Source organism: Rattus norvegicus, chromosome 10, assembly GCF_036323735.1.
Source record: "Rattus norvegicus strain BN/NHsdMcwi chromosome 10, GRCr8, whole genome shotgun sequence".
Taxonomy (NCBI): domain Eukaryota; kingdom Metazoa; phylum Chordata; class Mammalia; order Rodentia; family Muridae; genus Rattus; species Rattus norvegicus.
This window is the reverse complement of record NC_086028.1, coordinates 31,554,176-31,619,485: the sequence shown is the minus strand read 5'-3', so window position 1 is coordinate 31,619,485 and position 65,310 is coordinate 31,554,176. Positions and strand designations below refer to the sequence as shown.

At 43.4% G+C, this 65,310-nt stretch overlaps 1 protein-coding gene and 1 pseudogene across 3 annotated transcripts; one reads left to right on the top strand and one right to left on the bottom strand.

Annotated features, from left to right (window-relative positions):
• The first annotated feature begins 16,970 nt into the window (after nt 1-16,970).
• Timd2 (T-cell immunoglobulin and mucin domain containing 2) lies at nt 16,971-57,923 on the top strand. 3 transcript variants are annotated; one of them, XM_006246168.4, is made up of 10 exons: nt 16,971-17,154; nt 19,318-19,463; nt 39,217-39,274; nt 41,473-41,802; nt 45,556-45,837; nt 48,376-48,444; nt 51,030-51,079; nt 54,063-54,174; nt 55,181-55,217; nt 57,551-57,923. In XM_006246168.4, the coding sequence occupies exons 3-10, from the start codon at nt 39,226-39,228 to the stop codon at nt 57,669-57,671; spliced, it is 1,050 nt and encodes a 349-aa protein (XP_006246230.1). In that variant the 5' UTR covers nt 16,971-17,154; nt 19,318-19,463; nt 39,217-39,225; the 3' UTR covers nt 57,672-57,923. The 3 variants fall into 3 exon arrangements, with proteins under 3 accessions (XP_006246230.1, XP_008765891.1, NP_001013877.1); XM_008767669.4 differs by lacking the exons at nt 16,971-17,154; nt 19,318-19,463 and adding exons at nt 23,138-23,654; nt 35,380-35,431; NM_001013855.1 differs by lacking the exons at nt 16,971-17,154; nt 19,318-19,463 and adding an exon at nt 23,610-23,654 and having other exon boundaries at nt 57,551-57,919.
• Nucleotides 29,156-31,289, bottom strand: Kmt5a-ps2 (lysine methyltransferase 5A, pseudogene 2; annotated as a pseudogene).
• Nucleotides 57,924-65,310: the final 7,387 nt, after the last annotated feature.

Sequence of the window (65,310 nt, the reverse complement as noted above, 5' to 3'; positions counted from 1 at the left end):
TCCTAAGCCTGCGGCCAAATACATCAATAAACCAAGCACGGAGTTCTTAAGGTTATTCTGAGCAATGTGCTGAAACGTCTGGGCTATGACCATATGAATGAAAGTCCGATGCTGTTCCTACACTCATTTAGGGGAAGACAGATGGGTCAGGGAGATTTAATAACATTAGGTTTTACCTAATGTAGTTGGGAGAATGGAGTCAGCTTGGATTTGGAGTGGTGTTTACTTTTCTTTCCTGTTTTGTTTTGACACAGGATCTCAGTATGTAATGCAGGCTAGCCGGAAATCCTGTGTAGCCCAGGGTGACTTTAGACTTCCCACCCTCTTGCGTCCCCGTGTGCTGGGGTCTCAGGTGTGTGCCACCACCCATGGGTTTCTGCTGTGCTGAGGACCCAACTCAGAACTTCATACATGCTCGGCAAGTCCAGTAAAACTGAACTGCATCCCAGCCAGCATGGTCCTCTGACAAAGAACTGTCTACACTCAAATCAAGGTGACCCACAGTCCCTGGACACTAAGCTGAACAGCCCCTGCCAGGGGCAGCTATCTAAATTGTGTGCTATGTTTTGCCAACTTCCTAGTCAGGGCTCCTGACTTAAAACAGAGTTGACTCTGCCTTTTAACAATGTATGCTTATAGAGAACGTCAACATTTCACTGGAACTCTGGGACTTGAAAATATCTCCATGAAATATAATTTTTTAAAAAGGGCAAAACCACCTATTCCATAGGAACCTATTTTTGTGAAAACATGAGACAACGACAACGTGTTTACATGTGTTTGTCTAGAGGCAGAAATGTGATGAACCAAACCCTGCAACCTCTTCATCCTGTATGTGTGTAAACACATGTAAATGGATTCTTTCATTCGCTTTTGATTTGTCTAATAGTTTTAGTGTGTGTGTGTGTGTGTGTGTGTGTGTGTGTGTACACACAGGAATGTATGTCATGTGTATGCATTCCTTTGGAAGCCAGAAGAGGGCATTGAATCCCCTGGGGTCACAATAACAGGACATTGTAGCTTCGTCACATTGGAGCTGGGAAGTTAAATCAGGTCCAACAGAAGAGCAGCACACACTCTAGACTGCTGATGTCCCCAGCTTCTTGTTAAATGTTTTAAATAAAATTAGACAAGGGGCAGCAAGAGCCCACAGCCTTGAGCTGAACAAGAAGAGGAAGCCAGATGAGCACCAACATTGATCGCTCTCTGTTTCCTGACCGTGCATTCAGTGCCAGCCGACATCTCAACCTTGCTGCCAGCATGGATTCCACATGAAGGACTGTATCCTCGGACTGTGAGCCAAAATGCCCATTCCTTCCTTAGAGGAATTGATGGTAAATCATTTTTTAAGGAAAAAAGAAACCCACATGTACAGCAAATCTCCAAAGTATGTATTGTTACAAACTACTTGAATTAACATGATTTTATTTTCTTATTAATTACACTTCTCTCTCTCTCTCTCTCTCTCTCTCTCTCTCTCTCTCTCTCTCTCTCTTCCTCCCCTCTCTTCTCTCTTTCTATCTTTCTGTCTTCTTTTGTTTCTTTCTTCCTTCTTATTTTAGATTGTCCTTGAAGAACATCACCAAGCACGTGGAAGGATAGGAGGCTACAAGCATACAAATGCTACACTAAAATGCATTTCTTTCCTCTACCAAGTAACACATTAAGTCACCATGGGTCTAGAAGTGGAAATTAGACTCTGTCACATGTGCTAGTTCATGAGGTTACCAATTCCTCCTTATGGAACACCTGTTCCGTGGGGCATTTCTATGCAGCAAGAGTCACTTGAATTTCATAGACCTAATTAAGCAAACATAACAGTAAAAATTCCTAGTTCTTGAGTATGAGAAAACCAAAAGATGTGATCAAGAACGCCTTCCCAGTGTCCTTTAGAATATATTGGCAGCAGGTCTGCTCCGTGCTCAGTGTGTTTGCTGAAATAGTTTGCTTGGCTATGGGACTTTCCTACTGCATTCTGAGTTCCTTGAAAGAAAAACTCATGAATAGTTTTTCCTTTCTTTTAAAATCAAATTTTGTGTTTGTGTGTGTGTGTGTGTATGTGTAGATAATTTCCCCACCCGGATATATATGTGCATCACATGCATGGCTAGGACCTGGGGAAGCCAGAAAAGGAAGTTAGTTGTTCACAGAGACCAGGGCCACAGTGTGGGCAGTAGGATTTGCTTCTCTGGAAGAACAGAACTCCCGTTTGGTTTGAAACCAGGGATAAATGACTGAGAAGCATATTATACATATTAAAGTAGACCTGGCCTCCAGGTTCTCCCAGCATCCCTCAGTCCCTATCTGTCATACCCTGGTCTGAATTTTTCAGCCCAGGGGCTGGGCTGTCTGACCCTCAGAAACATAAATCTTCCCTATTGAAAATCAAACGTTTTGGTCTCTCCTATTCTTCTCCCTCTACACATGGGCTTTCTCTCTTTCTCTTTCCCCTCCTCCGCTCTCTCAAGAGCAGCCTTCCAGAAAATCTGACTTTATATAAATCTAATCTGGTTTGAGATGGTTCATCTCACTGGGGGAGAAATAACCTATCAATAACCACTGAGCCAGCTCTCCAGCTCCTCCTTCATGAGACTGCAATCAGCAGTGCTTTGTCCTTCCGATCAGTGCACATCGTCACTCTGTGCCAGCGATGTCTCAAACATTGTGTAGACGCCTAAGGCCTGGCTTATTAGAGTTCATGGTCTAGATAAGAATTTGATTGAGATAAACTATCTAAGAAATGAGCTGACTATGGATGAGAAGCTTGTTTTCTGGACAACAAATGTAGAGACTAAAAAATATGAGGCAACTCCAATGGCCACCAGAGAGAAGTGTCCTGAGAAAGGGACCAGCCACAGAATAGGTGCAGGGACCAGGAGAACTCAGCTATCCTAGAAGCAGCAAGAAAGCCAGAAGGGATGAAACAGAGAGGACAAGGAGGGGCTGGCACAGGCAGGGCAGAAGCAGTCTCTCCAGGCAGAGGCTGAAAGGGCCTGAACAACACAGCAGGTGGATCCTTCTGGTAATCCTAGAAAGTGGAATACGTGGGCTGCCACAGGAGGAGAGGGCACTGTTAGGAGAGCAAGAGTAGAGTAGAGGCCCCAGGCAGGACACTGATTCCTGGAAGGGGAGGAAGAAAGGGGAGAGGAGAAGGAGAATAAAAATCTCTGGGATTCCAACAGAAAACAATGGAACAGCTGGGCCTCCATGGTTTGCTTAATCTGCTCTGTCTTTGATTTGCTTGATTGGTCTCCAGCCCTGCTCCTCATCTTCCAGTCAGCTGACTGCTTGACTGAGGGTGTGTGCCCTCCCGCTCACACCAGTTTAACTGGATTCCTCAGTCAAATTAAACAGCAAACCCCATACTGAAGGTCCTGTGCTGGAATAAAATTATAATTTTCTAGGGACTGAGGATGTACCTCAGGAGAGTGTCTGCCCAGCCTGGACCAGGGCCTGGGTTCCACACCCAGCATGGTGGTGCACACCTGCAAAGCCAGCAGCACTTGGAATGTGGGAAAGAAATAACAAGTATAGGGAGTTCAAGGCCAGCCTGAGCTACATGAGAGCCTGTCTGTTCCGTTTGTTTGCCTGTTGTTTGTTTGAATAGTTGCCTTGGGACACAGAATGCACACTCAGCTCTTATTGCAGCTTGCTTTCCGTTGCTAACAGATACCAAGCAGTTTGGGGCTGAGTGGGTTTATTTGGCTTCCTGAGCATCCTGATGAGTGTCTATCACACAGAGGAACGGGGCAGGAGCTCAGTCAGGGGCAGAGGCAAGATAAGGAGGCAGGCTGCTTACTGCCTTGCTCAGGCTGCCTGTTTATGCAACAGGAGACCACCTGCCCAGCCCGCACTGCCCACAGTGGACCAGGCCCTCCCACATCCATCATTAATCAATGCCCACACACATGTATGTCTACAGGAGCGTCCTCAGTCCAGGCTTCCTCTTCCCAGGCGACTGCACTTGTCCTGTTGACTAAAACCATCCAGTGCAGCTGTACACTTACTGATAAGATTCTTTAAATGTTATTGTTTTGTACTCTCAGTACCCTAAGAATGATCATACTTTTTGACACACCTGCTGACTTTTGTCGACCCGCGTTGATCTTGTCTGCTGGACCTGGGATCTTAAGGCCTGAAAAAAAATGGTGCAGCTTACAGTGTGATGCTAGAGACAATTTTATTCAGTTTCAGTGTACGTTTTATACATGAATGCAAGAAAGAAAGTCATGGGGTTGGGGATTTAGCTCAGTGGTAGAGCGCTTGCCTAGCAACTGCAAGGCCCTGGGTTCAGTCCCCAGCTCCGGAAAAAAGAAAGAAAGAAAGAAAGAAAGAAAGAAAGAAAGAAAGAAAGAAAGAAAGAAAGAAAGAAAGAAAGAAAAGAAAAGAAAAGAAAAAGAAAGAAAGTCATGATCCAAGGGTTGCTTGAGTTAAAAAAGTCAGGATGAGAAAAGCATGTCAGTAAGTGTCAATAAGCACATACTAATTATTAACAGAGCAGCCCTTTCCCAGAACTTTCTTAGGACAGAACACAAGTGCCTGGCACGTACCATAGGTTACTCTGGGAAAGCATGAAAGCAAGGCAGAAGGCCATATCCAGATTCAGGTTCCACTGACCAGATTGGGTTCTACAGCTGTGTTCTGACATCCCACAATGAAGATGCCTCATACATTGGATGTAAATGCTATCACAGGAGGCATGAAGTCAGGTCTAAGAACAATCCAGGGAACAAAATGCACCTGAGGTAAAAGGCCCTCTCCCTGCCCTATTTTCTGGAGCCTCTCTCACAGTTCCCCAAGGCATTGCTCACCATGAGTTATTCTTTCCATAGCATTCTTCACATAGAACTTACCTTTACAGCATAGTAATGCCCACAGCTTTCGTTTTTTATTTAAAGGATATTTCTTGCGTTCATATTTGAAATAAAATAAAGCAAAAAAGAACTACTTGTCTGTACGAGGTGGTTTAACAGGACACATGCATTTGTTCTACCTAACACTGCAAATCCATCTAAATAAAGTGTGTTGTCCAAGACAAAAATAATAAATAAATAAATAAATAAATAAATGGAAGTTTAAAAATGCAATAATTTAGGAGTTGGTAGAGAAACAAAGCCTTGTGGCAGCTGTCTTGTTAACACAGGAATTAATTCCTCCTCCCCATGTCTGCTGAGTGTCTTGATATGTAACACATGTAAAATGTACACTGAATTACTAACACTTACAAAGAAAGAGGATGAACCCTCCTTAGTGATTTTTCTCTCTATTCCAAGTCGAGATGACAGGACTGCCAGTGCATTTGAGTTAAGGAAAGTGAATTCTTGAAACTCGGTGTACCTATTTTTATTTTAAAAACCTACCTCATGTGTGTGTGTGGGTGCCTTTGTGTATGGGAACCTATATGCTCTTGCTGTCCAGAAGAGGGCGTCTGGTGTCCTCTTCTCTCACTCTGCCATTCCTATGAGACATGGTCTGGTGTCCTCAGAATCTGATATAGAAATCCATCATTATAACAAGCATGTAGAAAACTGTTCATTATACCTGGCCCCCTCTACTGAAAAGCTGTGTGAAGAAATTCAATGCACAACTGAGCTGCACTGACTGAGCTACGTAGGGGTTTGGCTGTGTCAGAGCTGACTCCAAGGAAGTAACCGAACGTCCGAGTGTAAATCGCAGGCGTAGTATCAGTGAGTCACAGGCAGATGGATCTCTGGGCAGTCTGGTCTACAAAGTGATTCTGAGGTCAGCCAGGGCTACGTCGTGAGAACCTGCCTAAAAGTAAAATAATTAGCGGTAAAATATCCAAAACTCCTCGTGTTTCCTCAGCTAGGCTGGAAACATCGTGCTCCAGTAATCCTTCTGTCTCCGACCCTCTCTGAGCTAGAGTTACAGGTGTGAGCATGACATCGTGTTCGTTTGGAGGGGGCTGGGATCACATTCTGGGTCCCGGGATTGTACAGCAAATGCTTTGAACTACTGAGTCATGTAGCAGGCCCTGTCCTTTTGTTTCCTTTAAATATGGATAATAAAAGCTGCCTGTGTAGTTCTCATTGTATTAGCACCGGACAGTGCCAGTCTAGAAGTACAAAGCAATTCCACACGTGGCTCCTGGGCAGCGGAAGTGATAAATGGGAAGAACAAAGAACTGGGAGGTGGGGAAGACCAGTGTGAACTTAAACTCTACTGCATTTTCGTTTGGTTGGCTGAAGTTTCTTGTTGTTATTTGTTTTGAATGAAGTCTCATGTAGCCTGGGCTAGCCCAGAACTCTCAATGTAACCAAGACTGACCTTAGACTATGACTTTTCTGCCTCTGTGTACAAATTTCTAGATTTTAAGTATGCAACACAGTAACACAATGCTTAGCTTTTCTGTTGTATTTTATTTTAATGACTCAGTATGGATTAGTACAGTCTTTTTATCTCATTTGTTTACTATATATATACATATATATGTATATACATATATGTGTGTGTGTGTGTGTGTGTGTGTGTGTGTGTGTGTGTCTGTACCCACATTCACTTGATATACGTTCCTGAGACCCTCACCTACAGAGACCAGAAAAAGATGGAAACCCTCACAGCTAGAATCACAAGCAATTGTTGGATGTCTAACAGGGGTGCTGGGTACCAAGTTCAGATCCTGTGAAAGAGCATCAGGAGCTCTTCGAGCCATCTGTTCAGACCATGTACTATATACTTTCCAATTTGATGTTTCTTTTTAGTGCTGGAAATCAAAGCGAAGACTTTGCACATGCTAGACAAGCATGCTACCACAAAGCAACGTTTCCACCCTTGGTTTTCTGAAACAGGTTCTTGCTGTGTACACTAGGCTGACATTATACTAGCAATGTCCCTGCCCAGTGCTGGAAATATACTCACATGCTGGAATTATAGTCATAAGCAACCACACCCAGCTAAAGCATTCAGACTTGAAGAACCAATCCCAAGACTCCCAGTAAAGACCATGGCTCGGTTGACAGTGTCATGTCACTCTGTGTGTTTAAAGATTCCATGGTGTGTTCATTGCAGACATTAGAGGAAACTGGATAACTACAGAGACACATGATTTTGCTGAAGATGCAAATAATTTCAGGACGGAAAATTGAACAATGACAACAAGGGACATAAACAATCCAACAAGATCCGTATCTTTCCAGGCTACTGAAAATCAATCAGCTTCAGATTGTTGGCCCTGTCCAGAGTGTCCCTGTGACACCTTGACTGGAAAGAAGCAGCAAGAACAGTGTGGAAGGTCAGATTTTGAAATATTTCCCTGAAATTCCAGGAGAATGAGGTCACTGTATGTGTATCAGGAATATTTAGAGCGAGGAGAGTGGTTGGTGTCACTGTTGGAAGGAACAGTGGAATCTGCAGAGACCTTCACTGCAATCTGGAGCAGACAGGCCTTAAAGCCTTTTACCACGAACACTGGGGCCTTCTGCTACCACAACTCAGTTGGCACCAGGTCCAGAGTGCTTGACCAAGAGCTAAAAGTCAACTTTGGCTTGAGGAAACAGGGAAGGCAGATCTTGTGAGTTTGAATTTAGCCCGATACTTATAATGAAAAAGAACTTGGTCTACCTAGAGAGTATGGCGTAGTAAGACCATATCTAGAAAAAGACAGAGACAGAGACAGAGACAGAGACAGAGACAGAGACAGACACAGACACAGACACAGACACAGACACAGACACAGACACAGACATAGACACAGACAGACACAGACACAGACACAGACACAGACACAGACACAGACACAGACACAGACACAGACATAGACACAGACAGACACAGACACAGACACAGACACAGACACAGACACAGACACAGACACAGGGAGAAGAAAGGAGGGAGAGGGGGAGAGAGAAGAAAAGAGGAAAGATAGGGGGAGGTAGGGAGAGAGGGAAGAAAGGGAGGAAGGAGAAAAGGAAGGGAAGGAAGGAGGAAAGAAGGGAAGGAAGGATGGGTAAAGGAAAGAAAGAAAAAGAAAGAATAAACAAAGAGAGAGAGAAAGAAGAAATTGTTCCTGCTGTTCACAGCAGTGCACACAAGTGAACACAGCCATGGTGGGTGGGAAGAACCAGAGGTCAAAATCTTCTTTGCCCACATTAGAAGTTCAATAAAAACAAACAAACAAATAAAGACTGGTTACATAAGATACTATCTAATTCCCTCCATTGCCACACTCCCGCCCCATGACAAAAAGAAATGGATGCAGAAATCCGCCATTACCACAAAAATGCAGGAAACAGTCTTATTGTACAAATACTTATTTGCCCCTTTTATTGAAGAATTGTATGAGGAAGTTCAATACAGAGCTGAGGTACTGTGCACCACACTGCAGGCCTGGAATGATTTCTTCTTTCTTTCTTTCTCTCTTTTTTTCTTTCATTCATTCTTTCTTCCTTCCTTCCTTTCTTCCTTTCCTCCTTCCTTCCTTTCCTTCCTTCTCTCTTTTCCTCCTTTCTTCCTTCCCTCTTTCCCTACCTCCCCCCTCCCTCCTCTCTCCTTCCTCTCCTCTCTCTTTCTCTCTGTCTCTGTCTCTTTCTTTTTCTAGATCTGGCCCTACTATGTCAGACTCTCTCGGTAGACCAAGTTAACGTCTTCATTATAAAGATCAGGCTAAATTCAAACTCATAAGATCTGCTTCCTCCTGCCTTCCTGGTTTCCTCATGCCAAACGACCTCTAGCTCTTGGACAAACTCTCTGGACCTGGTGCTGTCTGAGCTATGGCAGAAGAAGGCTCCAGTGCTCATGGTGAGGGACTTTAAGGCTGCAGTGAAGGTCTCTGCAGATTCCACTGTTCCTTCCAACAGTGACACCAACCACTTTCCTCAAACTAAAAATCCCTGCCACATATGCAGCAGCCTCCTTATCCTAACTTTTAGGGAACGACTAGGAAATGTGACATTTCACACCCTTCTTTCCAGTCAAGATATCCCAAGAACATGCTTTTACCAACAGTACAGCTCCCACCAGACATTGTTTCTCTTCCTATTCCTAAATGATTGTTTGTACACTATAAAAACTTCTTCTGCTCCTCCTCCTTTTTCTTCTATAAAGATTTTATTTATCTTATGTGAGTACACTATTGCTGTCTTCAGACATACCAGAAGGGGGCATCAGATCCCATTATAGATGGTTGTGAGCCATGGTTACTGGGAATTGAACTCAGGACACCTGGAAGAGCAGCCAGTGCTCTTAACCTCTGAGTCATCTCCCCCCTCTTTCTTCTTCATCTTCTTTTGGTTAACACTATCTATCTATCTATCTATCTATCTATCTATCTATCTACCATCTATCAATCATATGTCTATCTACCAACTATCTACCATCTATCAATCATATGTCTATCTACCAACTATCTACCATCTATCAATCATATGTCTATCTACCAACTATCTACCATCTATCACTTATCTATCACAAGCAAATATTTAGTCTCAGGTGAAACAAATGTATGTGTGCATTTTTTTTGATATTTCAAATATAGCTGCAAGAAATATTCTTTAAAAATATGGGCATTTATGTGCTGTGAAAGTATAGAGTTTATAAAGTGTAAAGTTGATGTATCCAAGTATGGTCTTATGTCAGGTACTAAACCTCAAAACAATAACATAGTGTAAGCATCATACGAGTAAATGAATAGCTACACTGGTTAGTTTTAGTCAACAGGACAAGTGCAGTCGCCTGGGAAGAGGAAGCCTGGACTGAGGACGCTCCTGTAGACATACATGTGTGTGGGCATTGATTAATGATGGATGTGGGAGGGCCTGGTCCGCTGTGGGCAGTGCGGGCTGGGCAGGTGGTCTCCTGTTGCATAAACAGGCAGCCTGAGCAAGGCAGTAAGCAGCCTGCCTCCTTATCTTGCCTCTGCCCCTGACTGAGCTCCTGCCCCGTTCCTCTCTGTAATGGACACTCATCAGGATGCTCAGGAAGCCAAATAAACCCACTCAGCCCCAAACTGCTTGGTATCTGTTAGCAACGGAAAGCAAGCTGGAATGAGAGCTGAGTGTGCATTCTCTGTCCCAAGGCAACTATTCAAACAAACAAACAGGCAAACAAACGCAACAGACAGGCTCTCATGTAGCTCAGGCTGGCCTTGAACTCCCTATACTTGTTATTTCTTCCCCACATTCCAAGTGCTGCTGACCTTGCAGGTGTGCACCACCATGCTGGGTGTGGAACCCAGGCCTTGGTCCAGGCTAGGCAGACACTCTCCTGAGGTACATCCTCAGTCCCTAGAAAATTATAATTTTATTCCAGCACAGGCCCTTCAGTATGGGGTTTGCTGTTTAATTTGACTGAGGAATCCAGTAAAACTGGTGTGAGCTCGAGGGCACACACCCTCAGTCAAGCAGTCAGCTGACTGGAAGATGAGGAGCAGGGCTGGAGACCATCAAGCAAATCAAAGACGGAGCAGATTAAGCAAACCAGGAGGCCCAACTGTTCCCGTGTTTTCTGTTGGAATCCCAGTGATTTTTATTCTCCTTCTTCTCTCCCCTTTCCTCCTCCCCTTCCAGGAATCAGTGTCCTGCCTGGATCCTCTACTCCACTCTTGCTCTCCTAACAGTGCTCTTTCCGCCTGTGGCAGCCCACGTATTCCACTTTCTAGGATTACCAGAAGGATCCACCTGCTGTGTTGTTCAGGCCCTTTCAGCCTCTGCCTGGAGAGACTGCCTCTGTCCTGCCTGTGCCAGCCCCTCCTTGTCCTCTCTGTTTCATCCCTTCTGGCTTTCTTGCTGCTTCTAGGATAGCTGAGTTCTCCTGGTCCCTGCACCTATTCTGTGGCTGGTCCCTTTCTCAGGACACTTCTCTCTGGTGGCCACTGGAGCTGCCTCATACTTTTTAGTCTCTGACTGTTGGGAGCGATGCCCTTGAAGCCCTCCATTGGTGATGTTATTATTATGGTTAGAGTTAAGTATGACTGGGTTCATGGAAAATGCCCAGCCAGCTGCAGAAGCCTAATACAAATCTGGTGGTCAAAATGAATAATAATATGATACGTCAAGATACCCAATGTGATGACCTGTAACCTTTCTGAAAAACCAACATCCTGCTGACTAATCTATATGACAAACCTGTGAACTTTCTGACATCCTGTCAACATCAGCCGGTTCCCTGACCACACGAATACTGTGCCCTTGGCCTTCGTAAATGTTTTACACTTCCCCCTCCCTCTGTTACCCATGTTATGGTATAAATTCAGCCTTGGGGAAAAATAAAATTGTCGCCGTGATCAGACTCCTGTCTTGGCGTCCTTCTTCGCGTCTCTTGTCCCCCATTCTCCTCCAGGTAACCCCCCGGACCCTTCGCTTACATCTGACTTACATTTGTTGCCCAGAAAACAAGCTTCTTGTTCATATTCAGTTTACTTCTTTTTTTTTTTTTTTTTTTTTTGAGTTGAGGACCGAACCCAGGGCCTTGCACTTGCTAGGCAAGTGCTCTACCACTGAGCTAAATCCCCAACCCCCTTCAGTTTACTTCTTGGGTAGTTTATCCCAATCAAACTCTTTTACCTAGAGAGTAAACTTTAATAGGCTACACAGTAGGAGCCTACACAGTCGTTTGACCCATGGTGCAAAATGAGTTCATCTCCTGTGATTGGAACACTGAGCACATGCCTATTGTATTGCAAACCCATGAAGGAGGGGCTGGAAAGATGGATCAGTGGTTAGGAGTGCTGGCCGCTCTTCCAGAGGACCTGGGTTCAAGTCCCAGAGCCCACACAGTGGCTCACAAGTACCTATGGCTTCAGTGCCACTGGATCTGACTAACGCCCTTTTCTGGCTTCCTTCGGCACTACATATGCATGTGGTACACAGGCATACATAGCTGTGCAAAATATCCATGCACATAAAAAGAAATAAAATATAAAGCCATTTGAAAGGAAAGAAAAAAGAAGTCAGAATGCAGTAGGAAACTTCCATAGCAAGCTAAATATTTCAGTCAACACACTGAGCATGGAACAGACCTGCTGCCGCTATATTCTGAAGGACCCTGGGAAGGAGCTCTTAACCATGTCCTTTGTTTTTCTTCTGCCCTGGAAATAGAAAATTTTAGGATAATGTTTGCTTAATTAGTTCTATGAAATTCATGTGACTCTGGCTGTATAGAAATGGCCCATGGAAAATGTGTTCCATAAGTAGGAATTGGTGACCTCATGAACCAGCGCATGTGACAGAGTCTAATATCCACCCCTAGACCCATGGTGACTTAATGGGTTACTTGGTAGAGAAAAAGTATTTCGTAATGTAGCATTTGTATGCTTGTAGCCTCCTATCCTTCCCCGTGCTTGGTGTGCTTCCAGGTCAATCTATCTTACTAAAAGAAAAAGGAAAGAAAGAAACAAAGGCAGACAGAAAGAAAAACAGAATGTTGTAATTAGGCCAAGAAAAATACAGTCATGTTAAGATAATTACTTCTACCTTTGTAACAATACATTATTTGGAGACTTCCTATGTGGTTTTGTTTTATCTTTTTTCCTCTAAAGTTTTATTTACTGTTAATTCTTCTAAGGAAGGAATGGGCATTTTGACTCACAGCTCAAGAATACAGTCCTTCATGGTGGAATCCATGCCATCAGCAACGTGAGGTGTCCGCTGACATTGCATGCATGGTCAGCAGACAGAGGGGTGATCAACATTGGTGCTCAGTTGGCTTCCTCTTCTTATTCAGCTCAAGGCTGAGCATCTTTGTTGCCCCCTTGTCTAATTTTTATTTACAACATTTAACTTGGGGCTGGAGAGATCAGCAGTGTATAGAGTGTGTGCTGATCTTCTCTTGGACCTGATTCAATTACTCAACTCCAATGGGATGAACCTCTAATGTGCTGTTACTCTAGCTCCAGGGCATTCAATGCCCTCTCTGGCTTCCAGGGGAATGCACACATGTCGAGTACATACACACACACACACACACACACACACACACACACACACCACAAACACACAAATAAAAATAATAAACAAATCTTAAACAAATGAATCTCTTTTAACAAACATACATATACTAGTAAGTCTTATAAAATACTCAAATTATACACATTACATTTGTATTTATACGTCATCAAACTAAAGCCCTCCGTTTTCAGCCTGATTCTCTACCATGCATAGAAAGAATACTATGGGGAGTCTGGTGGCTTTTTGCTTATGATATTTCCACTTTGTCTTAGTTAAGTTTCCTATTGAAGAAAAAAAATGAAAGAAAGAAAAGAAAAGAAAAGAAAAGAAAAGAAAAAAAAGAAAAGAGAAAATAAAAGAAAAGAGAAAAAGAAAAACCTGACTGGAGAGCAAACTAGGGAGGAAAGGGTTTATGACTTCCAGATCATAGTCCATCACTGGATGAAGTGAGGACAGGCACTGAAGCAGGGCTAGAGTCCTGTGGCAGGAGCTGATGCAGAAGCCATGAGGGCTGCTTATTGGTTTGCTTCACATGGCTTGCTCAGTCTGCTTTCTAACAGAACCCAGGACCACCAGCCCATGACAGCACCACTCACCATAGGCTGGGCCCTTCCCAATTGATTGCTAATGGACAAAATGCCTTATAGATGGATCTCATGGAGGCATTTTCTCAACCGAGACTGTCTCTCCTTTCTCTCTCTAGCTTGTGTCAACTTAACACACAAAAGCAGCCAGTACCTATCTCTTGACAAATGCAAATGCAAATGTGTTACCATTTTGTTCTGCTTTTTGCAGAAATGGGTTTCTGTGGGATAAGTCGTTTTGCACTTTTTAAAAATTATAATTCTTGGAGATATGTTCAAGTCACAGAGCTCTGAGACATTCTCAGCCATGCAGTGGTGGCAAATACTTTTAATTCCAGAACTCTGAAGGCAGAGGCAGGCAGATCTCTGTGTGTTCAAGGACAGCTGGTCTACCCAGTCAGTTCCAGGATACCCAGGGCTACACAAAAAGTCTGTCTTGAAAACAACAGGCTGGAGAAATGGTTTAGTGGTTAAGAGCACTGACTGCTCTTCCAGAGGTCCTGAGTTCAAATCCCAGCAACCACATGGTGGCGCACAACCATCTGTAATGAGATCTGATACCCTCTTCTAGTCTATCTGAAGACATCTGCAATGTACTTATATATAATAAAATAAAGAAATCTTTTTAAAAAAGAAAAAAATTATTGACATTCTCCCCCCCCCTCTCTCTCTCTCTCTATATATATATATATATACCAAAGTCAACATTGTTTCAAGTCACAAGCCATGACTAGGAAGTTGGCAAAATTTAATACATATGTTAGATATCTGCCCCTGGCAAGGGCTGTTCAGCTTGGTGTCCAGGGACTGTGGGTCACCTTGATTTGAGTGTACCCAGTTCTTTGTGGAGAACCATGCTGGCTGGGATGCAGTTCAGTTTTATTGGACTTGCCGAGCATGTATGAAGTTCTGAGTTGGGTCCTCAGCACAGCAGAAACCCATGGGTGGTGACACACACCTGAGACCCCAGCACAAGGGGAGGTAAGAAGATAGATGTCTAAAGTCACCCTGGCTACACAGGATTTCGGGCTAGCCTGCATTACATAGTGAGACCCTGTGTCAAAACAAAGCAAGAAAGAAAAACAAACACCACCACTCCAAATCCAAGCTGAAATGCTTATGCAACTCCATTAGGTAAAACCTAATGTTATTAAATCTCCCTGACCCATCTGTTTTCCCTGAATGGATGGGGGATCAACATCTTACACGCCCTCAGATGGTCATGGTCTAGGAGAAGTTTTAGTGCCAAACTGACCTGTGACATTGTCCTCAATATCCCTAAGAACTCCATGCGTGCTTTATTTATTTATTGGGTTGGGAGAAACATGGAAGCCCTTTAAAGTAACAATACATTCTGGAAACATTGGCACCTTTTAGTTGCCAGAACAGAAAAGAGTCATATCTAGTGTTCTGTTTCCACAGGGCTCCATACCTTAGCAAGCCGGGAGAACTTAACACAACCAACTCAGTGATGGAGTGCTATTCAGGCTGTAAAACTCATCACACAGAGACACCACCTACCAAACTAAAACAAAGATCCTACCCCTCATAGTTCACACAGTTCAGGAAGGTGTCTAAATCTACCTACCTTGCTGTTTGGCTTCTGTAGTTCTGCTTCTGGCTAACTGTTGTTGTTAATGGAAGGATGTCAACCATACTTCAAACCAGGACATGATTTTTGTGCTTAAAAATCTCATCCTGAAAAAGACTTAGTGCTACCCTGGGATCCCGAGCACCCAGTGTCAAAGCTGGATGGCTAAGAAAGATTGTCTATTGGCTTAAATACATATTCAAGCAGTCCTCTCTGGGGAATATCTCACAACATTACTGGAGGCCCCAGCAAGATCCCAGAGACTAGACCTCAAGACACTGGGAGGGTCTTGGAGCCCCTTGGAGCGAGGAAGAGTATATTAGTTAGGAAACTCGTAGGGGGTGTGTAATCTTAGTTATTTCAGGTCTCCAGGTCTCCCTTTGATCATTTGCTTCCTATGTTTCCCAAGGGGTCTGACATCTCCACTCCAAAAGGAAACAAATTAGAATGTCACGTGGTCTATCACTTCTGAAGGTAAGTCTAGTTAGGGAACCTTCTGTTTGAACACATAGGAGATGTCAGACATGGCTACTGATCTAGAATCTGGGATCCATTGGAGACATTACTAGATCCTCCTGTCCAGAATGTATGGATGGTGAGTATGAATTCACTCAGTCTGTATGAATGTATGGTGGCCACTCCTGGTTTGTGTGTGTGTGTGTGTGTGTGTGTGTGTGTGTGTGTGTGTGTGTGTGTGTGTCTTTCTGTATGTTTCTGTAAATTTTGTTTCTCTATATTGACACGTGGCTTTCTCTCGTGTGAGGCCCTCCCCTGACCCAGTTTAAAACCTGTGCTCCCTCCTGTGGGGGATCCAAATCCTTTTGGCTCTGCCAGGTCATCAGAAAAGTAAACAAACAAACAAACAAACAAAAACGAAAACCCGTCCTACTCCTGGAATAGGAGCACTTGCTTGTTTTGTCGCTTGGTTCCTTCCTGCTCATGGTCAGAGTGACCCCAGGGTAGAGGTTGGGAGAAGCTAGGCCTCCAATCCAGAGCCCACTGACATCTAAGCGGAATGCACACAGGAAGGGGGAAATAGTTCCCCCAGGTGAGCATTTCTTCTACTCCTGCTCTGTGCTTGCTCTGAGGAAAGGGGAAATGTTCCCCAGGGCTAAGCCCAAAAGGAAGGAGAAATTTCCACTCCTTTCTCTTTTGCAATTTATTTATTTGTTTCAACCAAAGATCTTCGAAATCTACCCTTCTCTGAAAAAAAGGTAAAAAGAAGAAGGAGGAAGAGGAGGAAGGAAGGAAGGAAGGGAGGAAGGAAGGAAGGAAGGAAGGGAGGGAGGGAGGGAGGGAGGGAGGGAGGGAATGAGGGAGGGAGGGAAGGGAAAGAAAAGAAAAGAAGAAAAGAGAAAAGAAAAGGAAAGGAAAGAAAAGAAAAGAAAAGGAAAGGAAAGGAAAGAAAAGAAAAGAAAAATTAAAAACAACATCCCTGCCCTGGGCACCCTGTCAGATAATACACCTTGGACAGAACAGATTTTCCCTTCTGTCCAACACTTATCAAGGAACTTTAAAAACAACTTTTGCTGAATCCTTTTTAAAGGATTAAAGACAGCTACTAACAAGATTGCCTTTGTCACCCAGTTGTCCCCAGATATTTTAAAAACAAAGTTATAAAAGTTTAAAGAAATTTAAAGAAATCAATAGGTCTTGGTTGTTGGAGATAGCTTAGAGGGTACTTAACAGAGAACTGATTGGGACAAGACCTTTCACAAAAACAGAAAGCCACTGTCACCTTCTCTGAGGGTGAGATGTAGTTAGACTTACAGATACTCAGCAAAATTTTGACGTCTCACCCTCTGTCAGAAGAAACCCAACCCCCAGGGTTGGCCCAACCCCAAGCTCCTATAATTGTTCAACTAACCAGTTCAGCTACCTCTGTCCAGATTAAACCGTACGAAGTGAACCTGGAAACAAAGAGGAAACTAAAGTCAGTATTGCCGGACTTAAAAAGACAGGAAGCCCTGGCAGTCACCCTGGAGTTCACCTCTCCTGCCTTTGACAAGTCCTGGGACTTGGGACTCTCGTGTCTTGGACCTGAAAGATTAAATTCTTCAGCCTCCCATAGGCAGAGGTGAGTTAACCCATCTTTGTTTTCAAATGGACAGACCCAGTGGGACCCAGTGGGAGGTTACAGCAGGCAACTGACAGGGACCAGGTGGCCCAGGATTTAAAGACACTAAATACACACTTCCTGCTCTTTTTTGTCAGAGGCTTCTTGAGAAAACCGATTATAAAAGGGCCACTGAGGGACTGCTCAAGTGTTGCAGGCTACAAAATGTCAGCTAAACAAGGCAATGGGGGGTGCATGCCTTTAATCCAAGCACTTGGAAGGCAGAGAAAAGTGGATCTCTGACTTCAAGGCCAGCCTGTTCTATAGAGTGAGTTACAGAACAGCCAGGGCTCCCCAGAGAAATTCTGTCTCAAATACAATAAAATAATAATACTGGCTAAGAGCGCCCACTTTTGTAGAAAGCTACTTATCTTGACTGAAAAGAGGAAAAGAGAGCCTGTCTCACAGTAGTATTGCTACCAACCTTCAGATCCCAACTGAAGACTAAGAGACAGGTTTAAGAGTTCCTAGGTGCAGCTCTATATTGCTGCCTCTGGATACCAGAGTTTGTGGAAATAGAAGAGCTCTATACAGCAGCACAAAGTGGGACACTGAGCCTCTAATCTGGACTGACACTAAACAAAAGACAAAAGGGGTTTTGGCTTGTTGTGGTCCAGGAATAGCCACATGCTGACCACTTGGACACAGATCTCAGATAGGCTGAAAGTTTATTGAATGCTTAATTCAGGCTGATCAATCAGGGTTACAGAGAAGACTCGGGAGCCAAACCATGATGCTGGTCTACTCTTAGGGCAGTCTTTTTATAGGAAAACGAAGCTCAGAAGACAAGGGGAGCAGTGTTATATTTTGGCTAACTAGACAATTATCAGATGACCTTTAGGCTGATTGGTCCTACGTGAGGTAAGTGAGGTGGGTGGTTAGGGCTTTTCTAGAGTACTGAGAGAATAGAGTTTGAGTAATACTGTCATAACCTTGTGATCTTTTAGGAGAACATGTTTCAGTGTCAGCAAGATTACTTCTGGGAAGTGGAGTTTGAGAACTTGAACTTAATTTCACACTTATGAACTAAGTAGACTAAAACCAAAATGACTACAGTTATATTAAAATGAATAGGTCTTAACATAACCCAATCTTTGGTGTCATAGAAACACCATGTGACAAATCTGTCCAAAAAACTTGACCTTGACCCTGTAGCCAAGGATGGCCTGATTGTCTAAGAACTGTAGTAGCAACTGAAAGTTTAATGAAAAAAAAAAAGCAAACAAGTTAACTCTGGGTCAAGTCATACTCAGAGCCACCAACAACACAGTTGAGTCCCTCCTCGGTGGAACACCAGAATTCTACCTGTCTAATGACTGTATGACCCAGTACCAGACCCTACCAGGCCCATTCTCGAGTCCAATTTGAGAAACCTGCCACTATTAATGCAGGTATTCATCCTTGACTATTAGGAGACGAACGATGAAACCAGGTATTGGGAGCTGCAGTCATTACTTTAACCAAAATGATTTGAGCTCAAGCAAGGTACCTCAGCCCAGAAAGCAGAACTGATTGCTCTGACCCAAGCTCTCAGAGGGGGAAAAGGAAAATCCACCACCATAAACAAGGACTGTCAGTCAGTATTGGTTTACCACCAGCCATATCCACAATAAAATACAGAAAGAGGGCTTCTCACCATTGGAGAAAAGAGCATTAAAAAATCTTGACCATCCTACAAGCTATTTGCTTTCCCTTATAAATTGCTGTCCTCCACTGCTCGGCTTCTGACCTGGTTGTTTGGACAAACAGCCCTAAGCCCAGTGTAATGGCTCTTTCTGGTTGTCAACTTGACTACATCTGGAAGGAACTGCAATCCAGAAATGGAGGGCACACCTGTGATCCAGATCTTGAGACTGGAAGACGCAGGCTTCTGACCCAGATCTTGACATGGAAATCTTGAAGTATAATGGCCATGAAATGTTTAGGCCCAGGCAAGGTAGTGCACAACCTTAATCCCAGGAGGTTGAGATAAGCAGATCTCTGAGTTCAAGGCCAGCCTGAGACAAAACAAGGTCCAAATCCAGGCATAGACCTTTAATCTGGGCCACACCTTCTGCCGGAGGCCTACATAAGGACAGTGGACGGAGGAAGACTCACTCTTCTTTGCTTGCACTTACTTACCAGCACATCTGTTGGAACCTACTTCTTCAGGATTCCAGCTTACATGAACCACCAGCTGAAGCAACTAGCCTTGTGGGACTGAGAAACTACTAAATCCTTGGACTTCACTTTCACAACTTCCCATTGTCGGGTTAGTTGGATTACAGTCTGTAAGTAATTACAGTAAGTTCCCTTAATGTATAGAGACATTCCATAAATTCTGTGACTCTAGAGAACATTGACTAATACAACTAATGAGGCCTATTGATAGCATAACGAGTGAGTTATTGCTGAGTGACACTGCCTGAGATTCCATGGTAGAGGAAACAGCTCAAACCCACCCACAGACAGGCTGATGGAGGACACCAGAAGGAAAGGAAAGGAACAACTGGCAGGGCTGTTGGTAACTAACCTTCACCAGGCTACATCTCTGTTTTCAGACCCCATGACAAGTGGTACATATTTCACATATCAAAACAGACCTGGCCTCCTGGTTCTCCCAGCATCCCTCAGTCCCCACCTGGCATATCCTTCCCACAGCCCCTTTCCAGCCTAGACACTGGACTGCCCTTCCCCCAGAGGCTCTTCCCTATATAATCCAGACATTTTGGTCTCCCCACTCTCTCCTTCCTCCTCCTCCTCTCTTCCTCTTCCTCTTCCTCCTCTCCTCCTCCTCCTTTCTCTCTCTCTTCATCCTCCTCCTCTTTCCTCTCTCTCCCTCTCCCTCTTGCCCCCTCTCTGCATGAGCTCTTTCTTGCAAACACCCCCCCTTTCTTCTCTTTCCCTTCCCTTGCCAAGGCCACATCCCTGGCCTTCCTTGGTGCCAGTAAACTGGCCTACCTGACAGCAGTGTCCCAATAAACCCATAGTCTAATCTGGTTTGAATTTGCTCAGCCGAGAAATACTTATCACTATTCATCTGAGGTCAACAAAACTTTCTGAGTTGCTCATACCAAGCTATGTCGTACCTTACACTGGGCAGCCTAGTGCTAGGTGTCTCATCCAGATGCCAGGTTTGTGCTCAAATAAATCCAAAACAGAGAACGCTTACCTAGGAAGGGGTGGGAATGAGCAGTCAACACCTTAGCAAACTCTGGAACAACGGATTTCACCAAGATCCAGCCTACTGTTGGGGAGGATAAAAATACTTGCTAGTTTTTAAAGACACCTTTTCAGGGTGGGTAAAAGTGTACCCCCCTACACACACACACACACACACACACACACACACACACACGTGTGAGCAAAAAAAATAAACAAGACATAAAAAATAAAATAAAAGCTAGGGGTCGTTCCTTTGCTTTGCTTCAGCTCTTCCACTCCGTGTAGGAATGGATTTACTCCCTATGAGATTATGTTTGAAAAACCAACCTTACCCCACCCCTCTGCTTCTCAGGCTCCAAGACCAGCAGTTGTCAGCATTCTCTCGCCATCCCTTTCTCAAGTCATTCCAGGTACTCCAGAAAGCCATCATTAGACTCTCTGAGAGATCCAACTGATCTCCCAGTCCATTACCAGTTTCCTCTTGTTCCAGTCCAACGATACTGTCTGGGTCAAGCAGGTAGCCAAAGGGACACTGAAACTGCCTCAGTAGAACTCTACCTGGTGATTCTCTCATGCCTGTGGAGGTGGCCGGCCTTACACCATGGATCCACATGTGGAAGTCACAGACACTGCTGTCCAATGAACTGTCTCTAGATTCATTGAAATTAAGGTTTCATTAAGCCTCAGGCTGTTCCATTCCCTGACCTTCTTCCTTCTCCTGAGTCTTGTATGTTGCACAATGCGTCTGAGTACAGTGTTATGGTCCAACCCCCACCACCCTCAGGCCTGGATTAAAAACTGAAGACAGGCACAGAGAAGGTATTAGCTAGTGTGACTTCAAACTAGCAATCCTATATCCCATCTTGACCTTTACTTGCTGATGCCTATTTTAAATGTCTGCTTGAACATGGAAAAAAAGATATGGAAATATATCTTTTAAAATAAAAATTTTAAATTTACAATTCTACATGTGCCTTATGGCTTTGGCCCCTCGATTACTAGAAACAGGGGAGCTTTTGTTACAAAATTTGATTATGTAAAATGAGGCTTCCTAAAACAAATTTCTTCAAGAAATATTCTGACCTTTGGGAAATAGGAAAAAAAAAAACCTGAGGATTCAGAATCCATGCCACAGAAGGCACCCTGAGGATAGAATTAAACATTCCCACCCACAATCAGCCAGGATTATGGTTAGTCAACTGGCCCCTGTACTACATAGGGGTAAACACAGTTCAGACTGTCAGCCCATTAACTGACAAAATTCACTGTGACTGGGGGTAACTACATCTCATTATAACAGGATGAGGAGCTGACTCATTTACTAAGACCAGTATAACAGGGCCCCAGACCTTAGCAAGTCCTGAGATTGACTCTGTGGTGGAAGTGCCATTCAGTCTGTAAAATTCAGCAGCACATGGACATCGTCACCTGCCAAAACTAAAACAAAGGCCTAATCCATCAAAGTCAATATAGTTCTAGGAACGTCTCAAAATGTACTAACCTTGCTTCTTAGTTTCTATAGTTCTGCTTCTGGCTAACTGGTCTTGTTAACTGAACTATGTCCATCCAGAACACGGTTTTTGTGCTTAAAAGTTCACTCTGAAAAAGGCTCAGGGATATATTGGGATCCTAAGCAGCCTGTGTAATTGTCAGCCAGATAATAAAGACTTTCTACTGGCTTAAACCTATGTCAAAGCTGACCTCACCATCATGCACAGCTACCTGTAAAAGTAAATTTTATTCACCAGATGTAATTGCTGTCTCAGAGGCTTACTGCTGAATAAACCCATCCGTTCTAGCTCTTTTTGAACTCTGGCTGGCTGGTTCTGGCCCAAATGCCTCTCCAAGCTGATTGGTTCAAACTGGCTTCTCTCCGCTTTTGACTGAATTGCTCTGCTTGGCCTCAAACTAACTGGCAATCTGTCATAAACTGGCTCCTTTTCTGCCTCATTCTGTCTTTACCTGCAGCCTGTCTCTAAAAAATTGTCCTGGAAAAACACAAAACTCTCTCTCTCTCTCTCTCTCTCTCTCTCTCTCTCTCTCTCTCTCTCTCTCCTTTCCTCTCTACTCCACCTTCTCTCCCTCCCTTCTCTTTTAAGTCCCTTCTCTTTCCTGTGCTGTTCTCTTAAGTAGTGTCTCTTTCCTATGTATTCTGCCTAAGAGTTGGGCATATCCTATCTTTGACTCATTCTCATTCCTCCCGTTGTCTGCCTCTCTATTAGACATAACTTTCAAACATAGCTACTCCTTTCTACAAATTAACTTTACTTTCATTGTGGGAGATGGAGAGATGGCACAGTGGTTAAGAGCACTGACTGCTCCTCCAGAGGTCCTGCGTTCAATTCCCAGCAAGCACATGGTGGCTCACAACCAACTGCAATGGGATCAGATGCCCTCTTCTGGTGTATCTGAAGACAGCTACAGTGTACTTGTATAAACAAAATAAATAAGTGAATTAAAAAAAAAAAAAGAGTATCCTTAAAGTTGTATACTAAGGGCATGTCTATATTCCAGCCAGAGAGATTAAAGGTGTATCATTCCAGCCTGATCATACAGACAAATATGATCCCTTCATCCACAACAGCTATGCTGCTGGATTAAAATTCCTCTACAACTATCCAAGTCTGGAAGCCTGAATAACTAGTAAGCTCGAAGAGTGTATGAGGGTGTGGAGAAGCTGAGCCTGGAAAGCTGGCAGCCTCTCCCTACACTTCTGCAAGCAGGGACTTTAGTCTAACTTTATTTGCTTAAACTGTTAGTTGACTGGCAGACCGGGTATATAATTAGTCAGCTTTCACTTCTGCCTCTGCACCAGGACCCTCACTGGGTTCTATCTGTATTCTATTCCTCCTTCTGACTTTCACTTTACTCATCTACAATTTTAAGAAAGCTGGTGCGGTGGTTCAAAGTCCCTTTCTGAAGAAAACTTCTCAAACCTGAAGTCTGAACTCAAGTGAAGACCTTTGCTGAAACTTTAGAGATTGCCCAGCAGAAAGTTAGCTTTTGTTTGTTTGTTGAGGAGACAAGGTGTCGCTATATAGACTGAGCTGGCTGTGAAGTCAGAAGATCCACCTGCCTCTGCTTTCCTGGGTGCTTATTTAAGTATTTTTTGTTATAAGCTCTCTAAGTTGAACAGATACTATCTGGCAAAAGGATTGTAGAACTAGATTTTCAAACAAAATGCTTGAAGGTGTGGCCAGGAGATAAGGATGGAATTCTGGGACAGACTCCTCTTTACCCATCAGCAGCGCTGGAAGAGTCCAGCAGCAGCAGAGGATTAGGAGAGACTACCAAGAAGCAGTGCTCTCTCCTAACTGGTAAGTACCGTCTTCTGCAGGCTCCTGCTGAAGAGAGGCAATGAGGATAGTGCTCCTTGGAGGTTCTGTACCATGTGGCTTTGTATTTGGGATGATGTGGGATTCTATATGGGGCATTAGGACACCATTGGGTCTCTAGACATTAGGGCAACTTAACATCCAATAGTTCTTTGGATTCTTGGAAGGTGGTCCACATTTATATGGAATAATGGACTTCAATAGATGAATTATTAAAGTCTTCTTAAATTGAGTTAACATGAGGTATAACTATAGAACTGAGGGAACTGGAGGAGACAATAGTCTGGTACTTTTAAACTAGGCCCCATATATTTAGGCCTGAATCTATAGGCCCAGAACTATAGCTTCAAGTAGGTTGCTGGGATTTGAGGTTTTGTATTAGGTTTGTCAACTTGGCAAGGCCTGAAGTAGAAGAGATTTGACTTAGTTGGAGTGTTGAGAGCGGAGCATGTGGCCAGTCTAGGGAGATGCGCGCCTTTTAGACCTTGGTTTTCATTTGGATTTTTTGAAAAAAAATTGTTTTTATTTCATGTGAATAGGTATTTGTTTACATGTCAGTGTGAAGGTGCCAGTCCCCCTGGAACTGGAATTACAAACAGTTGTGTTGGAAGTTGAAGCTGGGTCCTCTGGAAGAGTAGCCAGTGGTCTTAACCATTGTTCTACCTGTCCAGCCCCTGCATTTCATTTCTCAGGGGCAGGGAAGCCACTGAGTTCTTTAAATGTTGGGGAATATTTTAAAAATGTATGCATTTATGTTGAGGATTCACCTACTCCTTCCCTAGAATGCAGCTTCCTGTGTTTGGGGAACTTCATCTTCTTTGTCTGTCTTCTGGTATTTCCCCCTCCCTTCCTGAGTAATTGTGCTTTCACGCTCCAAAGCCTCACCCCTCCCTTCTCTCCCCCACCTAAACTGTGACTTTTTAAAAATAAGCCACGAGTCAGACAGTGCAGGAAATGCATCATAATGAACTCTCGTTTGATTTTTACAACAGAGTTGTGAAATCTCACTGGCCTGGACCTCATTGCAGCCTTCTGCTGAGTTCTGGGATTACAAGTATAGACTGCTGACTGGCTCTTACCTGCACTGTATTTGAGAGTGGGCCTCTCTTGTGCCAGGATTTCCTCAGAGTAGAAGCCTTGGGGAGGATGAGCTTGAACTTCTGATCCTCCCTTTCCAATTGCACACTCAGCTTATCTGATGAGGAAGATTAAGCTCAGGGCTTCCTGCTTGCTAAGCAAGCTGTTCATTTGTTACCAACCAACCAACAAAAACAACACACACACAGAAAGAAAGAAAGAAAGAAAGAAGGAAAGAAAGAAAGAAAGAAAGAAAGAAAGAAAGAAAGAAAGAAAGAAAGGAAGGAAGGAAGGAAGAAAGGAAGGAAGGAAGGAGGAACGGAAGAAAGGAAGGAAGAAAGAGAGAAAAAAAACCCTAGTCCTAGCATGTTGACAAGCCCGACACTTGGGAGACAGTAGGAAGTGGTTAAAACCCAGCTGAACTACAGTGTGAGTTAGAGGCCTGCATAGGTTATGTGAGACTTTGTATAAAAGTTTTTTTTAAAAATCAAACTTTTTGATCATAGCCTGCCTCTCTACTGTCTCTCTCCATTGAGTGTGCATGTGTGTGTGCTGGGGGGAAGGATATAAAACTCTAGCTATACAAAAATACAAACGCTTCTCTACAGTGGCAGTAAAATAGTTAACTTTGATCCAAGTTTGAGTGACTATGGATTTGGGACATCAAATAACCCTGAGGGACGTTCCCTATGGAAAACATACATGAAGTTCATTTTATCTTACAATATTATTTATTCGCATGTGTATGTATGAGTGTGTGTATATGTGTGTGTATGTATGAGTGTGTATGAGTGTGTTTCTATATGTGCGTGTGCATGTGTTACAATAGCATCTTGCAATGTAGATCCAGCTGACCAGGAACTTGCTATGCAGATCAAACTGACATGGAACTCACAGAGAACTGCATCCCTTTGCCTCCTAGTTCTGGGAATGAAGGCCTGTGCTACGCCATACCTGACACTTTTCTGTTGTAATCACTTTTTTTGTGTATTTGCTGGAGATGGAAAACCAGTGTCTCTCTGCCACTGTTCTCTAACTCCAGTCATCCAAACTAATTCTCCTATTTTTTATTTTGAAACAGAGTCTTCAGTTGCTCAGGTCGCCTAGACAGGCCTTAAACTCATGATCCTTCAACCTCGGCCTCCTGAGAAGCTGGAGTTACAGGCCTGTACTTCCAGGCCAAACATGAACTTTGACTGTCCCAGAAAATCAGTGCATGTGCAAAGCCCAGAGGTAGGACTGGGTGTGTTGGGTCATGCCTGTGATCCCAGCATTCTGAGGCAGGAGGATTTCTTTTCTTTTTTTTTTTTTAAGACTTTATTACAGATGGTTGTGAGCCACCATGTGGTGCTGGGATTTGAACTCAGGACCTCTGGAAGAGCAGTCAGTGCTCTTAACCACTGAGCCATCTCTCCAGCCCCCAAGCAGGAGGATTTCTATTTGTGAGAGACAACCATGAGACAGAAAGAGTTCCAGATCAGCCTGGGCTGCAGTGAGACCCTAACGAAATAAATAAATAAATGAATAAGAATGAATTGAAAAGACCTCCGGAGAGGACCTTTCCCTCAGGAGGAGACCCCCAAGCGCCCAATGACCGAGCCGAGGCCACTCGGATGCAATCAGCAAGAGGGTTTATTGGAAAACACAGGTACCTGCGGGCACACAGTCTCTTCGGAGGACTTGCGCGCCCAGCAGCTCCAGCATGGGGCTTTTATAGGGTTTGGGGAAGCAGAAGCAGGCGTACAGAAGCAGATGCATAGTTACGGGGATTGGTGGATTTAAACGAGGCATATAGACATGTTCACATATGATTGGTTATTTCACAAGATGAGGTAATAAGGTATAGCTACACACATTGGCAGGTTTGAATCATATTCGAATGAGGTTGTAACATGGTAAGAGTACGTGCGGGCTGGGACGTCCTGAATGTCGGGGGGCTAGGGACTTATCCCTTCCTGCCAGATCCGGTACTCCTAGTCTGTTCTGTATTCCTTTCCTTTTATGGTCTGTTAGTTTTAACGGTGACTCGGCCCTAGGTATCTGGGCGTGCCTGGGCTTGTTCAAGCCTGTTGCAGCTCTGAGTTAAGACTCATGGGGTGGGTCTTTCAGAATGAATGAATGAATGAATGAATGAACCACCAGGAGGTGAGAGGGATTTCTGGTCGTGGGATGTCGAGTTTATTTCCATTCCATCCTCAGAGCAGATGGAGCTAGGTGAAGCCAACGCAGGCTACATTTCAAGGTTTATCTAAGAGTTAAGAAGCTGAGCTCAGCAGCAAATGGCTATTCAAAGATCGAAGATACCCTGAGGAGGCTTTGTCTCTGCTGGTCAGTATTCTATCCCTCCACCATCAGCAAGTTCTCCTACTCAGTCAAGGTCAAGCAGCCTAAGGGAACGCCAGCCCATGTCCAGCTCCTTAGACATGAGCTGCTTAGTGTAACAATTTTGGAATAGGGTTTCTTTTATTTTCTTTTTCTTTATTAACTTGAGTATTTCTTATTTACATTTCAATTGTTATTCCCTTTTCCGGTTTCCGGGCCAACATTCCCCAACCCCTCCCCATCCACTTCTATATGAGTGTTTCCCTCCCCATCCTCCCTCCTTTACCACCCTCCCCCCAACAATCCCGTTCACTGGGGGGTTCAGTCTTGGCAGGACCAAGGGCTTCTCCTTCCACTGGTGCTCTTACTAGGATATTCATTGCTACCTATGAGGTCAGAGTCCAGGGTCAGTCCATGTATAGTCTTTAGGTAGTGGCTTAGTCCCTGGAAGCTCTGGTTGCTTGGCATTGTTGTTCATATGGGGTCTCGAGCCCCTTCAAGCTCTTCCAGTTCTTTCTCTGATTCCTTCAGCGGGGGTCCCGTTCTCAGTTCAGTGGTTTGCTGCTGGCATTCGCCTCTGTATTTGCTGTATTCTGGCTCTGTCTCTCAGGAGAGATCTACATCCGGTTCCTGTCAGCCTGCACTTCTTTGCTTCATTAATCTTGTCTAATTGGGTGGCTGTATATGTATGGGCCACATGTGGGGCAGGCTCTGAATGGGTGTTCCTTCAGTCTCTGTTTTAATCTTTGCCTCCCTATTCCCTGCCAAGGGTATTCTTGTTCCCCTTTTAAAGAAGGAGTGAAGCATTCACATTTGGATCATCCGTCTTGAGTTTCATTTGTTCTAGGCATCTAGGGTAATTCAAGCATTTGGGCTAATAGCCACTTATCAATGAGTGCATACCATGTGTGTTTTTCTGTGATTGGGGTACCTCACACAGGATATTTTCCAGTTCCCTCCATTTGCCTATGAATTTCATAAAGGCATTGTTTTTGATAGCTGAGTAATACTCCATTGTGTAGATGTACCACATTTTCTGTATCCATTCCTCTGTTGAAGGGCATCTGGGTTCTTTCCAGCTTCTGGCTATTACAAATAAGGCTGCTATGAACATAGTGGACATGTGTCTTTGTTATATTTTGGGGCATCTTTTGGGTATATTCCCAAGAGAGGATCCTAAGCTGGGTCCTCAGGTAGTTCAATGTCCAATTTTCTGAGGAACCTCCAGACTGATTTCCAGAATGGTTGTACCAATCTGTGATCCCACCAACAATGCAGGAGTGTTCCTCTTTCTCCGCATCCTCGCCAGCATCTGCTGTCACCTGAGTTTTTGATCTTAGCCATTCTCACTGGTGTGAGGTAAAATCTCAGGGTTGTTTTGATTTGCATTTCCCTTATGACTAAAGATGTTGAGCATTTCTTTAGGTGTTTCTCAGTCATTCGGCATTCCTCAGCTGTGAACTCTTTGTTTAGCTCTGAACCCCATTTTTAATAGGGTTATTTGTCTCCCTGCGGTCTAACTTCTTGAGTTCTTTGTATGTTTTGGATATAAGCCCTCTATCTGTTGTAGGATTGGTAAAGATCTTTTCCCAATCTGTTGGTTGCCGTTTTGTCCTAACAACAGTGTCTTTTGCCTTACAGAAGCTTTGCAATTTTATGAGATCCCATTTGTCGATTCTTGATCTTAGAGCATAAGCCATTGGTGTTTTGGTCAGGAAATTTTCTCTAGTGCCCATGAGTTCGAGATGCTTCCCTAGTTTTTCTTCTATTAGTTTGAGTATATCTGGTTTGATCTGGAGGTCCTTGATCCACCTGGACTTAAGCTTTGTGCAGGGTGATAAGCCTGGATCAATATGCATTCTTCTACATGTTGACCTCCAGTTGAACCAGCACCATTTGCTGAAAATGCTATCTTTTTTCCATTGGATGGTTTTGGCTCCTTTGTCAAAAATCAAGTAACCATAGGTGTGTGGGTTCATTCCTGGCTCTTCAATTCTATTCCATTGGTCTATCTGTCTGTCTCTGTACAAATACCATGTAGTTTTTACCACTATTGCTCTGTAATACTGCTTGAGTTGGGGTTGGGGAGGGGGTGTGGGCTTAGTAATTTCTGGTCCCACTACAAACCTCACTTTTGATTAGAATAGAGTACCATCTCAAATCTCACACAAACCAACCAGCCAAGCCAAAAAGAAAAATAAACCCCAGAAGAAAAGAAAACTACATTCATTTCACTCCCTTCAAAACCTATATACATGTTAAGTTGTTTTCTGTGGGTTTTTTTCCATTTTTTTTCTTCTTAAATTTCTTTTTTACTATTTTGGTTTTTTTTATTATTTTTTAAAATAAATTCAGTGTTCACATTTCTATAAAGAATTAATGCAGTTTCAGGAGATCTGCCCTTCTTGGGCAGGAGAACAGTGCTTTTCCCGGCCCGCCTCTAGTCTGACTGCCCACCCTGATGCTTCAAGGTGCCTGGAAAAGCCATAGGCCTGTGGAAGAGGTCTATTCCTGGCCGGGCCTCTGAGCCCTGGGCTCAGTAAGCTTTGGAGAAAGCAGAGGGGAAGACTAGCTTACTGTGAAACTTTTGCTAAAAAATATTCATACATGTCAATGTGTACACCTGTCAAGACGCTGAGGAGAACAAGAGCTTGGAGACATCCCGTCCAGGCTGTGCGTGGGGGTGGCAGCACCCTCACACTGTCCTGTCCTCAGACGTGGGGTGCGGAGGAGTCCTGGGTTTCATCTTGGGCAGAGCCCGGCTTCCTAGTTCATGTTCAACTCCATTCTCTAAAACCTGTGCCGAGTCTTACACTACTCGAGAAGCACAAACGTTCAGCTTGTATGCATAAAGGTAGAAAAACAACTAGAATATAAAAGTTTTAGTAATATAAGGCCATCTGTTCAAGTCCACCTTGGAAACCTGTAACAGATATTTAAATACTACATGAAAAGGCATCTTTAATATACGTTTTAAAAACATTTGAAGGGTTGGGGATTTAGCTCAGTGGTAGAGCGCTTGCCTAGCAAGCACAAGGCCCTGGGTTCGGTCCCCAGCTCTGAAAAAAAGAAAAAAGAAAAAAAAAACATTTGAAGTAATTAGCTAAGAGTAAGAGTGTGTGTGTGTGTGTGTGTGTGTGTGTGTGTGTGTATAAAAATTCATTTCCCTTTGAGGGCACTTTGTCCTTTGAAGGAGGAGGGTGGCAGGGAGGCAGGGAGACAGGGAGGCCACATGGTTGGTTAGTGCTTCAGCCAAGGGTAGGCTTCGATGGAGGCCTTGCTCCAGTCTCCATAATCGTACAGGAGCTCCTCCCCTGCCGCGATGTCTCCAGAGGCTATGAGGATGAGGTGAGGCACACCGTCGATGTCATGCAGTTTGGTCTGGCAATTCCCACACTTACTGTGATTGATCAGTCTCCCCAGGAGGTTCGTTTCTTGAGTGGCATCCACGCAGTAGGTTTTGCTCAGATATTGAAAATAGTACATGTAGCAGCCCGTGGAGGGGTCCTGTGCGTACAGAGCCTCCCGCTTCCTGGCATCGGTGATTTCAATGAGGTCTCCATGGTATTCTACCACAAAGTCTCCCCGGGAGAATCGCTTGGTAGCAATCACACCCCTGCCTTTGCCATCGATTAGGTCAATCTTGATGCCTTCTTCCTTCCCGCTCTCAATTAGCTCATCTGTCTTCTTCCTTTCTTCAGACCGCAGCTCAGCTTTGCTCTTCCTGGAGCTCCTTCGCACGGGGTAGAAATCTGTGAGTTTTCTATTCTGCTGTGTCTTCCCTTGAGACTTCTCCCGAGGGGCCTGCTTGCCCTTGAGGGGCTTTTTCAGGGCTTGCTTAGCAACTGCTACACTGGTAGAATCACATGACGGGGGTGGAGTTTTTGGAGGTTCTGTTGCTTCAGATTTTTGGTTTGGAAAAGGCGCCAGGGGACCTCTCCTGGTATCTTTGCTCTTCCTTCTTCTGACTTCACAGCGCTTCGGATAACATTCCCAGCGTTCCTTTTCTCTTCTCGCTTCCTGTAGATTCCGGCCAATGGTTTCCCCAGGCATTTGACCTCATGTTGTGCGACCGAGTTCTCTTCCTGCAGTGGAGAGCGCATTCCAGAGCATTTGTTCGGACTCCTGTAGGCATAGATCTTTGACTGCCCAGCAAACACGTTCCCCTGCAGCGGGGCTAGGCCCATGGCTGCACGGCCGGCGCCCTCGCCCTCGCCACGGCCGGGCCACCAGCGCTGCCGCCACTGCTGCTACTGCTGCTGCCTCCACCACCACCAGCGCAGCGACAGCGCCCCGGGAAAGGGTCTGCCAACGGCTTCCGCTTCGCTTCGCCCAAGGCCCGCAGCCGGAAGCCCGCGCGAGGGCAGCCAGGCAGGGAGCAAGGCCGGGGACAGTGCAGGCTGGGGCAGCACTGCCAGCGGTTTTCCATATATTAAACCATCCCTGCATGCCTACTTGATCATGGTGGATGATTGTTTTGATGTGCTCTTGGATTTGATTTGCCAGAATATTATTGAGTATTTTTGCGTCGATATTCATAAGGGAAATTGGTCTGAAGTTCTCTTTCTTTGTTGGGTCTTTGTGTGGTTTAGATATAAGAGTAATTGTGGCTTCATAGAAGGAATTCGGCAGTGCTCCATCTGTTTCAATTTTGTGGAATAGTTTGGGTAGTATTGGTATGAGGGCTTCTATGAAGGTCTGATAGAATTCTGCACTAAACCCGTCTGGACCTGGGCTCTTTTTGGTTGGGAGACCTTTAATGACTGCTTCTATTTCGTTAGGAGTTATGGGGTTGTTTAAATGGTTTATCTGTTCCTGATTTAACTTCGATACCTGGTATCTGTCTAGGAAATTGTCCATTTCCTGCAGATTTTCAAGTTTTGTTGAATATAGGCTTTTGTAGTAGGATCTGATGATTTTTTTCAATTTCCTCTGATTCTGTAGTTATGTCTACCTTTTCATTTCTGATTTTGTTAATTTGGACACACTCTCTGTGTCCTCTCGTTAGTTTGGCTAAGGGTTTATCTTGTTGATTTTCTCAAAGAACCAACTTTTGGTTCTGTTGATTCTTTCTATGGTCCTTTTTGTTTCTACTTGGTTGATTTCAGCTCTGAGTTTGATTATTTCCTGCCTTCTATTCCTCCTGCGTGTATTTGCTTCTTTTTGTTCTAGAGCTTTTAGGTGTGCTGTCAAGCACACCTAAAGAATTGGGCTCCGATGATGCCATGTAGTCTTGGTTTCTGTTGCTTGGGTTCCTGCGCTTGCCTCTCGCCATCAGATTTCTCTGGTGTTACTTTGTTCTGCTATTTCTGACAGTGGCTAGACTGTTCCATAGGCCTGTGTGTCAGAAGTGCTGTAGACCTGTTTTCCTGTTTTCTTTCAGCCAGTTATGGGAACAGAGTGTTCTGCTTTTGGGCATGTAGTTTTTCCTGTCTACAGGTTGTCAGCTGTTCCTGTGGGCCTGTGTCCTGAGTTCACCAGACAGGTCACTTAGAGCAGAAAAGTTGGTCTTACCTGCGGTCTGGCTGCTCAAGTTTGCTCGTGGGTGTTGCTTTTGAGCTCTCCATGAAAGCGGCAACCAGGAGGGCCTGCGCTGCCTTTTCCAGGAGCCTCCATGCACCAGGGTCCCAGATGGCATTAGGTCTTTTCCTCTGGAGTCAGAAATGTGGGCAGAGTGTAGTCTTTTCTCAGGGTTTCTTTTAAAAAACACAAAAATATCATAAAATGCTTTGTGCTTTTATTTGGATTTTTTTTTTTTGAGTTGGGGTTTCTTAATATTTGTCTTGGAACTAACTTTGTAGGTCATGCTGGCCTTGAACTCAGATCTGCCTGCCTCCCAAATGCTGGGATTTAAGGTGTGCTCCACAAAACCAGGCTAGTTTAATCCCAGGTGTGGCGCTATCAGACTGCTCAAGACTATCCTCAGTGTGCCTATGATTTGCCTCATGCTCTAACAGAGGCATGGTTTGGCCAGCTGCAAATTCTGTGACTGTGTGACATTTGGAATTCTAGGGACTTTTCATATGATATGTAAGAGCTAGAGACCAGGTCTGGGTGTTGTGGGAATAAAGGATGGCAGGAAGAAATACAAAGTAGCAAAGACCAACTACAAAAGACAGTTTCGGGGTTGGGGATTTAGCTCAGTGGTAGAGCGCTTGCCTAGCAAGCGCAAGGCCCTGGGTTCGGTCCCCAGCTCTGAAAAAAAGAAAAAAAAAAAAAGACAGCTTCATCTCACACAGCACCTCAAAGTCTATTGGGTTTCAAGCCATCTCCTTGTTCTCTTCTTCCTTACACTCCTTTCCCCTGATGTCTCCAACCTGGGAAGGTCCCCTGGCCCTGCACTTGCAAGGTCACTAGGATCAGGTTAATGCTGGGATCATTGCCAGTTGCTTTGCATTTGTCTGCCCTGACTTTCAGGACCCTCTTGTCTTTATACTTCTCTTGCCTCCTTGGGCTGTTTCTGGTTGTGTTTGGGCACCTCTTCTCTGTTGCCTTTTCATGGAAGGCCATCCCAGAGGCCCCAGGGCCTTGCCTCACAGAGTATCTGCCTTTCAAAGTCTATTTCTAAGCCAGTTCTTCCCAATCTATATCTTTAATGCAGACCTTCCTTCTTTATGAGGTCCCAAAGATATTTCCCACTTAGTATGAAAAAAAGAACACAACCCTCAAATATCAAAACCCTGCAGTGGGAGCAGCTTTTGCCTCTTCTGCCAAGAGCCCTTCCCCTCATGCACAGCTCAGGTGTAACTAACTCATCCCCTGTAGGACCCCCGCCTACAGGAAGCCCACTTTGCTCTGCCTTCTGAGCCCACAGACAGAGTCTTGATTCCTTCAACTATGTTTCTCTCTGTTGTCTCTTCCACAGTGAACTCCTGCAGACTCTAAGGTGTCCTTGCTTGTCAGCCCAGCAGTCACAGCAGTCCTCAGAGGCCACCAGCTCCTGGTACCCCCATACACCAGCAATGACTCTCTGTGTCCTTGGGGAAAGGAGGGCCCTCACAAAGTGAGCCCTGTCCCTGCCCTGCCCTCTGTTCTTCTCCATTGCTGTTCCTCACTGTCCCAGGCCCTGTCCTCTCCCTGCCACAGGCACTCTCCTGCATCTGCACCTTTGCCCTCTCTCTCTCTTCTCCCCTCACAGCTCTTTCTGGCTGGCTAACCCTTCTTCAGCTTTCCTCAAAGACCTTCTGTGTGACAGTATTAGAAAGTGCATTTAAGCTGACAGAGCAGGCTGAGTGCACGCCTAGCCCTGCAGCACTGCTGCCAACGCTCCCTTAGCTTGCTGGGTGCTTCCTTTGTCTTCTCCCCACTCTGATCACTTGTCCATCCAGCATGGTTAGGGGTACTGACTGCTCAGACCTATGAGCTGTGTGTCTGGGCATGGACACTTTATCCTCTCTTACCTGTCTCTGTTAAATGCTTATGCATTTTCTTAATGTAGAGGTTTTCCACGTAGATACAACCTTCATGAGACCACTGGTCTTTGATTCACCAGTATATACAAAATTCATACAATCCTTTACAAAATACTATAGCTATGTAGTAAATGTGTAATGAGCAAAATTTTAGTATAAGGGTAGAGTTTGCTATATGAGACAGGATCACCTTATAATTCTATCTGATTTCAGGATTATTTTAACTTATGTATATATGTGACTGGGTGCTTCTGTGCATGTAAATGCAGAAGCCTTTTTAACTGCTGCATTCTGTGGATCTGGAGATAAGGGTGGTTTTGAGTCATCTGAGGTTGGTGCTGGGAGCCACACTCAGGTTCTCTGCAGGAGTATTAGAACCTCTTTACCGCTGAGCCCTCTCCAGCCCCCATGTTGGCATTTTTAATGTGAATAGTAAGTGAAGGGAAATGGTTGGCAGGGAGATGGCTGTGGGACATAAAGAGACCGTTCTGGAAGGGATTTCAGGATTCTTGTTATGGATGGAGGCCTAGCATAAACTCCTGGAGTTGGGGTGCAGTGAGGTGCATGCAGTGAGTACCCAGTAGTACAAGGGGATCAGCAGGGCATGGCCCTGGGCGAAAATAAAGTGAATTCAAGCAGGTGGACTACGTCAGAGAGGGCTGCAGGAAGCAAGAACGAGACTCCACTGAGTGTGGTTGGCAGGATGCTATCCCCACTTCTCCATGAATGAGCTCTTTTGTGAGGAGCTGGGAACTCAGTGATGGTCACTGAGTCTTGTCATGTGGCAGTGCTCCCCTGTAGGTGGTGAGTAACCTCATGGGATGTCAGAGTTGACCCTAAATGCAGTGACTCTGAAAACAGCAAAGCTCAAGTTAACAAAGAATTCCATCCCCCAGGGAGAAGGCTCAGGGAGCAAAGCGCCTGGCCAGCCTGACAGCTGAGTTTGAGGTAGGATCCTCCTAAAGGGGAAGCAGAGAAGCAACCTCAGAGAGGGGTTTTCTCCCCTTCTCATGAGTCCATGACACGCCCACATTCATACACAGCCAGGTAGTATAATGTACACAGTGTAGTACAATGGTAACAAATAAAACAATAAGACGGTCTCACTGTACTCTGTCCTTTGCAAATGTTAGGGCTCAGTATCTGGTCTTGTGGGAGCCCATGGCCTAGTGCGGGAATTCAACCCTGAGGATTTGGTTATTTGATGCCTCTGCTCCTCAGCTCCCATCTTCTTCACATCCTTACTGACGATGCCATCTGCCCTCCACCTGCTCTCCTTCAACTCTTAGTCTGTCCTGTCACTTGGTTTGGTTTTCCTTCATTTCTCCCCCTTTTGTAGCCCAGGCTAGCTCAGCATTGTCAATCCTCCTTTCCGCCCCTCCTACAGTAGGATTACATAAGTTTGCCATCAGGCATGGTTCACAGTTTGTTCTTCCCTTTATTTTCGGGGTGTTACTCTATAGCATTGTCTAGATTGGTACTCAATATATAGTCCAGGCTACCCTTAAGCTCATGGCAATCTTCCTGCCTCAGATAAGTGCTGTGCTCACAGATAGAAGCCATCATTCCAGAATCTCACATGCTTTAAATTGCAGGTGATCCAGAGAGAATGTCCCAGACATTTAAGCAGGGATCAGTAGGAAAGGAGGAAAGGTGAAAGCTGTGGGTTAAGGAAGGAGGAAGAGACAAGACAGAACACCACCTAGAAAAGACCTGAGGTGACGAATTGGGAAGAAAGTCCACATGGCCTTGGGACAGGTGGTCAGGACAGCAAACCTGAGCCCTAGGCAGGGGCCAGATAACAGGGGCTTTGTAAAACCTCAGGGTAAGGAATTGGGCTCCCTGCTCCTTGAGAGAGCTATGAGCTAAGGTTGTCAGTGGGACACACCCTGTCCTGATTATACATTTACCATTTGTCTCATTGTTTATGTATTTATTTGTTAGCTGTTCACTTACCCATCCGTGTAAGCTGCTTGCCCAATTCTGAGTATTTTACATCCTGTTATGCTGACTCATACTCTTCCATTCTCAGTTTATTAGTAATAACTGCACTGAAGTAAAAATTGGTTCAAAAACCCTTCTTATTGACATTGGGATTTGCCTGGCCTTAGGCTGTAGTATAACTAGAATGAAAACATTTTGCCTTCCAACTGAATAAAACATGTTTCAATCTTGTGTGAGAGACACTTTAGCTTTGTTCTCCAATCTTTCAACAATGCAAAATGGAGCCAGTCCTTGAGCCCATGGCATGGCTCAGCAGATAAAGGCACTTACCAGCTCAACCCCATGCACCTGTATTTTAGAAGCCAGAACCTCCTCCACATAACTGTCCTCTGACCATATGTGTGCCCTGGCATGTTCATGCATGGTCTGACATGAAACCATTTACATGTGATCTTTAAAAATTATAAGAACCTAGCTCTTAATCCAAAGGAAATAGGGATTATTATGACCCAATTTGGAGTGACAAGGGCTCATTAAGTTGATGTGGGCTAGTTTATCATGAAGGAAATCAGGTTCCACTGTGGAAAAGGTTATGTGAGTTGTTACAGTTCTGGAGAAAAAGGAAGCCAAGTACCCTGGCAAGAGCATCAAGCAGATGGGCCACAGCAGGACACAGTCTCTCTGTCTTGTCTCTCAATCTCTCTCTGTCTCTGGTCTCTCAATCTCTCTCTGTCTCTTGTCTCTCTATCTGTGTATGTCTCTCTGTCTTTCTCCTTCTCTCCTTGTTAAAGTTTCCTCCTGTATCCATAGCTATCCTATAACTCACTCTGTGAACCATGCTTGACTACAAAGATCTACCTGCCTCACCTACATAGAGCTAGTATTAAAGGCATGTGCCACCACCACTCCATCAGAAATCTCTTCTTTTTTAAAAAAATTACTTATAAGTACACTGTAGCTGTCTTCAGACACACCAGAAGAGGGCATCAGATCTCATTACAGATGGTTGTGAGCCATCATGTAGCTGCTAGGGTTTGAACTCAAGACCTCTGGAAGAGCAGTCAGTGCTCTTAACCACTGAGCCATTTCTCCAGCCCCTGAAATCTCTTCTACAGATTCCAGATCTTCCAAGCATCTTAGCTCCAGTGTTGGTGGAAGCTAGTTGTATGCAAATGTAACTGTGCATGTCAGAAGCTGTCCTGATTGTCACAAGGACTTTAGGTGAAGTGCAGGGGTTGGTAGCAAATGGCTACTGAGGGAAGAGGTGAGAAATAATGCTTGTTAAGCCTCTTGAGAGTTCTATCCTTTCACAGTCTCCATGCAGGATCTTCACGGGTGTGGCTTCAACAGGGAACCACAACTCAAACTCTGATGTTTGGGGATGGACCCAAGTGCTCTTCTCAAACATGTGAAGGCAAAAATGAAAAGGTTTCTAGCAACCAGCAAGGTGCTTATTGCATGGTCGATCTCACCTATTTGTTTCATTCCAGAAGGTGAGAGAGACAGACTGTGTTCTGCTGCGGCCTTTTTGGCTGATGCTCCTACCAGGGTACTTGGAAAATGCATTGATTTGGGGGCTGTAAAGAGCCATTTTCCACCACTGTCTGTTCTCTTCGTTTTATGAGAGAGTAGGCCATAGGTCACCCGTGAGAGGCCTTAGCAAGAGTTATTTCACGTGAAGATAATAGTCAACTGGGTGAGACAGTGAATGCCTGTGTCCATAACACTATCTACTTCAATAGAACTCTTAAAGGGACAGAGTAGTCGGTACAGTGTTCTGCTCACTACTTTTATATGCAAAAGTAAAATAGTCATGTCCTGCGTGGGTTTTATGTGTTCCAAAGTTGTCTAGTGTCCATTGAAATTCTCAGTGTTTGGTCACCAGGTTACAGCATTAGTTTTCTGATCTCCTCTAAGTGCAGACACTGTTACTGTGACTAGTGCAGGACCCCAGGCCTGAATGTTGAGCTTATGCTGGCTTCATGAAAGCTCTTAGTATCTTTAAGACTGGTAACAGCCTTCTTTCCTCTCTGAGAGAATCTTCTGACCAAAAGGGGAGTTAATGATGTACTAGGCAGTCTTATTAGTGTTTTTATGGTTTAACAATTAAGAAAAAAAACCTAAAATCTAGAACTTGGAATCTGAAGACAGGTATCATCCTCCACAAATGGGCTTGAAAGTAGCTGCCCTGGGGATTCCTTACGAATTTGTGCCTGTGAGTAGATAGATCAGGGTCTCCTTCACAGCAGATTCTCCAGGAAGCTGAGCAAACATTAGTGCTATTTTACCCAGGAGGAAATCTAGGTGTAGAGAGCTCTACGGATCTAAGGTTTGAATCTGTACCCAGTGCTTTTGTAGGTGTCTCTAGACATCACTCAGGAAGATGTGGTCTCTGTCACCATGTGTGGCTGAATTCTAGCTCAGTCCATCTTATTGTGTTTAAGGTAGTTGAAGTTTAGGAACCAACCAGTATGTCTCTGAGCAGAAGAGTACAGTGTCCATCTTGAGGACAAGCTCACCTTTACCATTAGAGGGCTGGCCTTGGCTTAGATTCTACCGAGAACATACTCTCTAATGGCTGCCCTCAGTTTTCTCTGTTTGCTGCCTTATTTGTGTCATGGCCAGAAGTCATATGGATGGCTCTATGTGAGCAAGGACCCAGATAGAAGAGTGTATTTGGGGGAACAGGGTGCCCTAACAGAGAGTCCTGTGGGATTCATACAGTCAGGATGAAGACATAGTGTGCTGAGTGCCACGGCTAACCAGAGTGACTTGTCACTGTCCTTCAGGTCAACACCATGGTTCAACTTCAAGTCTTCATTTCAGGCCTCCTGCTGCTTCTCCCAGGTAAGTGAGTAGATGGGCTGGGGATGCTGAGAAGGCTGGAGGTGGCAGAAGAGATGGCAAGCCTTGGGCTTGTTTGATCATGGGTTATGTAGTGAGCAGAGAACCAGGTTAAATTGTAGGTCCACAGAACTCACTTAGCATGTACGAATTTCAAAACTGATGGCTAAACAAACATGATCCACAAGAAAATGTGAGGCAAGGGGCGCATGCATGTGAATGACAAGCAAACACGAGTACACACGCAACTGTTATTGAGTATGCATGCAGGATGGCTAGTCAAACTCAGCCTTCATTGCATTTCTTTGTGCCTTTTTATCTATTTAAACAAGTATGTAATTTAAAAACTTTCTAATCAAAACACTCCATTAGGGCTTGGGGATTTAGCTCAGTAGTAGAGCGCTTGCCTAGCAAACGCAAGGCCCTGGGTTCGGTCCTCAGCTCCGAAAACAAAACAAACAAACAAACAAAACACAAAAACACTCCATTAAAGGGGCAAAAGAAGGAAGAACATAATTGTCTTTGACACAGGGGCTATGTTAGTCTATGTTAGCCTCAGACTCCAAAGATACCTGAGGATCACTTCAAACTTCTATCCTCCTGCTTCTCATTCAAAGAGCTTAGATGATTCATACAAAATATAATTTATTTTTATGACAATTAAAATAGAGTGCATTTATTTGTGATCCTAAGAAAGGTATTTGGAAAATCAAGGAATGAGTGTCCCAATAAGAAATACAAAAAGGAGAGTACTTTCTCAGATCATGTAAAAACTCATAGCCTAGGCCTCTACATAGATGATTAAGGAGTCTCATAGCTCATTGTTTTGTAATTTTGTTGCTTATTTGTTCCTTTCCTGTGCTGGGAATCTAATACAGGAGCTAGCCTAGGCTAGACAAGCATTGTATCATTGAGCTACATCATCAGTCCTCAAAGTTCCTTTAAAGGCCACCTTGGAAACTATTGGTATTAAGAATTTTTTCCATCATTTCCATAAGAATTATAGTTAATTGTTTCAGTTTTCAAAATTGCATCATTAAGTGATTGATTGCATATTCTCTAACTTTGTTATCTTTCTTTACAAGTGTGTCTGGTTCAATTTCTGGGGATGTCACCAATACATAAGAAGGGATCATCACTTTGCGGGAATAATTTAGGGTTTTTGTTGTTGTTGTTGTTGTTGTTGTTGTTTTGTTTTGTTTTGTTTTTGCAAAGGGCTAATCATAAGGTCCTGCCCTTCCTGATAATATCCTAAATTCCTTTCTGATAATCACTCTGGCATTACTAAAGTTCTGCCAGGAAGCCAAAACTGCTATATAAACAAGGCCTTGGCTCTGTTCATTGATCAGAATATGTGGAGGGAGGGTCAGTGATTTTGTAGTCTTTAGCACTGTGGGGGAGGAGAGGGGATGGTTTGAGACAGAGTCTCCAAAGCTTAGACCTGTCTTGAACGCATTAGTTTGGTGAAGCTCGCCCTGGATTCCTCATCTTCTGCATCTGCCTCACAGGTTCTGGGAATACAAGGGAGTTCTGGGTACACAAGTGTTACCGGTGTGCCCAGCTTCTGAAATAAAATTTGTAAGTGTATAAAAAGGAAACATTTGAGCTACTCTCAGTAACCCATGCTTATCACCAGCACTAGGGAGTCAGGTGGGAGGATTTTGAGTTTAAACCAGATGAGGTGTTTGGCAAGACTCTGAGTCCAAAAGAAACATACACACCGAAGAAAAAGGAGATGAGAAGAAGCAGGGTGAACATTACACCGTGGAATAAGTTGTTTTGTTTTCAGATGTATCTATCAAGTAATTGCACGGAGGAAGACTATGCTGACAGAAAAAAAGTGTTTAGAGCCTTTAAAGTCAAACTGTCAAAATGAGTCTTTAATGATATAGGATATGGGAGGGAGAGGCAGCAGAGCTCTGGGACTTTGAATGTCAGCCTGATTTATGCTGCAAGTTCCAGGCCAGCCAAGGCTACAGAGTGAGACCCTGGCTGAGAAAACAAAGTAAGAACAACAAAAATAATTTATAAATTATAATTCCCTACTACCCCTTCCCCTCCAACACACACAGGTGCACATGCGTGTAAACACGCACACACGCACACACCCCCAAAACACCAATGATAAGAAAGGGAAGTTTAGAAAAATGTTGAAGACTGACTCTCCCTTTCTTTTTCTCTCTCCCTTTTTAACATCGCAGGTGCTGTGGCTTCTTATACGGTAGTGCAGGGTCACTCTGTCACACTTCCGTGTATCTATTCAACAACATACCGTGATGAAATGGTTCCCACATGTTGGGGTCGAGGGGAATGCCGCTCTTCTTATTGTACAAGGTCACTTATCTGGACCAATGGTTATAAGGTCACATATCAGAGGAGCAATCGATACCAGCTAAAGGGGAATATTTCAGAAGGAAATGTGTCCTTGACCATAGAGAACACTGTTGTGAGTGACAGCGGTCCTTACTGTTGTATAGCAGAGATACCTGGAGCATTCTATTTTGTCGACTATCTGTTGGAGGTTAAAGCAGGTAAGTTTTCTTCATTTTCTTTGTTTATTTCTTGCAAGTGAACTGAGTCCTCTATTCTGTAATTATGCCCTAGGACATTAAAACACCTGTTCTCAACACTGTAAAACTGTCACAGCTCTACCTTGAAAAGCAGACAATACAAGGTGCGGTTGCGCAGATGAGCTGCCTTTGGCCATGGTCAGCTGGCCTTCTGAGCACAGGCCACAGGTATAGGTGGGAATTTCTGCTCTCATCCCTGCCCTGCCTTAGGCTTTAGGTCTCTCACATCATATCACAAGTACTGTTATTTGAGAAATGGAAATGTCCTGGTGGGACCGTGTTTCCCTCCAACACCTGACCACTGGTCATTCTTCAGTGTAATAGCAGGTGGCCAGCAGCGCTGAGCCTGTAGACCCTGACGTGCAGTTCCCTCCGATGAGCTTTATTAGAGCCAGGAAGCCTCAAGGCCAGGATCAGACCTGGAGTTGGGAGGGAGAACACTAGACAGAAACAACCCACTGTGTGAGTTCACATCTTGATGGTGTATGAAGAGGTTAAGAGGAGCGGTGAGGCTTCTCTGTAAAACCTGGAGAGGGACTTCATTAAGAGGAAGAATGAGAGAGAGCTAGGGAGAGACGAGAGACAGAGAGAGAGAGAGAGAGAGAGAGAGAGAGAGAGAGAGAGAGAGAGAGAGAGAGAGAGAGAGAGAGAGCACTGCCATGGCTGGAATGACAGTGCAGACAGAGTATCCTCTTCAGACAACGGCCTTCAGAATGATCTTCCCAGCAGCCCTCCTGAGGATCTGAGCCAAATCCCCAGAACGCAGGCAAACTCTGACTTTTATAATCATTTAGTCATGGAAGTGAGCCTCCTGTAGTGTGATTTAGTTCACCATAGCCCAAGTGATAGAGTGCGGAACAACCAGACCTTGGTTAGGTCCTTAAGTCAGGAGAAGCAGTTAGAACACAAACAGAGAGCTTCTTACCTGTATATAATTTTTACATTAGAAGCATTATTCTGATTCTAGTTTTAGTATTCATTCATGCACTTGTGTTTTGTGTTTAATTTAATTTTTAAAACTGTATTATTGCGTGTGTACGTTCATGTGGTGTGTGACGGGTATACATGATGAAATTGTCAGAGGGCAAACTTGGGGAGAGAATCTCTCTCTATACCTCTATGTGAGCTCTCAGGGTGCAAGTTGAGTGGTGAGGCTTGCAAGTGAAGTGCTTCTACCTACTGATTGCTTTTTTGGGCTGCCTTGCAACACTATGCTTGGAGACAGCTTAGGGAAGCCAGAAGAAGCTGGTCAGAGAGTGCAGAGGATGACATGAGGCAGCATTGCAGGAAGAGGCAACAAGCTTCACTTCACAGCTGCCACACAATGTCACTGACTCTGGCCTCAATGGTCTCTCCCCACGTAAGAATAAACCCACGTAAGAATAAACTCACGCGCGCGCGCACACACACACACACACACATACACACACACACACACACACACACACACACACCACACACTGCAAACACAAACACACGGAGTTAAGTCTCTAACAAGAAAGCCACAGGGATGGTAAAAATTTGTCTAGCATCCCTGAAGCCTTAGGTTCTGTAACTTGAACTCCAAGCAAAACAATAACAAAGCAGGGGAGGAGCCTGGGAATTGCCAACAAAATTATAGAAAAAAAAATTGTAAGTTGGGAAGGTGCTTGTCTAACACATTCTTGCATAACTCCATGGCATTATAGAGCCAGCACCAGAAAGGGAATCATATTAGTTTCAGTTAATTAAATGATACTTGTATAAACCTTATAACTTGTTAACACACCAGTGCTTACAAAGCCACTGTTGACCACCTACCCAGCTAGTCCATAATCCATCCAGCAGCTTGTTTCATCTTAACAACCAAGTCTACATTTTCTCATGGTCTAAACACACTGAGCTTCCTCTTCCAGCTGTCCCAGGACCTCATCGGCTCCTTTGCACTTTCCCATCCACCTGGGAGATAAAACGCCTCAGAGCTGGGGAAGAGAAGGCCCTGTGCTGGTTGCTTCTTTCCTGCCTTTGTTCTCACAGTGATCCTCTGACTAGATCTTCCTGCAGGATTCCTTTTCTGTCCAGGGAGGGTTTGTATTAGGCTCAAGCCTCTGCCTATACATTAGATAGGGTCAGACAAAACAATCTAATAACCTGGGGCCACACCCAGATACTAATAGACCTGCGAATCGATGATAGTAATACAGTCATGCCCACTGCTGGCTAGGTTGTCAACATGACTTTCAAACCTTTTAACAGAAGTGCTTGCTCCTGAACACCTATGTTTAGGTTTCTAAACCAAAACCACTTACTATCTGATCTTCTATAGAAAAGCTACTGAGTGAGATGGCTCTGTGGGTAAAGGAGCCCACTGCTAAGCTTGATGACCCGAGTTCAATCCCTGGGCCCACATGCTGGGATCAGAGTACAGATTCTGAAAATACCTGACATCACACAAAGACACAAATATGTGGATAAATAAATGCATTAAATTTAAAGGAAAGGCTCTGCTCCTGCTACTTCCCTACCCACAGTAGAAACGCTATAATTTTTTTCTTATTTCAAAATGAAAACACACTGGATTAAGGGATTTCACTGTATCCTCCATAGAGAAGAGTTCCAAAGCAATTGTTGCTTGAACAATTGGACAGTGAGGTTTTAGTTCATAGGTGGGTCAGTGAAAAAAGGCAGACTACTTATAGGGACCACCTGTCTGCTGACACAAAGGAACCTGCATCCTTTGCTGACTGTTTCCTTCTAGCACCATTTTACCACAGCCCCATCTTGGAATGCTGCACACTGAGAACATCAGTAGCTATTCGGATGCTAACAAGTCTGATGCTGTTGGTTTGTGAGTTGCAGGTTGAACAGGCCTACTCCCAAGTCCCCAGTCTGCAGTGCCCAAATCTGAAACTTTGAGCATGGATTTGATAATACACCTGCAAAATTCGATACTATGAAGCTATCCTGTGCAGAATTACCCCCCAGATTACAACCTTACCTTAAGCTGTGTATGTAAAGGGTAGGCATGTGGATGCCACCTCAATCCAAGTCTATACTTGTGCCCTACCCAAAAGATAGTATCTTTGTGCAAATATTCCAAATCGTTAGAAAGCATTTTTTGGATAAGAGATATTTGTCATACCTCTCAGATTGAAAAAAGACGGTATACAGTGTCTAATTTCTACCAAATGTGCAAACCTCCATTGTGCCTTGTGTGGGATCTACATGCTTGGTGCATGGGTGTATTGTGTGTCTGTGTGACTGAAGTAAGCATGCCAGGCCTGGGAACTGTGGGTGAAGTCAGTCACCACTGAGGGGAGCCCCCGCCCTCGTACCTTCTCAGTTGACAGAGATAGAGAGATCTGAGGATCTGACACCTGTCATTCAGAAAGTGTTCCCGTGGGAACATGGGCTCTGTCCTTATCCATGTTGTCAGTGCAGCTGCCTGCTATTCGTGAGCTGTCTCCACAGCCCTGTCACATTTTAGTTGATCAGTGACAAAGAAGAGAAGTTTATAAGAGAAGCTTCTGCCGTGGGACAGCCTCTCACTTGTACTATAGCAGAAGCTCTTTTTTTTTTTTTTTTAACTTCAGTATTTCTTATTTACATTTCGAGTGTTATTCCCTTTCCTGGTTTCCGGGCCAACATCCCCCTAATCCCTCCCCCTCCCTAGCAGAAGCTCTTAATCTCTTGTGGCTTGACTAATTCTTGCTTTATCTTGATTTCCAAATCCAGAACTTCCAACAAGTCCCCCAACAAGACCCACCAATACAGGAAGACCAACAACTACAAGACCCACAAATACAGGAAGACCAACAACTACAAGACCCACAAATACAGGAAGACCCACAACTACAGAAAGACCCACAACTACAGGAAGACCCACAACTACAGAAAGACCCACAACTACAGGAAGACCCACAACTATTTCAACAAGATCCACACATGTACCAACATCAACCAGAGTCTCTACCTCTACTCCTCCAACACCAGAACAAACACAGACTCACAGATCAGGTAAAATCCAATGTGCATCAGGGCCCAGAGTCCTTGTTCTAAGAGAAGGTAGGACACACAGACACTGAGTCAAGTCATAAGTGTACATTAGGTGAAGAGAAGAGTTTTGAACTGGGTGCCAACAACAGCTTCACAAGGCCTGCAATTTTCCAGTCTTCATCTTTATTTACCTTTCACTGTGGAACAGTGACCACCCATCTTTCTTTATCAGATTCCCACGGTATTCACTAGTAACCAGATGTGAAAGTGGATCAAAGACCTAGGACAGCTGATGAGGATGGTGGGAATCGGGTCCAGCCGAGCATGACTTTCTGATGAAGGAACAGGGAATGACTGAGAACTGTGGCCACTGTGGATCCTTTATGTCCATTCTGAAACTGTCCCATACACTGAGACCATAGTTCAGTGACGTTAACAGTGTTTCCTGAGCACTGGGCAGGACACTCCATGCTCTATGACACAGTGTTCATTCTCAGACAACTGTCTCATATAGCTGTGGTCTGTCTCTATTGTATAGTGACAGTCCCATATAGAGTCAGGAAGTTGATGGTAGAGTTCATATTTCAGGTTTCCTACATGTAGATTCAATATTAATGCCTAGTGATGTGACTTAAGGATCGGGAAAAGCTTGTCATTCTGAAGGCAAGGATAGGTCAAACCTTCTACATCTAGGAGTGAAACTATCACTGTTCAAGAGGTTCTCAAAGCTTCCTAGAACACATCCATCCCATGAGGTATATCTCTATTCTGACAAGCAGAAGAAGCCTCAGAGCTCTTTCTGAGAGAGGAAACTGGTGGGAGGTATTGATTTCCCTCACCTCTCTTGGCCTGCAGATTCATTAAAGCAGAACAGCTCTGAAGGATTGCGTGACAGGCCGAGCTTGCAGAGGCCTCTAGGCTTTACCTAGGATTTTAGAGCACAGGATTTCTGAGAAACCCTTTTATTTCAGGCAGCTGCACACACTAAGAACTATGAGAATCTCTCAGGATTGACAGAAATTTTCAGTTCTTAGCTTTTGGTTCTTTGGAGGATGAGCTCATGGGCTGAGCTTGGATAAATTACTGAATTTATTGAAAACTGAGATTTGGAAGAGAAGTGAGGATTCATCTGTCCATAAGACCTCTTGGGAGTGGTGTTAGTGTAATCTGATTTTTGTATTGTTAGTTTTCTAAAGTACTGCAGTTGTGGGTTGAATTGTACAACTCAGAGAGAAGACAAACACCCTGGTTACTGTAAGAAAAGGACAGGTATTTTCACACCCACTTCTTGTGGTCATCCTAGCTGCCCCAAGTTCTATTCATGAAATAAGATGTGATGTGAGGTGAAAGAACAATGGGGGGAAATGACTCAGGCTGGGGAACAAGTTAAGCTCAGGATGCCTTTTACCAAGAACTAAATGACTGATGTGCAACCACCTAACATCTGTGGTGTCCCATTTTTAATTCAGAAGGACAGCCACATCCTTTTCGATGCTTGAGTGTTAGGGTAAAACAAGACAAGAGTGCAGTGCAGGAGGGTGTGTTCAAATGTGAGCACCAGGTTGCAGTGAGGTTGGGCACCCAGAAAGACCACTGAGGGGTCCTGAGGAAGCCCAGGTTTAGGAATTCCAGACCCTCTGTCACTCTGAGAAGGGAAGCATTTATTGGACTCACAGAGGAGCAAGCGCTCAGCTCTTCACGTGAACTGTGCTATTGTTGGGAAACATGTAGGGACTCCAGGAAGAGAAAGGGAAACACAGACTGCATTGGAGAGTTCCATGTGGAAGTCTTTGGAACTCTCTCTCCAAAGCCTTGGAAATGGAAGATGAATCAGATAACAGGAAAGTATTCTTAGTAAAGGAATGGGAGGAGGATGGGAGAGTTTGTGTCACTCAGTCATTCACTCACTCACTCACTCAACCAACCAGTCAGTAAAGAGTTGTTTGTTTTTAAAGACAGATATAAAGGGTAATTCCTGAAGGTGAGGCAGGCTGCAGGACAGGAATCATCATCAGTGAAACTGCTACGTTGAGAAGGACTCTGAGACGGAGCGGTGTATCTACTCCACATTGCTCAGTGAGCAGTCTCCCTGCAAAGAAGTGGGAGTGATCCTGACCTGGAATAAGGCCCATAGTGAAGAGGGTAAAAAGAAACTCCCAGGCCCATTCCTAGAGAGTGAAATACCGCTTGTCTTAATTAATCCTGATATTAACCGAGTGTCCTATTCTCCATTTCTTAGTGTTGACTGTATTTCTATCAATGTTCAGGGGTCTAGAATGGAAAGTGTGAGACAGTTCTCAATAGTGTTAATGTTTAGAACACAGATCTCACTTGCTCTGGATAGTAAAGCAACTCTGGACACTGGCCATCTTTTCATATATTTCTCAGGAATCAGCAGATGCAGAAGTGGGTAGGAAGGAACCCTTTCAGCTTAAGAAGGTTGAGAAGGCACTGTGGGAGGGTGATGGAAAGTTTTGGATTATGTTTTGCTTCTGTTTTTCTTGGTGGGAACCAATCTGCTTCATGGCTGGAATAGTTCTTGCATTGTTCTCATTCCAGAAGCCACTACATATTATCCAGATCAGACAACAGCTGAGGTGACAGAAGCCCCATCCCATACTCCTACAGGTATCTATGTTCCCTTTCCTGATGATCTTAGTAGTTCATATCTTGAGAAAGCTTGTGTTGAAAAGACAACAGCCTCTAAAAACAAGACATACCTGACTTTATAAGTAGTACTGGGGACAGAGGCACAGCTCCATACTACTCCTTACAGCACCCTTTCCTACTAGGACCTCCATTCCTGCAGAATTAAGCTTTGTGGCTTCTTCATGTGAAAATAATGTCAGGAATATTCAATGTGATGGGGAGTCAAAGTACAATTACTCACAGTGTCTGAGCTCTGGAGGACTGGCCCAGGGAGCTGCTATGACTTGCAAAATCTACTTTTATGTGACTCTTTTAAAAACCAAATAACTCAGTTTGATCCCAAGCTCATCACCACGCTCGATTCTTTGGGTCTTAAAACAGCCCTATCCTGTCTATATTAACCATGTCACTAAAAATTTCTTCAATATAGTCAAAGTCTCCTTGTCAACCTGATCAATCTTGAGTTCACAGGGGCTGCATCTGAGGCTGCATTCTGATCTGAATGTTTGTGTCTCTATATTTTTGTTAATACTGATTCTCAATGCAGTAGCTTAAGAACCGAAGTATCTGAAAGGCCATTAGATTGTAAGGGTAAGATGTTCATGCGTGGCATTAGATCCTTTTTTTTTTTTTTTTTTTGGTTCTTTTTTTCAGGAGCTGGGGGCTGAACCCAGGGCCTTGCGCTTCCTAGGCAAGCGCTCTACCACTGAGCTAAATTCCCCAACCCCTAAATTTTTTTTTTTTGGTTGGCATTAGATCCTTTATTAGAGAGCTGAAGGGCCTGATTTTCCTCCTCCTTCACTTGGGAATACACAAAAAGTACCAGCTATGAAAAAAGACTTTGACAACCTACCCAGTCAACTTGTATCCAGATCTGGGACTCCAAGCCTTTTTTGTTCTAAAGAATTTAGAGCTATTTTGTTATAGCAACCCAAATCGAGTGAGGTGGGTTGAGTACACCACCAGCAGCACCCAAAGAGACTTGCAGCCCCAAGACCCCAACTCTCACTCACTCTGACCCTCACTCTGGGTAGATCCTACACTATCTGCTCTCTTTAAACCTATAGTGGTGGCATGACTTTGCTTGATCAAATAAGGTGATGCTAAACTCGGTCATCTTTCCCAGCTAGCTCTTACAATAATTGTAGGTTTGAGAAGGTCACATGCTGGCCTTTGTGTTTCAGAGCTGGGTAATGTGACCTTGAGGAGCATCCAGATGAGATCAGGCCATCCAGGAGTCTGGGTGTGCACATTTGTAACTTAATATTCTCAGGAGATGATTATCGATGGTTCCCCCAACCCCATGTGGCCTACCTTTTCCCAGGCATTTCTGGACACTGGTTAATTTCGTTGCAAGCAATAAACTCATAGAGTCCAGAAGATTAGATTAGAACAACCAATAGTTTAAAAAACAATAGAAGGCAGCAGCCATCTGCCACTGTTGCTGGGTATGAGGAAGATAGAGGGAGTAGGGAGGGGAGATCATTCTTGATATCGGAGCCTGCTCAGAATCTTATTAATTAATCTTATTAACACCATCTCATTAATTTTTTAACAGTAACTTATGTCACTGATAAACTGGGGAAAATCTATAATTCTTCTTGGAGACACAAACCTTTCAATTTTCCCATTAATACTACACATATTTCTTTGGACAAGTTGTTGAATGTTCATCTTTAGATAAGTGGAATGATATTTCTAAAGCGAATTCCACATTATTCACCCTCTTCCCCACTGCTCCTTTATCATGTAATAATAATAACATCGCCTGTGTTTTCCAACATAGCATTGCACACTCAAGCATGCATTCCAAAGTGCTTATGTCAGGACCTTGAGTATGAAGGTCACTCTGCTAATGGACAAGATCAGCACTGAATTCAAATTTTGTCTGATTCAGCTTCACCTTACTGAGTTACTTACTGTGATTCCTGGAAGGTCTTACTTAAGGACCTGAGTGCCAACAGAACCTAGACTGTTGACCTTGCCTACACCTAGTCATTGCCTTTGGCTCCTTGGAAGGGCTCTCTCAATGAGTAAAATACAAATACTGAAATGGGGGAAGGGTAGAGAGCTATGAGTCATTTAAAGGGCAGTGCCAGCTCTGGCAGTTGTTAGGGCCTTCTGTAGACCTGCAGTATTTCCACTCATTGTGTGGGCACTGTTAATAGGAAATGCCCACAGAGATGTCTGTCATTTGTACAGTTTAGAAATATATAACCATCTAATGTCTGCTTCTTCATATGTAAATGCAGTTAAGAGAATTCTTGTCAGAATGTTATAAATCCTTATATGTGCCAGATACTCAGTGGAAAGAGGATTCTGTATTTCATTCATGGACACATAGAAGCAATGAAAACAATGTATTCCTTGTTACAAAATAGACATTTCAAAAACACGTTTAATATCTAAATGTTCAAACTTGCTGCTCAGTGACTCTCATGTCATATTAAATCTTAATCCTCACAAGGTGTAAGATACATTGGCCTTGTGGATATTATTTACAGAGTAGTCAAAAAAAATCTAAATTTTTATATTTGTAACTAATTTTTTCTCCCATTGGCCAGACTGGAATAACACTGCAACATCCTCAGATGACTCTTGGAATAGTGACACTGTAAGTACTCCTCCCTAATTTATTGGCCATGTTCCCTTCTATATCTTCCAGGAAGCACATTGTATTTAAGAACTGTGTCTGTAATATGATGTCATGGGCATTTGTGTCAAAAAAGAAGAAAAACAAAACAAAAAAAGAGTCATATATAGTGTAGTGGTATATTCCTTAATTTAGGGACTCAGGAAACAGAAGTTTGATTATATTATATTAAATATTAATATATATTTTAATATGAAGAATTTTGTGTTTACAAAGGGTATTTAAATTCAAGAATTCATTTAGGAACCCTTAATATTGTTTTTCCCACTCATTGACCACTCTCTGTTGAGCCCACTGGCGATTTTTCTTTCCTACAAACATCCACATATGGTATTGAGGTCTTAGGCACTCTCAAACTTCCATGACCTTCCCTAGCCTTTGTCTATACCATGCTTGAGTTCTGTCTTTACAGAAAATACAGATACACTCACCAATGTTTTCTTCTTGGCTCCAGGAAGAAACAAAGGTTTAGTATGTGTAAGTAGCACAGGAGAAATAAAGGTTAAGGTAAGAAAATAGCCAGGCACAGAATTGTGAGGATCCAAGCATGGAGGACTTTGAAGAATAAGAGAATTCTTACCTTACCTTGTATGTGCAAGGCCTCAGGTTTGAACTACCAAAAACCACTCAACAACAACAAAAGTTATTTATTCAAGGCAAGGTGGAGATATTTATGCAGGACCAAATGGAATTATACCTTACCTATGGTCAGTCAGAACATAACTACTGGACACTGAGAGCAAGAGTCCTTTGTTTTTTTGAGACAGGGCCTCATGTAGTCCAACTGACCTTAAACTTACTGCGTAGCTGAAGATGACCCTGAACTCCTGAATCATGGGTGTGGATGCCACCATAACTGCTCCCTCCTTTGAGACATCACCTCATTTAGTAGCTCAGGCTGAACTGCAACTCATAATCTACTGAGTACTGAGAAGACAGGCCTGTGTCATCTTGTCTAGCCTGACATTAAAAAAGTGAAATGACTTATTTGACATTGGCACCCAGTGGCCTGGAGATGTGGGAAGAATCTGTATATACTGGTTAAATATCAGAAACCATTTGCCAATGTTGCTAAGGGACCAGACTATTGTTAAGTATAACACAAAACAGGCCTGCATACTGAGGTTGTTCTTGCCCTCAGTCACTTATGAAACAGCCATGGTTAGTAATTTAGAGATAAATTCGAAACAAGTGGTAGAAGAATCTGGACTCTGAAGATGTCAAACAGTCTCTTGCTGCATTGAAAACAATGCACGACAGCACACAGCATTGTTTTGGGTGTTTGTTAAGACAGAATCCCTTGTTGCTCAAGCCGGCTGTGAGATTGCTCTGTACCTGGGAAAGATCTTGGCCTCCCAACCCACTGGCTCTCAGCTCTCAGGTTCAGAGACAAAGGTGTGCTCCCCTGTGCCTAGCAACAGCAGCATCGGTCTTGACTCAGAGATCAACTTCCTGGCCTGTATCTCATGAAAACATTGCAGGAAATTTGCAAACACGAATGAGAAAGCGTAGGCATCGCTGCCATTCATAATCAGGAAAGTGTTATGAAGGAGATAGATGCTCACGTGGGCCTGGTGACTCGGCTGTGATCCAAGCACCCAGAAGGTGTAGGCAGGAGGATCAGAGGTTCATCATTATTGTCAACTAAAGAGTTCTCCACCAGCCTAGGATACAGAAGACCCTGTCAGAATAACAAACAAATCTTGTTTTCTTCTATATTCACCAAAGTGTTGGCAAGAAGCACCTGAGAGTACCTTGTTCGAGAACCCCACTGAACATGTCACCTGTAGCTGTAGAGACAGAGCTCACAGAGCTGAGCTAATGTGTCCAGGGTCTCACTGACTAAGCAGAGGAGCTGGGGTTGAGATCCAGAGATGAAGCTCATACAAGTGCACAAGTGATCTTGTGGTCTGCTTCCTGCAGTTAAACCCATCTCTCAGGGTCTGTTTAGGTCTAGTAGACCAGTGCTGAGCTATGAAAGGGCCTAACCTGATGCCCACTCTGTCTTATTCCAGTAGGTGATGATGCCCAGTCACCTGCACCAGGGCACTGGGAGAGATTCTCCATTTCTGTCTCATCACAAGCTGTTAATCAGGCTGCATCCATGAGTAGAGTCTTCTTAGTTTTCTTTTTTTTTAGAAAGTTACTGAACGTAATTCCATCAATTGCTCCTTTCCTTCCCCTTCTCCCAAACCCTTCCCCTCTCCTTCCTTTTTCTCTAATTCATGGTCTCTATTTCTTTAATTTTTAATATATGTAAATACATATACTTTATACTATACATTAAATATAATATATATTCCTGAAATAGAAAAATATAAATAAAACCCACCCAGTACACACACACACACACACACACACACACACACACACATGTTATTTTTGTGTATGTTTTCAGTGCTGACCATTTGGTATTGGAATTTTATAAAGATGTGGAATTTGAATCCCATTCACATGTAGAGTCTTTTAAAAAAAAAAAAAACAAAAAACAAAAAAACAGGTCCAGCAGCTGAGCATGCTGAGAACAAGTACAATTAGGATTGAATTACTTTTCATTTTTATTATCATAAGATGTGCCTTTATGGAATACACTACTGACTACTAAAACAGAAATAATTGAATACATGATCTATCAACGCACATTAAGCAGTCAGAACACCGACAGAATTATATACACAGGTCAGCAACGTGAGCAGCACAGAATACCTTTCCATCGTCTTTAAAGACAATTTGGATTCTAATGTGTCCGTGTTCCACTGCCCGTCACTGCCTTAGCTCCTTGAATCTTGCTCCATGTTCCAGACGAGCCCCAGGCCAATGAAGAGGAAGGTCTAGGTTTAAGGTCTAGCCTGTGTTTTCTGTTCCTTGGTGCCCCTTTGGTTTGCTATTTATTTATGGGTTGGTCTATTTATTACTACTGTGATTTTACTTATTGTTTCCTTAGGAAGCAATCCCTCCACAGAAGCTGCAGAGAAACCCGACTAAGGGCTTCTATGTTGGCATGTCCTTTGCAGCCCTGCTGCTGCTGCTGCTTGCGAGCACCGTGGCTATCACCAGTAAGTTCATGACTGTCCTCAAGGAAGGAGAGCCAGGGTCCTCAGTCCTTCTGACTGCCTTTAATTAAGCAAGGGTACAGGCCACAGGGGTTTTGAGTCTAAATGACTTCCCTATGCCCAGATCCAAGACATGCAGTAAGCCATCCATTCCCCCAAGGGTTGTGTTAGAACCTACAAAGCACTTCCGGTGGTTTCTGGTACCCGGTGAGTGCCCAGAGATCTTGAACCATTGCTATGATGTCTCCAAAGAAGCCTTGTCTTTAAGACTGTGATTTTGAGACAGACCTGTCTCTTCAAAGCGAGTTCCATGACAGGCTAGGTTGTACAGGGAAGCCCTGTCTCAAAAAAACAATCAAGAATATGCCTGCTTGGCATGTTTCCCCCTAATTATTTAGAACATGTTTATCTGAAATGTTTATTTATGCTAGCTCTAGTACCAAATGCTTTTTATCCTAGCATTCCAATTCTGTGGTTAGACATCATATCAGATGGTGCCTAAAAGGGAGAATTACATAGAAATTGAGAAAAGTGCAATAAATGTGTTTGTTCCCTTCCTCAGTCCAAAGTTGTTTATTACCCACCCCCCAAAAGTGTTCTCCTGCAGCCCCTTAGACATATCTACAGTTCTTTGTTTCTTTCTGTGAACAATACTTTACAATGTCCTACTAGCAACTTAGGCTAGATGGGTGAATATACCAACCAATGAATAAGAAGATCCTTCTTGGGGTTGGGGATTTGGCTCAGTGGTAGAGTGCTTGCCTAGCAAGCGCAAGGCCCTGGGTTCGGTCCCCAGCTCCGGAAAAACAAAACAAAACAAAACAAAAAACAAAAAAAAAAGAAGATCCTTCTTGTGCAACACAGGAAGAAATTACCCAGTGTTACTAGGGAGTGGATCAATAAAAAACAAACAGTATCCTTGATTAGAAGAAAATATCATGAGTGTTTCTGATTACAGTTCAATTTTCCTTTCAACCTTTCTCACCATTCTTCTCCCACCCCAATTTAGGGTACATGGTAATGAGAAAGAATTCTGGTTCTCTGAGGTAAGCTGACATGGATTGTGTTGATTCTTTTTGAACTCACTGTCTTAAGAATCCCTCCCTATGCTCTCATTAGCCACTAAATCATTCTTTACTGATTGATTTGTTGATTGATCAGTTGATTTGAGACAGTGTATTACTATTTGGCCCCAAACTGACCTGAAACTTTCTATGTAGCCTAAGCCAGACTGGAACTCACAACCTCCCTGCATCAGAGTCTTTAGTTCTGGGGTTATAGGTGTGGTCCATAATGTTTGGCTCCCATTTTGCACATTGGATCCAAAAGTAAAGTTTAATGAGGTCCCACACACACACCTTTTTTGTTTTGTTTTCATTTTCTCTGTGAGACCATGGGTGTCAAGGACTTATTTGTAGACCAGGCTGTCCTTGAACACAGCTGCCTTGCCCTCCTGAGTTCTAAGTTAAAGCAGGAGGCTGCCACCACCTGGCGAGACCTTGCTATCCTCAATTCTCAGAGGTATTTTCTGCTGCCTCTACCTTCAGACTACTGGGATTAAAGTCTTAGAGGACTGTATGGTTAAGGCTGACTGAGACTTCTAGAAACACCCTGCCTAAAAATAAATAAATGAAGCCAGGTCTGGTGGCTCACACATTTAAATCCAACACTCAGGTGGTTGAGACGGGTGGATCTCTGTGAGTTTGAAGCCAGCCTGTTCTATATAGGGAGGGAGTTACAGGATAGCCATAGCAACCTAGAGAGACGCTGACAAAACCAAGTGAATGAATGGATAAATGAATAAATAAATAAATAAATAAATAAATACAATAAATAAATACAATAAATAAATACAATAAATAAATACAATAAATACAATAAAATATAAATTAATAAATAAGCAAGAAAGAAACCTAGGAAGCTAAACTAAGCACTGACTCCTGAGTGTTGCCCCTACATTTATGACAGTCCCAGGTAGAGGGAAGCTAGATTGCTCTTGTAATTCTCAGCACAGGTATCCCTTACATGGCCCACTAGAGACCATCATTTTGGGTTTACATTTCAGTAGTTGAGATGGCCCCTGGGCACAAATGACAAAAGCTCAATAATGTCATACATCATTGACAGTTAAAGTTAGTCTCTTTGCTTCTCCGATTTGTTCTTCCATGAGATCTAGGAAGCTCAAATAACATTCACCCCAATAAATGAGACCTTGACAATAGAATCTTGCTTGGTCTCCTTCTCTTCACCCTCATTTGGCCCACAGGTAGAAAGCCTCTTCGGGACCCTGAATAACTGGGTCCCCGCTGGCGGGGACATCAGTCCACTGTAACTACCCTGATTAGCAGGGGTAGAGAATGAACTCTCCAAGTTCACCTCCTGCAGCTGCAATGGGGAGCCACAAACAACAGCAGCCTTCTTCCCAAATTAATTTCCTTCAGTTCAGTGCCTGATGTTTTTGTGCATGCAATGTATGTGAATATGTGTCATACAAGTGGCCTTTGAAATTATGTAACACACACCAGCCCTGTGAGAAGGCACTGTGTTGTAATAGCACCTATGAGAAGGACTGGGTCCAATCTTCATATTCTTAGATGAGATGCATAGGCATAATACCTATAAAGAGTAACGATATCAATTTCAAAATTTGTATCATTATATAGAATTATATCAACCTCTTCTCCTGCATCCCCTTCCTTCCTCCTGGGACCCAGAAATCCCACCGTTTTCCCTCTAGTGTTTTAAATGTTTTTCTACTCTATTCTTAGTGTCAGAAGGTGTAGATTCTATGCAGGATTCAAAACCCTTTCTTTAAAATAGAACTTCATATTAATTGTATGCGTAGTGCCTTGGCTGGAGTGGGGAGATGTGTCATGGCACCTGTAGAGGTCAGAGGACAACATCGTGGAGCTGGTTCTTTCCTTGTACCCTCCCATGGTTCCAGGGTTATCACTCCGTTCACCAGGCCCTCCTAACCCTCACTAAAGCACCACAATCCAAAGTACATACAGGACTTCCAGTTTTTAACCCAGTTCCAAATGCACATCCTAACCAGATACCTGCTTTGATGCCAGTTATCTGTCTTCCTACATCTCCCATTCTATTACATAAGTAACATGAAAGATTCCCATATGAGCTGCTTTGAATAAAATAATTCTTAGTCGGATGATTAATCACATGTTTCTACAAATTAATACAGAGGCCCTGTGTGGTACTGTTCACTGTAACGGTTTTTGTGTGGTGGGCTTCTGGAGTCCTAAGTATGTATGACAAATGTTCTACTCAGACTTTAAAGATGGTCTCTTGTCTCTCTCTCTCTCTCTCTCTCTCTCTCTCTCTCTCTCTCTCTCTCTCTCTTTTTCTCTCTCTCTTTCTGCAGGTTTGTTGCCTTCCCAGTCTCTAAGATCGGAGCTTCCCAAAATAAGGTGGTGGAGCAGGCCAGAATTGAAGACGAGGTCTACATTATTGAAGACAGTCCTTACTTTGAAGAAGAGTCCTAGTGGCCCACTGAGGTGCCTTCTTTCTGAGATTAAAGAAATTGTCGGGGGCTGGAGAGATGGCTCAGAGGTTAAAAGCACTGTCTGCTCTTCCAGAGGTCCTGAGTTCAATTCCCAGCAACCACATGGTGGCTCACAACCATATATAATCAGGTCTGGTGCCCTCTTCTGGCCTGCAGGTGCATACATGCAGGCCGAAAGCTGTATGACATATACATAATAAATAAATGTTTAAAAAATTATTTAAAAAAGAAATTGTCACTGATTTCACAGAGTCAAACACCCATTATTTCTCCAAGGCAACTTTCTGTTTTGGTTCTTCCAGCTGCAGTGGAGAGGGTAACCCTCTACTGTGTGTACTCAAAACTCAAGGTTAACATCATCCTAATTCTTGTATCCGCACCACCACCTCAATGTCTCCACTCACTGCAGTGATTCTCTCAAATGTGAACGTTTTAGAAGGTAGATTTTTTTCTTTTTTTGAGTCAACACAATTACCGGCAATACAGAAATAGTCTTGGTTATTTAAACCATAAAGAGAGGAATAATAGTTAAAAGTTAAAAAAAAAAGGTGTGGGTGGGAGGGAAGTCCCAAATTCAGAAGAATTTCACAATCATGTTTTATCTGTTTTATAGTACTTTGAAATGTCACTTCCCCATCTTCCCCAAAGGGCTTCAATCATGGGAGCATAGAGGTTTTAAGGGAATCTAATGTCATTTTTAGAGGTGGGAAATTTCTCATAGCTCTGGAAATATCATTTATAATGCAGTTGATCTTAGGATGAGGATGGGTTTCTTAGGAGGAGAGGTTACCATGGTGAGTATGGACCAGGCACACATCAGGGGAAGAAAACAATGGATCAAGGGACTGAGTTCATTAGAGCCATTTCCACTGCACTTGTGTCTTGATGCTCACTGTTCCTGAACTCACCCACTGAGCTCTGAATTGGGTGCAGGGAGGAGACGTGCAGAAACGAAATGGAAAAGAAAGGAGAGAGAGCAGGACACAGGCTCTCTGCTGAGAGAAGTCCCATTGCAGGTGTGACAGTGTTTGGGACTATCACGGGTTTCCTTCAGACTTCTAAATTTCTAAATTGTCATCGTCTCATATTTATATTTAAAATTATTTCAGAAAGACAATATTTTTCATAATGAATCAGTTTGTCACAATCAATAAAATATTTGGTTTTGCTAAGAATTAACAAAGGCTGTTGCAGTTTGATTGTTGAAAAGAGCAGATTGGCTAGAATGTGTTCATGTCTATTTCAGTCTGAGTAATTCCTGACACCAGATCAGAGACATACAACCCATGGTAGTCAAGGAAAGCAGGATGCTGGATCTCGGTCCACATTCCCAGTGCTGTACTACAGAGTTCAAGGAAATGAATATGTGTCTGCTTGGGTCTTGTTTGGTTGACTGTTTGTGTGGTTGGTTGGTGGGTGGATTTTGTTTTTTGTTTGTTTTGCTTTTTGTGTTTGTTTGTTTGTTTGTTTGTTTTGGGAAAGTCAGATAGTGGAAAGTTGCTGTTGTTGTAAAACTATAAAAAATAAAAATGCTGTCTTTTATCCCCACTAGGTCCGCACCACAGTGCCCCAAGATATCTGGTAGATATCTTGCCAGAAGCACACATTCCAATTCCGTGGCAGTCCAGACTAACCAAACCACTTAAATCTACATATGAAAGAACACACAACACAATAACCTTTGACCCACTTGATAAGATTTAATTGCCCACCTAAACACACAAAGCCCAGTATACATCCATCCCTTAAGATCATTAATAATGAGTTGCTAAGACTTCTTGAGAGGGTTGGTGTCCAAGTCTCTGATTCCTGCTTCTGAGAGATGGGATGTGTAATCAGGCAACCTCTGCAGTTTCAATATGCCTCTAGGTGTCTGTGAGCCACCATCTTTCCTGGATGGATCCATTGCAAAGAGCCCTGAAGAAGCTAACAGTGGTATGCTTTCATTGTCACAACAAAGATGGGGATGTCCACATTATTGAAAACAATTTCCCACATATACTATTTTCACTGATTTGTCCCATATACTTCAACCTGTAACATAACAGGTTAAAGGCAGAAGTATATATAAAAATATATCAATGAGAGCTGGACCCCCAACCTCCCTGATCCAGGCCCACAGCTCACTGCTCCCAAACCCCTTGGGAGAGAGAGCTCACCGCCTGGACAGGTGGGCACTCCTGAGCGGAGAGACGACCAATACTGCCCACATCCCTGACCCAAGAGGAAACTATACTGCCTCTGGGAACCAGAAGATAGGGGCACTCAAGCAGCAGGGCCCCCGCAGTCCACACACTGCCAAGACCTGAAGGGACCCAGTCAACAGTTCTCTGCACCCAAATCCCATGGGAGGGAGAGCTAAACCTTCAGAGGGGCAGACATACCTGGGAAGCCAAAAGAAACTGCACTCTGCCCACATTTCTGACTCCAGAGGAAAACACCTAAGGCCATCTGGGACCAAGGTGCACAGGGGCTCCGGGAAAAGCCGGCGCATGCCCTCCTGGTTTCCGCCCTCACAGAGAGCTCAAAAGCAGCCCCCCATGAGCAACTTGAGCCGCAGGACCACGGGTAAGACCAACTTTTCTGCTCCAAGCGACCTACCTGGTGGACTCAGGACACAGGCCCACAGGAACACCTGAAGACCAGTAGACTGGAAAGACTACACACCCGAAAGCAGAACACTCTGTCCCCATAACTGGCTGAAAGAAAACAGGAAAACAGGTCTACAGTACTCCTGACACACAGGCTTATTGGACAGTCTAGACACTGTCAGAAATACAGAACAAGGTAACACTAGAGATAATCTGATGGCGAGAGGCAAGCGCAGGAACTCAAGCAACAGAAACCAAGACTACATGGCATCATCGGAGCCCAATTCTCCCACCAAAGCAAACACTGAATATCCAAACATGACAGAAAACCAAGATCTAGGGGGGGCTGGAGAGATGGCTTAGCGGTTAAGAGCACTGACTGCTCTTCCAGAGGTCCTGAGTTCAAATCCCAGCAACCATATGGTGGCTGACCACATCTGTAATGGGATCTGATGCCCTCTTCTAGCGCAACTGAAGACAGCTACATGTACTCATCTATAATAAGTAAATAAATCTAAAAAAAAAAAAACAAGATCTAGATTTAAAATCACATTTGATCATGATGCTGGAGGACTTCAAGAAAGACATGAAGAACTCCCTTAGAGAAACACAGGAAAACATAAATAAACAAATAGAAGCCTATAGAGAGGAGTCACAAAAATCCCTGAAAGAATTCCAGGAAAACACAATCAAACAGGTGAAGGAATTAAAACTGGAAATAGAAGCAATCAAGAAAGAACACAGGGAAAGAACCCTGGATATAGAAAACCAAAGGAAGAGACAAGGAGCCGTAGATACAAGCATCACCAACAGAATACAAGAGATAGAAGAGAGAATCTCAGGAGTAGAAGATTCCATAGAAATCATCGACACAACAGTCAAAGATACTGTAAAACGGAAAAAGCTACTGGTCCAAAACATACAGGAAATCCAGGACTCAATGAGAAGATCAAACCTAAGGATAATAGGTATAGAAGAGAGTGAAGACTCCCAGCTCAAAGGACCAGTAAATATCTTCAACAAAATCATAGAAGAAAACTTCCCTAACATAAAGAAAGAGATGCCCATAAACATACAAGAAGCCTACAGAACTCCAAATAGATTGGACCAGAAAAAAAACTCCTCCCGTCACATAACAGTCAAAACACCAAATGCACAAAATAAAGAAAGAATATTAAAAGCAGTAAGGGAAAAAGGTCAAGTAACATATAAACGCAGACCTATCAGGATCACACCAAACTTCTCACCAGAGACTATGAAAGCCAGAAGTACCTGGACAGATGTCATACAGACCCTAAGAGAACACAAATGCCAGCCCAGGTTACTGTATCCTGCAAAAACTCTCAATTAACATAGATGGAGAAACCAAGATATTCCGTGACAAAACCAAATTTACACAATATCTTTCTACAAATCCAGTACTACAAAGGATAATAAATGGTAAAGCCCAACATAAGGAGGCAAGCTACACCCTAGAAAAAGCAAGAAACTAATAGTCTTTGCAACAAAACAAAGAGAAAAAAAGCACACAAACACAATCTCACATCCAAGTAAGAATATAACAGGAAGCAATAATCACTATTCCTTAATACCTCTCAACATCAATGGTCTCAACTCCACAATAAAAAGACATAGATTAACAAACTGGATACACAATGAGGACCCTGCATTCTGCTGCCTACAGGAAACACACCTCAGAGACAAAGACAGACACTACCTCAGAGTGAAAGGCTGGAAAACAACTTTCCAAGCAAATGGTCAGAAGAAGCAAGCTGGAGTAGCCATTCTAATATTGAATAAAGTCGATTTTCAACTAAAAGTCAGCAAAAAAGATAAGGAAGGACACTTCATATTCATCAAAGGAAAAATCCACCAAGATGAACTCTCAATCCTAAATATCTATGCTCCAAATGCAAGGGCACCTACATACATAAAAGAAACCTTACTAAAGCTCAAGGCACACATTGCACCTCACACAATAATAGTAGGAGATTTCAACACCCCACTCTCATCAATGGATCAGATCATGGAAACAGAAATTAAACAGAGACATAGACAGACTAAGAGAGGTCATGAACCAAATGGACTCAACAGATATTTATAGAACATTCTATCCTAAAACAGAAGGATATACCTTCTTCTCACCACCTCACGGTACTTTCTCCAAAATTGACTATATAATTGGTCATAAAACATGCCTCAACAGATACAGAAAGATAGAAATAATCCCATGCGTCCTATCAGACCACCACGGCCTAAAGCTGGTCTTCAATAACAATAAGGGAAGAATGCCCACATATACATGGAAGTTGAACAATGCTCTACTCAATGATAACCTGGTCAAGGAAGAAATAAAGAAAGAAATTAAAGACTTCTTAAAATTTAATGAAAATGAAGGTACAACATACCCAAACTCATGGGACACAATGAAAGCTGTGCTAAGAGGAAAAGTCATACCTCTGAGTGCCTGCAGAAAGAAACAGGAGAGAGCATATATCAGCAGCTTGACAGCACACCTAAAAGCTCTAGAACAAAAAGAAGCAAATACACCCAGGAGGAGTAGAAGGCAGGAAATAATCAAACTCAGAGCTGAAATCAACCAAGTAGAAACAAAAAGGACCATAAAAAGAATCAACAGAACCAAAAGTTGGTTCTTTGAGAAAATCAACAAGATAGATAAACCCTTAGCCAGACTAACAAGAGGACACAGAGAGTGTGTCCAAATTAACAAAATCAGAAATGAAAAGGGAGACATAACTACAGAATCAGAGGAAATTGAAAAAAATCATCAAACAAAAAATCATCAAACAAAAAATCATCAAACAAAAGCCTATATTCAACAAAACTTGAAAATCTGCAGGAAATGGACAATTTCCTAGACAGATACCAGGTACCAAAGTTAAATCACGAACAGATAAACCATTTAAACAACCCCATAACTCCTAAGGAAATAGAAGCAGTCATTAAAGGTCTCCCAACCAAAAAGAGCCCAGGTCCAGACAGGTTGAGTGCAGAATTCTATCAGACCTTCATAGAAGACCTCATACCAATATTATCCAAACTATTCCACAAAATTGAAACAGATGGATCACTACCGAATACCTTCTATGAAGCCACAATTACTCTTATACCTAAACCACACAAAGACCCAACAAAGAAAGAGAACTTCAGACCAATTTCCCTTATGAATATTGAGGCAAAAATACTCAATAAAATTCTGGCAAACCGAATCCAAGAGCACATCAAAACAATCATCCACCATGATCAAGTAGGCTTCATCCCAGGCATGCAGGGATGGTTTAATATATGGAAAACCATCAACGTGATCCATTATATAAACAAACTGAAAGAACAAAACCACATGATCATTTCATTAGATGCTGAGAAAGCATTTGACAAAATTCAACACCCCTTCATGATAAAAGTCCTGGAAAGAATAGGAATTCAAGGCCCATACATAAACATAGTAAAAGCCATATACAGCAAACCAGTCACTAACATTAAACTAAATGGAGAGAAACTTGAAGCAATCCCACTAAAATGAGGGACTAGAGGAGGCTGCCCACTCTCTCCCTACTTATTCAATATAGTTCTTGAAGTTCTAGCCAGAGCAATCGACAACAAACGGAGATCAAGGGGATACAGATCGGAAAAAAAGAAGTCAAAATATCACTATTTGCAGATGATAAGATAGTATATTTAAGTGATCCCAAAAGTTCCACCAGAGAACTACTAAAGCTGATAAACACCTTCAGCAAAGTGGCTGGGTATAAAATTAACTCAAATAAATCAGTAGCCTTCCTCTACACAAAAGAGAAACAAGCCGAGAAAGAAATTAGGGAAACGACACCCTTCATAATAGTCCCAAATAATATAAAATAACTCGGTGTGACTTTAACCAAGCAAGTAAAAGATCTGTACAATAAGAACTTCAAGCCTCTGAAGAAAGAAATGAAGAAGACCTCTGAAGATGGAAAAATCTCCCATGCTCATGGATTGGCAGGATTAATAAAGTAAAAATGGCCATTTTACCAAAAGCAATCTACAGATTCAATGCAATCCCCATCAAAATACAATCCAATTCTTCAGAGAGATAGACAGAACAATTTGGAAATCCATCTGGAATAACAAAAAACCCAGGATAGCTAAAAGTATGTAGGGAGACATTCTAAGCTATACAGTCACAAAGGATGTGGGGAGCGGGTGTGGTGGCAGTCCCAAGATGGCGCCCAGGACTGCAGCTAAGACTCATGACTAGCACCTGACTTCCTCACACACCTGAAACTAGCCATGTCCATTGTGAGAGCTGCGCTGGCGCACCATGACACAAGATCCGGTTATGTGATGTGGACCTATGAACTGAGATTACGAAGTCTGGACTGAGGAGGCAGAGAGGGGAGAGAGAGAGAGAGAGAGAGAGAGAGAGAGAGAGAGAGAGAGAGAGAGAGGGAGGGAGGGAGGGAGGGAGGGAGGGAGGGAGGGAGAGAGAGAGAGAGAGAGAGAGAGAGAGAGGAGAAGAAAAGAAAGAGAGATTGCTGCTTGCATGCAGAAAGAAAGGTTCCTGAATAAACTGCTTTGAGAAGAACACCGTGGTGTCGCTCCTTTCTGCAGGACAGAGAAGGAAGCAACAAAACTATCCTCAACAATAAAAGGACTTCTGCGGGAATCACTATCTCTGAACTCAAGCAGTATTACAGAGCAATAGTGATAAAAACTGCATGGTATTGGTACAGAGACAGACAGATACACCAATGGAACAGAATTGAAGACCCAGAAATGAACCCACACACCTATGGTCACTTGATTTTTGACAAAGGAGCCAAAACCATCCAATGGAAAAAAAATAGCATTTTCAGCAAATGGTGCTGGTTCAACTGGAGGTCAACATGTAGAAGAATGCATATCGATCCAGGTTTATCACCCTGTACAAAGCTTAAGTCCAAGTGGATCAAGTACCTCCACATCAAACCAGATACACTCAAACAATAGAAGAAAAAGTGGGGAAGCATCTCGAATACATAGGCACTG

What these genes read in the sequence shown, in the direction of transcription:
- Timd2 (XM_006246168.4), top strand. Translation starts at nt 39,226, where the DNA reads ATGGTTCAACTTCAAGTCTTCATTTCAGGCCTCCTGCTGCTTCTCCCA. An exon ending in TCTGTTGGAGGTTAAAGCAG is followed by an intron (nt 41,803 to 45,555) that starts GTAAGTTTTCTT and finishes TTCCAAATCCAG; the next exon opens with AACTTCCAACAAGTCCCCCA. An exon ending in CCCATCCCATACTCCTACAG is followed by an intron (nt 48,445 to 51,029) that starts GTATCTATGTTC and finishes CCCATTGGCCAG; the next exon opens with ACTGGAATAACACTGCAACA.